General features: G+C 39.3%; 1 protein-coding gene across 2 annotated transcripts; it reads right to left on the bottom strand.

Moving 5' to 3' along the window:
* Positions 1–21,796: 21,796 nt before the first annotated feature.
* On the bottom strand, positions 21,797–46,429 carry SERPINB7 (serpin family B member 7). Of its 2 annotated transcripts, XM_059410085.1 has the most exons (7): positions 46,262–46,429; positions 38,608–38,658; positions 37,884–38,000; positions 29,385–29,502; positions 25,737–25,879; positions 24,632–24,778; positions 21,797–22,195 (listed from the first exon to the last, which is right to left on the bottom strand). In XM_059410085.1, exons 1-7 carry the CDS (start codon positions 46,427–46,429, stop codon positions 21,797–21,799), a joined length of 1,143 nt encoding a protein of 380 aa, XP_059266068.1. The 2 variants fall into 2 exon arrangements, with proteins under 2 accessions (XP_059266068.1, XP_059266069.1); XM_059410086.1 differs by lacking the exon at positions 38,608–38,658.
* Positions 46,430–67,939: the final 21,510 nt, after the last annotated feature.

Here is a 67,939-nt window from a genome sequence, read left to right as displayed (position 1 = left end):
GCATTGTCTAACCATGGGAAAGGAAGTCTATAATAATAATACTACATAGCATTGATAATTTTTAATGAGCAGTAATTCAAACCTCACTTATCAGGAAGGTTTTCCCTTGTCCAGTGTAAAATATATGCTCACCAAGCCTGTCTTTTCCATGTCTGTCTTGATTTTCTTCATAGTCTAGAGCAATCATATTTCTACATTTGCTTATGCAGAAATATATTCACATATATAAGAAATGAGATTTTGATTTTCAGCCATGTTCACAACACATCTGAATAACCTGAACATCAAGCCAGAGTGGACTGAGAAGCCAGGGAACTGGGTTCTCATGACCTTATAGACACAAGTTGCTATGAAATACTGAGCAAATCATGGCTTGGTTTCTTTTCCAGGTTTCTTACCCGCTGATGGGCTGCCAGTGCCTGCCTGTTGTCTCACCGGACCAGTGATTTTGGCCACCAGGGATGAAGAAAGAGTGAAGGGAAGGATGAGAAGTCTGTAGCCAGAGAGAAACAGCTGGGAGCAATGTGAATGTGAGAGATGCATAAAATGCAGAAGCAAAGGAGGAAAGAGGGGAATTTAAAGAAAGCTGCAGGGGCTAGATCCTTTCAATGCTGGGAGCAAGAAGACACCATCACAGAGTGGAGCAAAACATCCACTAGCGGCTCAGGGGAAAGTACCAGAGAAGGTAGCACGGGGAAAAGCCTGAACATTGAGTTTGTATGTTTGGGCCCTGTGCGTTCGTGAAAGTCAATTTAGTTGGTTGGCAGCAGGTCCAAAAGACATGTCAATGTGTAATATTAAAAAAAAAAAAAAAATGTGTGAACCAACAACCAGCCATGAGCCAAGTAAAATGCGACTAATCTGTACTGATTATAGTTGATTACAACAAATTTTAAGTTGACCAACAATTTCAAGCATTTGTTGGCAATACAATTGAGAGAATACACACATTTGATAGTTTAGGGACTGAGTTATAAAATACAAATCCATTCTTTCTTATTAAATGACATGTCTTATTTTGGTTTCAGCCTGATATCTTGGACACCTTTAGGGCACTAAGAAAAGAAGTTGAAGAAAAGAAGACTGGAGGTAGGAGTAAGACAGCACACCTGGAAACTTCTATTGTGTTTGTGAATCTTGTTCCCCAGTTTGGCTTTGCTTAAGGTCACACCCATTTTACAAATGACCTGCCCATTATTTCTGAAAGTGTCAATTCCTTATTCTCCATCATCTGCCTCATTTCCAATTTACAGTTAGAGAATTCTTTAATAAAGATTTAACTTAACCCAAAGCCCAAAGCCATTTTAAACTTTTCAAAGACCTATGTTTTATATCACTTCTTCATTTTAAAACTGGAATGCCAAAAATAGTGTTTCTATTTTCAGATAGGGTAAAAATACCATGGAGAATTTAGAAGAAGGCTTAACTATTTAACATTTTATAAATCCAACATTGCACTTAGTTGAATATGCAGGTAGGACAATCACTTGGAAATTCATTATCTGCCTAAAGACAGAAACAATGTAACATGTTTTAAGGGCAAAATTGTTGAGGATTATCTTGAAGAGAATAATTAATTAGGACACAAGACTACCTCATCCAACCTGAAAGCCACTGCTTTGGTGTGGTCTTTCTGAAAGGCACAATTATGGTGCTAACCAGCCATCAGTAATGGGGTGCCATGAGACTGTTGGGTGATGAGGGTCTGCTTTTCACCTCTGGAGAGAGAAACACCTAATCAGCCATCAGTTAGGAATTAGCCCCACTGGCTTTAGATGAGACACTAGATGTTATAAATGTGAAAGACAGAACAGTCTGTAATGTAGATGAAATGTCATATGAGGATTCACCTACCACCACCACTATTTAATAATAGGAAAGGCGGTTTAAAAAGTTAGGAATCCTTTTGAAGTTAAAAAAAAATTAATGTACATGATGATTAAGTTACCCAGTTAGGAGGTGGTTTAGAGATACTAACACATTAACCATTCAGCTCTGGATTTCCTGTCACATTTCTCCTCCCATCACCATACAGTGAAAACATGAAGGTTGGAGTGTAGGTGGTTTTGCAGATCACCACTGTCAACTGAAAACAACTTTCTGCTCAAATCAAGCAAAAGAGAAAGTGCAGAAGAAAAATTTTATTCTTTTTATGCCTTTTTGCTTCTCAGTAGTGAAATTAAAAAGAAACTGTCATGGGTTTTCATTTTATGAAATGAAAAAATGTCTTTAGATTGTCAACAAATTATTTTAAAACCACTTGTTATTCACATGGAAAAAAGAAAGAGCCTTTACCCTTATTTCACCTCCTACACAGAAGTCAATTTGAGGTAGATCATAAACCTGAATGTAAACACTAAAACAATAAATGGAAAAGAAAACTAGAGAGAATATCTTGGTGACCTTGGGATAAGCAGAACTTTCTTAGAGAATATACAGAAAGCACAAACCATAAAAGAAACATGCTGATAAATTGGACTTCACTGAAATTAAAAACAACTGCTCATCAAAAACACAAAATTAAGAAAATAAATACACAAGATATAGACTGGGAGAAAATATTAGCAATATATGCCTCTGACAAAATTATTTGCCTCCAGAATATGTAAAGAGTTCCCATAATTTAACAATCAAAAGAAAACCCAACTGAAAAGTATTTATAATGAAAGATATATTAGGGCCAAGAAACATATAAAAAATGATAGCCCATGTCATTAGTTATCAGAGAAATGTGAATTAAGGCCATAATGAGATATTCCTACAAACCTACTGAAGTGGTTAAATGAAACATATTCACAATGCTAAAAACTGGAGAGGATGTGGAGCACATGAAACTTTCATATAGTGCTGGTGAGAATGTAAAATTGTTCAACCACTTTGGGAAACTATTTGCCAGTTTTTAAGAAGTTAAACATGTCTCTAGACTAGGACATAGCAATTCTACTATTAAGTACACAAGAAAAATTAAAATATATGTACACAAAATGCCTTTTACAAAAATGTTCACAGCAACTTTACTCATCATAAACCCAAAATGAAAACAGCTCAGATGTCTATCAACAGGAGAATGGATGAACAAACTGTGGTATACTCATACATGGAGTTCTACTCAGCAATAAAAAGGCACAAGCCATTGTTACATCTAAAAACCCGAGTGGATCTCAAAAATAACATGCTAAAGGAAAAAAGAAGTCCACAAAAAAGTGCATACTGCATTATTGCATTTATTTAGAATTTTAGAACAGACAAAACTAACCTCTGATGATAGAATCAAATCAATGGTTGCTTGGCGGCACAAAGGAACTTTTCAGGATGATCAACATATTCTGTGTCTTGATACACATTTGCCAAAACTGTCCAAGCATACTTTTTAAAATAAGAGCATTTCACTGAATGTAAATTATTCCTAAAAGAAGAAGAAGGGAAGAAGGAGGAGATTAATAAAAAGAAGTCTTAGGTCTCTTACCCTTTGTCTTATTTTCAATCCATAAGTTAATCTGAACCCTGGCTCCTTCCAAATTATTTTTGAAATCTAAATTTTCAGGTTTCAGTTTATATGATCTTTCAACACAGTCTAAATATGCCTACAAAGTGAACATAGAAAAAGAAGAGATATGGCATAAATTATTATTTTAATACATTTAGACCATACATGGTAAAAGTCATACATAAATAAAGGCAGAAATATATAAAATGCAAATATGCAGCACTAGGCCAACTAATAAAAATACATTCATTTGTCATATTTGAAGCACATAGTGAAGTAAAATTAACAAATTACTATAGGATGTTTTTTCAACAACAAAGACATTTCTCTTTTTTCTCAGCCTCAGAGGGTGAACTGCATAATTAGGATAATCTGACAGGAGAATGTGTCCTCAGTAATTAGAGTCAGATATCTTGGGTTCCAAGATACCAATTCCTTTTTTTATTATTACTGATACCGAAATTTTGTCAGTGTCATTTTTAATCATAAACTATTTCAAATGTATTGTATTTTGACATATCTGAAACATGATTGAACATGTCACAAATTAGCATCTGAAAATTAGAATCCTAAACCCTTCTATATGAAATAAATGTATATATAAATTATATTGTATATTCTCTACTTAGCTATATCTATATCTATATATGTATATCTTTTTTGTTTTCCTACACTTTTGAAAACACAAACAGTGCTAGAATAAATTAAATAAATAAAGGAAGGAAAGTCTTCTACCTTACTTACGGAAATATGTTTTACTTTAACTCCCCAGGAGGAACTTCTGCAAACATCCCACTTGCCATGTGGACTTGGCTGGACATATTGATTTCTGGGGAAAGTGCTTGAATGTGTGAATGGACCCTAGGATGAAGTTAGAAAATACTTGAAAACAGGGACCTTAGTATCACCCACCTAAGTGTCAGCTGAGGTTAGAAGAGAGGGTCTTGTGTTTGCATTAGGACATGAAATTTCAGGAAAAAAAAAAAAATGGAATCAAAGAATACTTGTTCCACCATTTGGACATATTGAAATTTTTGCCTTTCACTGACCATGTTGTTTGACAATGAGACCATGCTCAGAGAGCAGATGCCACAACGTGTCACAATCACCTAATGGGCATGAGGGATAATGACACAGCCCATGCCCTGGGCAGAGCTTAGCCTGTGTCTTCCACAAGACGGCCCCGGGCTAGCATCAGGGGAAAATGTGTTTGCTATATTTCGTAATAAATAAGAATTCTGGGCAATGAAGTTTGGTCTTAGTAGCCCACCAGATAATAATGGGAATGTCATATCTTCTAAAAAGCTGTAGACAGGGTGCTTGGGTGGCTCACTTGGTTAAACGACTGCCTTCAGCTCAGGTTATGATCCTGGAGTCCCAGGATTGAGTCCCACATCAGGCTCCCTTCTCAGCAGAGAGTCTGTTTCTCACTCTAATCCTCTCCTATCTCACGCTCACTCTCTCTCTCTCTCTCTCTCATCCTCTCTCTCAAATACATAAATAAATAATTTTAAAAAAATAAAAAGCTTTTATCCATTTTGAGTTTGTTTTTGTGTACAGTGTAAGAGAATGGTCGAGTTTCATTCTTCTACATATAGATGCCCAGTTTTCCCAGCACCATTAATTGAAGAGACTGTCTTTTCTCCACTGTATATTTTTTCCTGTTTTGTTGAAGATTATTTGACCATAGAGTTTAGGGTCCATATCTGGGCTCTCTACTTTGTTCCACTGGTCTATGTGTCTGTTTTTATGCCAGTACCATGCTGTCTTGGTGATCACAGCTTTGTAGTAAAGCTTGAAATCAGGTAACGTGATGCCCCCAGTTTTATTTTTGTTTTTCAACATTTCCTTAGCTATTCGGGGTCTCTTCTGATTCCATACAAATTTTAGGATTATTTTCTCCAGCTCTTTGAAAAATACCAGTGGAATTTTGATCGGAATAGCATTAAAAGTATAGATTTCTCTAGGCAGTATAGACATTTTAACAATGTTTATTCTTCCGATCCAAGAGCATGGAATGGTCTTCCATCTTTTTGTGTCTTCTTCAATTTCTTTCATGAGTGTTCTGTAGTTCCTCGAGTACAGATCCTTTACCTCTTTGGTTAGGTTCATTCCCAGGTATCTTATGGTTCTTGGTGTTATGGTAAATGGAATCGATCCTCTAATTTCCATTTCTGTATTTTCATTGTTAGTGTATAGGAAAGCCACTGATTTCTGTACATTGACTTTGTATCCTGCCACGTTGCTGAATTGCTGTATGAGTTCTAGTAGTTTGGGGGTGGAGTCTTTTGGGTTTTCCATATAAAGAATCATGTCATCTGCAAAGAGAGAGAGTTTGAATTCTTCATTACCAATTTGGATACCTTTTATTTCCCTTTGTTGTCTGATTGCTGTTGCTGGGACTTCTAATAATATGTTGAACAAGAGTGGTGAGAGTGGGCATCCACAGGAATCCATCAGAATCCTAGAGGAGAAGATAGGCAGTAATCTCTTCGATATCAGCCACAGCAACTTCTTTCAAGTTATGTCTCCAAAGGCAAAGGAAACAAAAACGAAGATGAACTTTTGGGACTTCATCAAAATCAAAAGCTTCTGCACAGCAAAGGAAACAGTCAAGAAAACAAAGAGGCAACCCACGGAATGGGAGAAGATATTTGCAAATGACAGTACAGACAAAAGGTTGATATCCAGGATCTATAATGAACTCCTCAAACTCAACACACATGAAACAGACAATCATATCAAAAAATGGGCAGAAGATATGGACAGACACTTCTCCAATAAAGACATACAAATGGCTATCAGACACATGAAAAAATGTTCATCATCACTAGCCATCAGGGAGATTCAAATTAAAACTACATTGAGATATCACCTTACACCAGTTAGAATGGCCAAAATTAGCAAGACCGGAAACAAAATGTGTTGGAGAGGATGTGGAGAAAGGGGAACACTCTTACACTGTTGGTGGGAGTGCAAGTTGGTGCAGCCTCTTTGGAGAACAGTGTGGAGATTCCTCAAGAAATTAAAAATAGAACTTCCCTATGACCCTGCCATTACACTCCTGGGTATTTACCCCAAAGATACAGATGTACTGAAAAGAAGGGCCAACTGTACCTCAATGTTTATAGCAGCAATGGCCACAGTCGCCAAACTGTGGAAAGAACCAAGATGCCCTTCAATGGATGAATGGATAAGGAAGATGTGGTCCATATACACTATGGAGTATGATGCCTCCATCAGAAAGGACGAATACCCAACTTTTGTAGCAACATAGACGGGACTGGAAGAGATTATGCTGAGTGAAGTAAGTCAAGCAGAGAGAGTCAATTATCATATGGTTTCACTTATTTGTGGAGCATAACAAAAAGCATGGAGGACATGGGGAGTTAGAAGGGGGTTGGGGTAAATTGGAAGGGGAGGTGAATCATGAGAGACTATGGACTCTGAAAAACAATCTGAGGGGTTTGAAGTGGCGGGGGGGTGGGAGGTCAGGGTACCAGGTGGTGGGTATTATTGAGGGCACGGATTGCATGGAGCACTGGGTGTGGTGAAAAAATAATGATACTGTTATGCTGAAAATAAATAAATTTTTAAAAATAATAATAAAAAGCTATAAATCTCCTTACATAAATGAATACATTACCTTGTATCTTTAGAAATTACTAATATGGAAAAGCATTTAACAATAAGGCTTACAAAAATAAGCTATCTTTAGTTATCTTTTCAGAAAATAATAATTATATATTTTGAGCACTTACTACGGTCCAGGCACTTCTATTGTCCAGGTAGGTTTTGGATTCCACTATGAAGTCACTCTGACTTTACACTCCCTTCTGCACTTACTATTCAAGGAAAAGAATAACCCTTCTTAAATATTGTCTCTCCCTCAATTTTTTGACAGTGTCATCATCTCCTGTTTCCAGACCTCAGGACGATTATTTTAACACAGCATGTACAGGAGTTTAACTATATATATCTATATTCTAGACTCAAAGGACATGTGGAATAAATATCCTCTCTTATTGCCTTAAATGTTTCATCCTCATAAAGATAAGCTGCCATAAGAGAAATGAAAACAGAAGTAGGAATTACATATATCTTTGTGTTTAAAGAATTTGCCATTCTTATTAATTCATTTAAGGGAAGCACCTATCATGGGAAACAAAGAATTATTTTCAAAGGCTATTCAAATGCTACTCCAAGAGACCCAATGGTGACATAGGAAAACAATTTCTTGCCATGAATGTTAAGCTGTTTACATCTTTATAAAATTTCTGTTATTCATTGTACCTTTCTCATATCTATTTCTTAGTTTTGTTCCACATTTTAAAAAAAGAAATTATTTCAAAGAGGAAAGGTGAGTTTCCAAATCAAAATCTTTCATGTGTTCTTAAGCAGGAGTCTGAGTGTTACAGTGTTAGGGATGAGGTTTAGGTACTTACCTGTGTGTGTATATGCCTGTATATTCCCTGTGATAGAATGTAAGACAGGTTTAAAGAGGTGCTTAAAAATAATTCAGGCTTATTCATTTGTGTTGTCACTTCTTTTTTTTTTTTTAGGGAAGTACATATATTTCTTTTTTTAAAATTTTTTATTTCTTTTTAGCGTAACTGTATTCATTGTTTTTGCACCACACCCAGTGCTCTATGCAATCCGTGTCCTCTCTAATACCCACCACCTGATTCCCCCAACCTCCCACCCCCGCCCATTCAAAACCCTCAGATTGTTTTTCAGAGTCCCTAGTCTCTCATGGTTCACTTCCCCTTCCAATTTCCCTCAACTCCCTTCTCCTCTCCATCTCCCCTTGTCCTCCATGCTATTTGTTATGCTCCACAAATAAGTGAAACCATATGATAATTGACTCTCTCTGCTTGACTTATTTCACTCAGCATAATCTCTTCCAGTCCTGTCCATGTTGCTACAAAAATTAGGTATTTATCCTTTCTGATGGAGGCATAATACTCCATAGTGTACATGTTGTAGGATGAGTTTGTGCAGAATCACCTCTTCCTGTCACCCTCCTTCAAAACAAGAGATGATCTGGTGGCTGGGGGCTCCTTCTACACTGCTGCTTGCTTTGGGTTTGGCCACCAGAGAGATGGCCTGGTCCACTGTGCCGAGGGCACAAGTCAAGCAGAGAGCCTGGAGCAGGTATAATTCAGTGTTTCTTCTGGAAGCCAAGCAGCCTGGGTTTGCAGAGATCCAAAGAGTTCACATTTTTTCCCTTGCTTCTTCCCATACAAAATGGAGAAAAATCCCTTATATTTTTGTCCCCTCACAGCATTCACAGACCCAGCCAGATACACACAATTACACTTTCTTTTGATGAAGAGATATAGGAAATTGCCAGGCCAGCACAGAGCTAGCTGGAGTCACTCTCTGCTCCCCACTTCCATCTCCACTGGAAGCCAGCAGGCATGAGGCTGGTAAGTTCTTCAAATTCCTCCAATAAGGCAGAGCTTGAGAGGGTGGGGTAGCTTTTTAATAAACATTCAGAGAGTTCGACATTGTAGAAAGTTCTTCCTAGCCTTGAACTAAAGTCTACCTGTCTATAACCATTGCTCCTTTATCATTTTCCATTCTTAAAAGACATACACAAAAATTATATCCTCTTGCATGTGTATTTTACGAAAATTGAAATATCTGCTCTGGATCAGCTATTTCTTTATCCCATTTCTACAAAACATGTTAAATATACTCACCCTTTCAAGATCTGAAGAAAGTTGCAATGTTTTATTTCAGCTGTTCTCTGGTAAAGGTCTTAGGAAACTATGGTTTCACCTTGGGTTATTCAAGGTGAATAGAAGCACTCCCCTATGCTCCTATTTCTCCCCCACCACAAACAAGTATTTATTGAGCACCTACAATGGGTAAGACACTTGGAACCTAATCTCCCAATGCACAGAAACAGGATAAAATTGAACACGAGAGCTTTTACATTTAATTTTGGGGGTTAAATATATCACTAAACTCAGAGTTTGACTTCAGCTTTTCAAATTCATTCTCATTTTAAATCCTGACTGGGGAGAAGTTTGGTTCCACTAGTTACCCATTCCCTCTACAATAAGCAGAGAGATGATGAAGGCATGTTGACAGAATATGTATGTATGTACTTAGTATGTACGTAAGACTATTTCTCCCAGTCACCCAGAATCATTGGCTGAATTAAAGCACTCATAATCTCTTTGAAAATATAACTGTATAGATTGTAAATCCTTGGAAATATTCTTTATGTGACCCATCAGAGGAAGGCCCTGGGAGAGTGCATCTGGGTGGGCATGGAGGTACAGATATCAATTCTGCTGTGGGTCAGGCTTGCCTTGATGAGTGCCTCCCCTGTTTGGCTTCTGCTGTGCTCTCTTATCACTTGCCCCCCAGAACAGAGCTATGGGAAATCCTACCTTTTGAACACTTTTTGAAAGAGCCAATTTGGTAGGTAACTTGAAGTGAAGGTGAACATTCTCCTGTGTTTAGATTTGGGCATCTGTGGGTGATCCTCTCACAGGACGGTGCTTGGAATCATCACATGTTTGTCTTCTAGAAATGACTGAAAGCGTGACATACCTTTTCCATCTGGGATACACTGGTGGCTGCTAGCCCTGAAGACAAGGGAAAAAAGAAGATATTCTCAGTGGTGTGGTCATAGCTCATTTTCTTAAAAACATCAAAGCAGAACTGCGCATTTGCTCCATGAGTGAGCTAGTTCCTTTAGCTGGGTTTGGAATACAAAGGCAAACAACAGGGGCGCCTGGGTGGCTCAGTGGGTTAAAGCCTCTACCTTCGGCTCAGGTCATGATCCCAGGGTCCTGGGATCGAGCCTCATGTTGGGCTCTCTGCTCTGCAGGGAGCCTGCTTCCTCCTCCTCTCTCTCTGCCTGCCTCTCTGCCTACTTGTGATCTCTGTCTGTCAAATAAAATCTGTAAATAAAATCTTTTAAAAAAATTTTTAAAAAAATTAAAAAGAAAAACAAAGGCAAACAACAACAACACAAAAGTACACATCAAACCACCGCTATGTAGTGGTTTATTTCAAATCAGGGAAATAATTACTTTGATTTTGTGAATTCAAAATGCTCTAAAAGGGGCTTTATGTGAGCAAAAAGAACACAGATTTGGGGACAAAATGCATTTCCATCTCTGGACCTTCTAGCTTTTTGACCCTGGGAGAGTTAGTTCAGTTCTCTGGGTGTCTACATTCTTTCTGGTTGTGGCTAAGTAACAGCTTTCTTACAGGATTCCTGTGAGGTTGAAATCATGTAATATCTGTAAATTTCAGGAAGCACCATGTACTCAGAGTCAGACTCAGGACCAGCACCTAAGAATGGGTGCCTCCTTAACTTTTGTTCCTTTGGGAAACTTGCTTGCCTGCCCCTACTCCTGGCCTTGCTTGGGATGCCACCTCAGGGCTTTGGATGCAGGAGGCTGGCTGCAGGTCTGTATTTCTGGTGGCTATACTTACATTGTTCTATGGACATGTTACGGGGCTTCCACTAAGATATTCATATCAGTGTGAAATTCTCTCTTCATCTGTTGTTCATGTAAATGGAGTATCTCAGTCTTAGAAAGTCCAAATGTTTTAGGGAAATGCTTTCTTGATCCTATACATTTTAAAAGGAGATAGAACCCAATATGGTACATTTCTTTAAAAAACATCTGTAAAGGAAAACATGTCATTACCGAGTTTGAGTGAGGATACAAATAGAAAAGTCATCATTTTTTCAGCTGAAGTATATAAATTATACAATGTTTTGGCAACATCAGAGGCCCAGAAGCAACTTTTCCAGCCCAGGGGTGTGGTTCCAATAAAACAGACTTAAGAGTTCCTACACAAAGTGCAAGTTTGAGTAATTTGGACAGCGAGGCTGCATTTCAAAGGGACTGGAAATGTTACCACTTGTTTAAAAGCTACCACTCTCTTCCCATCAACGCGAAGTACAATCTTCTAAGACAATGTATTCCTGTATGTGCTAGAAATGGAGTTGGGGGAGGGAGGAAGATATGAGTCAGATGGGTTTCAAGTTCACAAGAAACCAGCAACAGATGAACAAACCAAGATCTGTTCCTCAGAATTTGTGAGACACTGATCCCCTGTTTATCCCTCACCCCTGCCACACACACACACTCCACTGTTTGGGAAGTCTATTTCCTGGTAACACACCCAGTCACCCCACAATCAAAAACCATCCTCTGGCTATACCCGTTAATTCTAGCTGGATCCAAACAATCTGAAAAAATAGGATTGCTCTGCTGAAGGGACAATTAGTTGAAATGGCCAAGCATGGGTCTTGATAACAGAGAGCCTTTAAACCTGAAAAGGTTGATTTCTCTTTTCTTTTCTTTTCTTTTCTTTTTTTTTTTTTTTTTTGAGAGGTAAAAGGTTGATTTCTAATGTGAACCTCACCTTCTGTTATGCATGTAACTTACTTGACTTCTCTAAACCTATCTATAAAATAAATCTCTTACTAAAAAATAGGAGTCACCAGACAAGGTCGTTGTGTGAAATGTGATAATATATATAAAGCCTCTAAATAGGAACATTATTCAATACTATTATCTTCCTTCCCTCTTCTAGGGTTTATGGATTAACTCAAACTAGAGCCATAGATTTGAGGAGGAAAGTATCAAGTCCCAAAATTAGTTCTACAAATGTGGAAACTGAAGTGAACCTATTAGGGTTAGTATGACTTCCACAAGTCTGCACAGCCAGAAAACACCCAATTCACAATGAACACCTAGTTTTCCTGACTCAATTTACTAACGGAGTTATACTAATTTACCAATTTACTATTTTCAAAACTAATTTACCAGATAAAGACACAACCTAGAAAAAGAGGATCTAGATTTGGTACCACATAGCACAGTTTCCTTTTAAGTGTTAGAGCCATTTACTAGTAACTTTCTCACCTACTCTCAGTTCAGGCATCCTGAAAGTCCTCACCTTGACCTGGGAATAAGTACTGGTGACAGGAATGGCTCTCATCAGTACTGGAAATCACAACATCAAAAAGCTCCCTCAGTGAGTACGCAGAGGGGAAAAGAGAACTCTACTGCCTCGTTCTACATTCATCCCTCCCTACTGCTCTCCCCCAAACCAGGGCACTTCCACTGCCCTTTCCCTTTGATTATAACTAAATATTTTCTCTTACACTTTTTGAGACAAGTTATCACCAGTTACAAAAATCATGTCAAAGTAGATACGACGATTTTAAGTTTGCATTTTTACCTTGTCTTCGGGTTGGCTGAAATTCTGCTCTGTGACCCCACAGCTGTGTCTGCAACACACACAGACTACCTGGCACCCAGAGTTTGCTCCTCTTGTCTTCTCAGAATCTGGAGGCACAGGTCACTTCTCCTTGCACTGCGAAGTGATTTAAAGTATTTATACCAAGCATAGAGAGTGAGCCACCTGACATACACAAGGTAAAATACACTGTTTCTCTGGTCAACATTGGGACCCAAGAGATGTGGAAGACCTAGCAAAATGTTTAATGCTGTGGGTTTTATACAATAAATTGCATGCTATTTCATAAGTATGGAATATTTTAGATGTTGAAAAATTGATTTGCATGTATATTTTACATGTACAACATATTATCAATGTTTAAAAGACAGAGTCAAGGCGTTTTGTCTTGGGAACTGGAAACAGATTTCTTTCCTCGACTCTTAAGACGATGAAGTGTTGTTCTGTCTGAAATAGAGGCATCCAGGGATGGAGTAACCCTTGTTGGGTAAAAATTTCAAGCATCTCAAGGCAAAGGCAGGCAATTTACAGATCAGTTGTGGCTCTAACTCAGACACTAATATAGTGTACTAGAATGTGAGAGAGGGGACAACTTGGCATCTCTTCAGAGATTTTTAACCCAAAGAAGTACTTTTTACACTGTGATCCAGACCACGTGTTCAAAATGGAAACAAGAGTTCCACAAAAAATACTTCCTCTTAGAGTTAATGACACATTCTGATTGTTCTTTTCCTATTTTCTCCTTTTTCATATTTCAAACACTGACAGCAATTCACTAAATTGTTTTTACAACCCACTAATTGGTCCTATCCCGCAGCTGGAAAATGCTGATCTAGCCCAATGGTCTCATCTTGCAAAAGAGGAATCTAAGCCCTAATATAACTAGGTATTCATTTAACACAGTGCAGAGACTAGAATGGATTAGTGTTTTCAAATTGTTCAGTACAGAGAAGTAACATGGAGAGGATAATTCTGGGTGTTGGTGTTCAACTGGAGATTTCACCTATGTATTGATAGTAGGCCTCCTGGTTGAGTTCATGCATTTCATCTGAATTCCCTAACCACTTTCAGCTTTCATTTACCCCTACTGGTTGTAACTACTATGCTATAAAAATAATTTTTGCTAAAAATAAAGGCACCTATTTTTGCCTTTTTTGTAAAGAATCCCCCCAATAAATGATTATCTGGCATTAATTGGGCTCAATTAAAGTCAGATCCAACCATTTATAATAACTCTTTTTATCAAATTATACACACATATACGTACATAGAGAAGCTTCTACTTTTAAAAAGTTATATCAAAAATACATATATATCCAGAGGAAGAAGAGGTTAATTAATGGAAGAAAAAGATTCAAGGCAGTGAAAAAGAAATAAAAAAGAGGCAGGATTTAAGTCTTTTGTATTTCCATTAAATGACACTTGATTTGTTTAGGTAACATAAAAACAGACACCAAATATAGTTACTGCAGGACACAAATCCAATAGTTCCCTTTATAAAATTTTATAGTGAATTGATAGTGAATTTTATAAAATTATTGTCACACAGGAATAAAAACTTGGACTGGGGACTCACAAAACAGAATTGTCAAATGCCCACCATATCAGACCACTAAGCAGTGTTTGGCTTCACCCTACTGAGTGAAAAGGCAATGCACACAAGAAATGCTTCTTTGTTCCATTGGGTTCTCAGATTCTCAGAAGGTAAAGGGAAGAAATGAAACAATTTAATTACATATAACATAAGCAAGAGACATTCTGGATGCTCGGACTATATTCTCAAAAGTCCACTCACCTCAGGTTGCAATCCTCCCTCTGGGTAGAGTCCCATCTAAAAGGGCTGCAGAAGACGTGGTATCCTTCATTGAGGAGCGGAAGTCCTCTGTAGGGACTCTGAAGCCAGGGAAGCATCAGTGTTCTTCATGTTCCCAAAGAGAAAAGAACTACTAAATGACTCTAAATCTCTAGACTCTCAAAGAAATATACCTTGAATCATTTTGCCCACCAATAAAGAGAACTTTGCTTTTCTCATATACAGTCTTCAGGAGAATTTGGATTCAAGGAGGAGAAGGGGTTCACAATAAAAAAAAGAATTCTATCAATCTCCTAAGATTTGATTCATCTGCAGATGCTGTTCCCCAGGAGACCCAAGGAAGAGATACTTTTTTTTTTTTTTTTTTTAGGTCAATAATTCACTGGTTGACTATTGACAAAATCAGGGAATCATTTGCAAAGAGATGGCTGGGCCAGCCCAATAACTTCTGTGCTATTATTACCTTAAAAACACTATAACAAAGGAACATTTACTGGCTTCTCTTGCACATTAAAGCTTCTTCTCTATAAAGACTCTGACTCACAGATTCGAGTGAGGGTGTGTGTTCCTGCCTATTGTACCAGTTGTTTAAAATGGACAGGTCACTGTCTATGGTCACTCCTGGAGCCCCCATTCCACAGAAGTTGTACCTAGTGGACCATGGATCTTGTAGTTTTCTTGGTGTTACAGTGGACAGTTTCCACCCCAAATGCATTAACTTAGGTATAGAAGACAATGACTTTTAATCTAGCAGATCTATGGATGAGATTCAAGAGGTCTTTGAATTTAAACTTGTGTACCTATGTTCTTATATGTGTGAATGCTTTGATACTTTGATTCTCAAAGGGAGTATTTACTTCAAAAAGTGGAAGATCATGACTATCAAAGCTCCTAGGGGCCTCACATGGGTCCCCCCCTACACTTCAGATTTCTCTTTCTCTGATGCCCACCCTCTCTGCTCCGGCGGTTTGACGTCACCGTCATTTAAAGACTGCCAGATCAAATCTTGAGAAGCTTGTATCTTTTGCCTTCAAATTCACTGTCACAAAGCTCTGATCCCAGATTCATTAAATCAAAGACTGCCTCCTAAATCTGTCAGTTTCTCTCCGTTCTGTCTACCCTACAACCTGCATTGTCGTCTAGACTTTTGGCGCTTCCCAGCTAGACCACTGCCCAGTTCTGCCAGTCTTGGAGCACTCTAGCTCAGCATCACACACCAAACACAATCCTTCAAAATGCAAACCTGAAAGTGTCACTTCCCTCCTTGAAGCCCTTCCTGCCCTTGCACCAAACTTAGAAGAAAGTAAATTCCATATAGTGGTGCCCATGGACAGCACCTGCTCCCCGCTCCTCCCAGCCCACCTGTAACAGCCCTCTGCCCTTTGCATCCAATGGTTGCCCCTGCAGATCTCAGAGGAGCCCATGGTCTTTCTCCTGTGGGCCTTGAACATGCTCGTGCCTCTGATGAGCCCCTCATCCCCTCTCCTCCCAGTCTCTTTACCTCCTCATTCCTTCTGGTTTGAGCTACAACAGTCCTTCCTCTGGGAAGCCTCCCTATCCTTCCAGGACTGATTCAGAAGCTCCTACTGCACAATCCCACAGCATCTCTTCCCTCATTTAAAGAACTTATCACCCTTCCACGACTTGCAAAACTTGTGATAATTCCATCCAGCCTAAGACTCAAACTCTTAGCAACATTGAGAAGTCTTGTCTGAACAGACACACTTGGAGAGAAATTTTGCATTTAAAAATGAACTATTTCTAAAATATCTAGAATTTCTGTTCATCTTCTTTTCCCTCTAAATACTTTCCATTCTTCTCCCTTTTTTATCCCTCTCAACACACTGAGTATATCAAGGCATATTATTTTACTTTGTTCAAATTATAAACCAGGAGTAAAACTTAATATTTACAAAAGGTTAATCATCTTTGGTTTCACTAAAGAACTTTCATGTTTCAAGTTCAATGGTTTTCTTGTTTTGGTTCACAATGCCACAGGCAAGAAACAAGGAGAAGAAAAGAGGGTATCAATGGAATGTCTCATAACACAATTAAGTTCTGATAGCATCACTTTCCACTTTCAGGTAAGCTCGCTGATGCCTTCTCTTCTTCATTCTGCTGCTGGGATCTACAGGAAGATTAAGCTTATATGAATGCTCTTCTAGTCCTGGGTCTTTACAAATTCTAGGATGTCTGTAGGGACAGAAATGAAATATTAGTGTCAAAAGAGGAAGGGGAGGTGAATCATGAGAGACTATGGACTCTGAAAAACAATCTGAGGGGTTTGAAGTGGCGGGGGGGTGGGAGGTTGGGGCACCAGGTGGTGGGTATTATAGAGGGCACAGATTGCATGGAGCACTGGTTTGGTGAAAAAATAATGAATACTGTTATGCTGAAAATAAATAAATAAAATAAATAAAATAATAAAAAAAAAGATAACAAGATGATTATAGACACTTATGCTGCCTTTCTCTGCTAATGAATAGAACCTGTCAATCAGTGAAGGGGCATAGAATGTGCTGGAGAGAAATTACAAAGTGAGCAGAAAATAACTGTCCCTTATTTCAGAGAGTTTATACTTAGGAGGGTTTATGATTAGAAGAGTTCGTACTATTAATTATCAATCCTATATAACTCTCAAAAATTTATCATTAAGACAAATAATATGCAGTCAAATTAAGTCACCCAAATCATAAAAGTGTAAATGACCCAAATATAAGAATAATGGATTTTCCATTATTATAAGAAATATGGATTTTCCCAAGTTTATAAGAGGTGTGGTGTCTCAGGAAAGCCTGAGCTCATCAGAGACACATGGTGTCAGCCAGTAGGTATGCCAAAGAAGGAGTGAGCCACCTGAGGCATTGGAGATGAGAGGACGCTGAGCAGAGCCAAGGCACAAGTGAGATTCTTGAAGTCCAAGGCAGCGGGTTATGATGGAAAGAACACATATGATCTTAAGCAACTGGCAACTTCTCTGACCTTAATTATAATTATTAAATGAAAGTAATATTAATAATCATAACAGTTTCCATCTTAAAGGATTGTAGGGAGAATTGAGATGTCACAGTGAGTGGCACTATGAAAACATTTTGTAAATGATAAAGCAGCGATGGTGGTGAAGAAGATGACAACACTGCTCTTCCTTTTCATTGAAAAATAGGTGGAAAAAAGCTTCTTTCTGCTCCTGCAGAGACAGAAGTTCGGACAATGCTCTTCTGTCCACTTTAGAGATCTTGCCCTTATAGATGCTTTGGCATAGGACTGGCAGAAAACAGAATGCTTTCAAGGAGGCGCTGGTGGAGGTGGGACCAAAAGGCTAGCAAGGGCCCCTGTTATCTGGCCAGAGTCTCCATCTGCACTACACTCTGGTTAGTTTTGTCCTTCCTTGGGACCTTAAGGGAAATCTACTCATTTAAAATGAGGAAGGGATACACACCGTATGCCATACCCTGCCCTTTAAGAGCTTATACTCTAGCAAACCATGTGCACACCACACACAATGCACCACACATGCACGTGTGTACACACACATGCAAACAGAAGGTAGCAGGAAATTTGGGCATAGTTCTCATAAAAGGAGGCACGGTGTGTTTTGTGAGTCCACATTTCCTGGGAGCTCTCCCAGGGAACATAAAAGTGGTCAGCTGCTTGAACAATTCAAAGATGGAGAGAGTGTGATACTCAGAGGGGACAGGTTGAACAACATGAAATAGTAGATTGGGTTTTCTTTTTTATTAAATTAAATTAAATGGACCCATAATTCATTGTTTATGCACCACACGCACAGTTCCATGCAATATGTGCCTTCCATAATACCCACCATTAGTCCGTATTATGTTGAGCTCAGTGGCAGAGTGGCAAGACTAGATGGAATAGAGGATAAGGAAAACTGTGGAAGGTGAGGAAGGTCATGCTGAAGTTTAGACTCCCTCCTAAGGTGCTAAAGAGCCATCGGTGCTTTATAAGATATGTTCTGATACGTGTTTCAGGAAGGTAACTGGTGTCTACAGATGAAAACATAGAAATCTGGGATGCCTGGGTGGCTTAGTGGGTTAAGCCTCTGCCTTCACTCAGGTCATGATCCCAGGGTCCTGGGATGGAGCCCCACATCAGGCTCTCTGCTAAGCGGGGGGCCTGCTTCCCCCTCCCCCTCTGCCTGCTTCTCTCCCTACTTGTGATCTCTCTCTGTCAAATAAATAAATAAAATCTTAAAAAAAAAAGATAGAAATCTTCATGACTTTGGGCTTAAGAGTGAAAGGGAAATGCATGTCACAAGAGGCAGAGAGAACAGGCAGGAAACAAACTACAGATGTGAACAGTCTAAACTCAAGCAGTGCTGATGGAAGAAAGAAAAGGAGATAAATTCAAGAGACATTTTCATGGTAACACCGGTGAGCAGTCCCAGTGTGAAAAAGAAGAAATATACAAGCATAATCTTGATGGTTTGAGCTTAGTTTTAGACAATATTTGTCCTTTACTAGAAGATCATGTGGAGGATGGTGATGTGTTTTAGCTGAGACATGTTTAATTTTACTCCAGGACATTCAGTGGACTTTTCAGGAGGCAGTTGTGAATTTAGATGAAGCTAACCATATAGCTAGGTGTCACCAACTATTATGGAAGCCATGTATTCAGATGGGATCACATAGAGAATTTTGAGTAAGAGGAGAAAAGCTTTGGAAATACCTATGTTTAAATAAGATTGAAAAAACATGACCCTAAAAGATAAAAAGTCATCTTTGTATGAAAAGAAATCGGTTACAAGATCAATGACTTGATCTTATACCAAAGTGGTCTGTGAGGTCTCTTGGGACTTCCAACTACATTTATCCTGAAGGCACACTGAGTGCCCACTATATGTTAAGTACTGTTCTATGGATATTGGGATGCAAAACACATCAGTCATGACTTCTGCCCCAAGAAGCATGAAGCTCAATGGCAAGACAGAGGTTCAACAGCTGTTACTTCTGCTGTCACTGAGTTGAGGTGTAATGACAACGTTCACAGGAAACATCATGCTTCCACAACTGCCACAGTTTCAGAAGCTGTTCAGCTTGTGGAAGTAATGCCAAATGAAGCCTAGATCATGACTGGACAAGGTAGCCCTTCTCTGCATGAACTGGGGCCCTTAACCATGAAGTAGACATATGGATGGCAGGACGAACCAACTGAAGTTGTAGCAAAAGATCACACCAGTTTTTCCGTACTATTTCCTCACAGACCTGACCCTCACTCTCCCCGGATGCTTGCTTCAAACCTCAGCAGTTATGAGTCCTACCATGGCTGCCCAGGAATCCCTACCAACAGACAAGAATGTCCATGCTTCTGAACAGCATGGCTGCCATCAGAATGCACACTCCTTCACCCTCTTCTCATATCTTTACTGCCTAAGGACAGAGTCTAGAAGTATGTCATTTTTGAATGGCAATAAGTGAGAATGGGGTAATCAGAAAAAATCAGCTTCTTAAAAAAATATAGATAGAGAGAGAGATACCACTGCATACTGGTTAATTTCACTCCCCCCCAAAATAGTCTCTGAAAGACATAATAGTTATTTCAGGCAAGGCAGGTAAGCATTTAAAATTATTTTGATTGGAAGCTTTTTTACATCTCTTAAATCATGTCACATTAACACATTTGTGTCATATTCATGGATTCTACATTTGTTGAAAATCAAACAGCTGCCAGGTCTAGTGCCATGCTATAGACTATTCCAGATTTATTTCATTCCTATTAGGTGAAAGTCTTTTGTGATTAAAAAAAAAAATTGAATAGCCTGCTTATAAAATCCTAAGTGAGTTCAGCTTGGTCTATTGATTCTCAATTTATTTTTTATCTGTTTTGTGAACTTAAATCTTAGTATTTAAAATGGTTTAAAATGACCTTATCAGACTATGCATCTGTAAAAGTAATTTGCATGTGTAATAAATTAGCAATTTTTTTTTAAAGATTTTATTTATTTGACAGACAGAGATCACAAGTAGGCAGAGAGGCAGGCAGAGAGAGAGGAGTAAGCAGGCTCCCCGCTGAGCAGAGAGCCCGATGTGGGGCTCGATCCCAGAACCCTGGGATCATGACCTGAGCTGAAGGCAGAGGCTTTAACCCACTGAGCCACCCAGGAGCCCCATAAATTAGCAATATTGAACCAAATCAGATTTATATTTAAAAAGCACTATTTCTATTCATTGCTAATTTGCTTGGCCTAGCAAACAAAGGAAGTACTAGTAGTCCACAGCTGGTCAGAGGAGAACAATCACACTGTACAGCCATGTTGTATGTATTTATTCTGACAAATAGAGAATAAACTATACAGCACATGAACTATATACTGTAAATAACAAATGGCAAAGTTCAAAGATACATAATGTTTGAAAAACTATGTACACATTAAGTCTTTATCAAGAAAAAAAGTCTCTATCAAGGAAAGCCCAAAAAATAGGAACTTGAAATTATTAGTGAAATATCTCAGTTGCCCCCCAATCCCAAATCTGTATTTTTTTGGCATCTAAATTCTTTTTTTTTTTTTTAAGATTTTATTTATTTGTTAGAGATAGAGGGAGAGAGAGTGAGCGAGCACAGGCAGACAGAGAGGCAGGCAGAGGCAGAGGGAGAAGCAGGCTCTCTGCCGAGCAAGGAGCCTGATGTGGGACTCGATCCCAGGACCCTGGGATCATGACCCGAGCCGAAGGCAGCTGCTTAACCAACTGAGCCACCCAGGCATCCCTTGGCATCTAAATTCAACACTGATTTCAAATCAGATATGTGGAAGGAAACTCTCCAGTGTCTTCTTAGGTTATCCTTCACACCAACATTCAGTAGCTGGGCTTCCTTCCAAGCCCATTTTGCAATGAAACTGGAATAACTGGGATAACTATAGAGTTTCAGGCAAATCCCTAGGCTGCTTCCACATTGTCATTACCAGAAGTTCCCCGACGTGATGCCCAGCTCCAGGTTGCAAGGGGATATGGGGATGGGAGTGGGGAGGCGGGGGAGGAATGATGGGAATGAGTTGGGGCAGAAAGAGAACGAACTTAGAATTACGCGAGGCACACAGTGGTAGGCTAAAGCAGAGTCAGGACAATCAGCCAAGTGTCTGCAAAGGGTTAAGTCTCCAAAATCATCTGCCGACCAATATTAAAAGGAAATAAACACGAAGGAAACACCACATGCTTCAATTACACCTAAATCTATCCTCTTGTGGTGGTTCCTTAATGTGGTAGGGACTACTATAATAGAAACCAACTGGATTTTCAAGGGCAAGACACTTTGCCACTAAACAAGATGATGTCATCCTTCCTGATGACGAAGAGGAACGGACGATCAGCTCTGAACACCCTGGACTCAGGCAGCTGCTTTTCTACGATGTTATTTCCTGTTGCAGCAGTGGCCTCCGTGCCCTCCTCAGTGACCTCGATGTAGGACTTATGCATCATTTTGGACACATACAGACGGCCTCCTGAAGCTATACCAGAGAGATCAGCTCTGGATTCATCAAAGATGTCTTTCAGCCCTAGGGCTCTTAAGTGGTGTTTGATTTCATAATTCTTCTCTATCTTGAACTGAGGAAGAAACACCTCAACATACTGAGAGCTCATTTTTCTTGGATTGGTCCACTCCATTAGATTCTGAAAGGTCAGTCTGGTTTCAATCTGTAGGAATATTGAAAAGGCAATTCAATATGCTTAAGGGACAGATAAAACACCAACTACAAAGATAGATGGTTTTCCACAATTATTCTCTTCTGGATATTTGAGTGAAAGTATGTCAATGGGTCCAGAGGATTCTGAAAATGGGAAATTATTAGCACAAATAGTTCAAGCACTCTTTAATAAATCATGTTTAATTTTCTCTGCTATGACAAGGTGTGACTTACTTGTATTTCAAGGCATTTCTTTTCTCTGCCCACATATGAACAAATACAGCCAAAGTGGAACAATGGGCAGGTGAAGGAATTAGGGTAGCAGAGATCATCAGAGGGTGAAAGGAGCTCAGGTCATTTAAGTCAGCATTTCTTGACCATTTCCCATCATGAACGACATAGAAAATGGTAATGTTTGCATAACTTGCCAGAATAACCAATGGAATGGCAGGTGGCCCAAAGCAAGGAGCCCAGAGCTCTAGCTTCCAGAGTTTAGGTCATCAGTACCTACTAGCATAGTCGCCTACACCACTGGGGGGCTTGGATCCAAATACATCTTCCTATTCAACCCATGGGACAACTGAAGTTCAAGACATTGTAGGAAATATGCCAAATTGTATAGCTGGGCACGTCAGTTACATAGCTAGGAGCCCACGGTCCTCTCTCCAGCACCACTGCTGCCCTCAATGATTCCCCAATGGAATTCACCAACTCTTGAATACTGAGAATTGATCAGGGACTAGTACTAGTCCAGATGTACACAGGGAAGATTTTTCGTGTACATTGCTTATAAATTTATATGTAGATATTTATTCTCAAATTCAGTCTTACTGGAATTTTAAAAGCTTTTTACAGTTATCCTTATCAAAGACCTAAATTTGTTTAATCAAATTTTGTCTGATTAAAATTTTATGTGTGTAAATTATCCAGTTTATGGTTAATCTATAATAACTTCTCACTTTGAATTAGAATTATTTCCTAATTTAGCTCACTATAAAGCCAACTTCCCCATTATTTCATTACATAGGATTATATAGGTCTATAGGATAATGTAGGAATAGATTTATACTCATCTGATCTAAACATTATTAGCAAGATCTATTACAGAAAAGAAAAACTTAGACAATAAGTATAAGAACAAATCTATCTTTCATGTTATCTGCCATTTGTTTTATATGGGCTAATTTTTCTGTTATGGTAGATTATTTGAAGTTAAAATAACTGATGTATGCTAAAATCTAATTGTGATAATGATTGTCAAGTGAATTATTGGTTTAATATGAATATCAATATTTTATATTGTCACTTTAGGTTTAACAATAGCAACTTCATGACATTCCTCTTGCTGTTCATTAAAAAAAGGTAATTAAAATGAGACTAAATGAAAATCATTATAATGATTCAGTGGTTTTGTCCATTTAGAAACTGTATTTCTAAAGTTCTAAAATCATGTTTCTAAATCATAGAAAAAGGATGGATAGAAGTTATGCCTCTAGGTATGAGGAGAACTTCTTTATATTCTATGTAGTTTCCCAGTTATTTTACAAGCAAGAGTCATCATTTTACTAATCAAAACACCAAAAAATATTTTAAACTTTAGGTGTAACATTTTAGGGTGGCTGATAGGTGTGTACACCCATACATATTTGTACATATGTATGTATCTATCAGATAAATTGATCAAATTCCATGACCCTCCTTTCCCTGCCCCACATGACTGTTGTATGGATCAAATGAGATAACATAAATGCAGCTCAGAGTACATGGCCTGGCACATAATAGATGTTCAATGAATGGTGTCTATTATTACTTTTGATTGGAAATACAGAGAGGGATGTTGACACCCAGGCTTCTGGGATTTCAGGTCACAGGCTCAGGAGGCTATATGGATAGGCCTGAAAAAAGATCAGGATCTGAGATACGGTGATTCTTCCTCGCTTTTCAGGACTATCACTCTTTGCCTCTTGTACCATGCTGGTCTATTGTCCCAGTCACACCAGTCACAGGGCAGTCCCTAACTTCTGCTTTTCCCAGAGACACAGCAGCTCACATACATTTCAGTGCACAAAGGCCCAGGACTCCAGACCCCACAGTATCATTCCTGCCTGAAAATTGTCTGTTCAAATTCCAATAATACATGAAACACTATTTTCATGGCCAAGTGCAAAGACCTAAACTCATGCCATTTTCTCTCCAAAGCTGAGATCTGAGAGGGTTCCAATTTCATAGCTATTCAACTAAAACTATATTAAACGGAAATAAGTCAATCTCAGTAGTAACAGCACCTGGCACAGAGTAGGTACTCCTTAAATATTTGTCAAATGAATAGGGGTAAATCTCTAATTCTTACAACCCAAAATTGTAAAGTTGATGCATAAAAATACAATCAATAATATCCTAAAAATCTTCTAATTCCCCAATAGCGAAAGTGGCAGTAGCAACTTACTTGGGACAGGTCATTTTCAGGCAGCATAATGAACATGCTTATGCCACCGTGATACTTGAGCTCAAGAACCTGTAGGGGTGGGTCTCTAATGACAGAAAAATTGAACTTCCGTTCTTGATGCATCATGGCGACTGCTTTCCCAGGACACTGAAAGTCAAGTCAGAAAAAATTTTTTATTAATCTACCTTATTTCACTTATAAGAATAGTGTTTCAGTTTTCGTTTGGTTGATCTTGTAGATTTTTCCTGACTTGTTGCCAATAGTGGTTGCAGTGGTTCATGGCTTAGGGGTACAAGCAAAGACTTTGAGATTAACTGCCTGAATTTAAAACTTCCAGCATGTAATTTTGGGCGAGTTACATCACCTTTCTGTGCCTCCCTTTCTTCATCAATATAATGGAGGTAAAACAGTCTCAACTGTGCAGGACTGTTGTAAAGATCATGTGAGTTAATATACTTAGAACTTGGTTCATTTCTTTGCACTTAGCATATTATCTGAAAATGTCTATATAGTAAGCAACAAATAATTATTAAATAGCATTGTAATTAAAAGTGGATGCTATAGATTTTTTATTTTTATAAGACCTCATTCTTTTTTTTTTTTTTTAAGATTTTATTTATTTATTTGACAGAGAGAGAACACAAGCAGGGAGAGTGGGAGAGGGAAAAGCAGGCTTCCTGTTGAGCAGAGAGCCAGATGCATGACTCAATCCCAGGACCCTAGGATCATGCACCAAAGGCAGAAGCTTAACGGCTGAGCCACCAAGGTGTCCCTAAGACCTCATTCTTAAATTGTGTGATTTTGATGGTACAGGTCTGTAATTGACTTCTGACGAAAGAAAAAAAAAATCTATACTGTTCATGGCTATACTTATCACTCATTCAGCGATCTTTGATTTCTACCAGCTCTCACCATTCCTGTATCTAAAAGTTCTGATGTGGAAGAATGCAGAAAGAACAATAAATAAAACTAAATTTAAAAGTTTAATCTGAGTTTCTCTGTTCCAACACAACCTAAGCCAAAGGCAGATGCTTAACCAACTGAGACACCCAGGTCTCCTGGCAAAAAAAAAAAAAAAAAAAAAATCTAAAAAATATTCCCATACCTGGGGAGATTTGAACAGGCAATTTACAGTTTCATTCTTGGTGAAGGCCAGTTCCCACTTGCCTTTGAAGTACACAGCATTCACCAGCACCATTACAGCCGAAGAACTGATGCTACCTCCTCGAAAGATGTTCTTGATTTTGCCTTTTGAAATATAAATGGAGAAAATATGTTAAGTTTTCATGTATTTTTAATTTTTTTTTTAGATTCGTTTATTTATTTGGGAGAGAAGAAGAGAGAGCAGGGGGAGGGGCAGAGGCAGAGGGAGAGATAATCTCAAGTAGACTCCCCACTGAGGATGCCCCCTCCACCCCCACCATCATAGGGCTTGATCTCACCACCCTGAGATCACAGTCTGAGCTGAAATCAAGAAGTGAATGCTTAACCAACTGAGCCACCCAACTGCCCCATTAAAATAATTTTTAAAAAAAGACAAGGTGAACATGATGTTTTCCTTACAACATAATTGTAATAACAATGATACTATAATAATCTATGACCAATTGCTCCTCCAGTACTCTCTGAGCACTTTATGTACAATGTTTGATTTAATCCTCACAAAATCTCTGTGAGGTGAGCACTTTCTTGTGGAGGAAGCTGAAACACAGAGAGATGAAGTAATTCATACAAAATCACACAACAAGAAACTTAGGGCACCAGGATTCTGACCCAGAAAGACAATTCCCAAAGCCCCTCCTTGCTGTTAAGCACCAAACTACCTTTATTGCCTAGACAAGGCCACAGCACTTCAAATATAATTTAACTCCATTCTGTTGGACTAATTTCTTCCTTCCTTCCGCATGAACAAGATTTTGCTGGATGTCAACCCTATTCTCGATACTTGAATCACAACCATGAGAGGCACAGTCCTTGCCATCATTGGGCTCACAGTGCACTGCAGGGGGGCAGCTGTACACATGGGTACCACAGCCACATGCTGAGTGTGCTGTGGGGACACAGATGAGGGGCATCCATCTCAGGCTTGGCCCTCTGCTTGAGCTGATGGCAAGGTGGGAGGTGGAGAGAATCTGCATACAGCAGAGGCTGTTTACCCAAACACATGGAAGCATGGAAGAGCACAGTGTATTTGGAGAAACCCTAAGTCATTCCAATGCGTAGGGAAAGTAGGGTTGGAAAGGTTAGAGGCAGGGGCCAATAATGAAGAGCCCTGAATGTCTGGTAATAATTTTGGGTTATCCTGAAGGCAATGGAAAATAATTGTTCAGGATTCATTGGAATATAAGAAAGGACACGGTCATGATGGGTCAGATTTACCTCTATTTTTTTTTAATATTTTCTGGGATATTTTAATTTTCTTTTTTTTTGAATATTTTATTTTATTTTATTTATTTTTTTATTTGTTAATTTTTTATTTAAGAGGATTGCTTTGGCAGTGTGTGGAGGATGGAGTTGGGGTGGTAGGACTTGGGTGGGTTTGTTGGAATGTTGACAGCATTTTGAAGTGCGCCCTCCAAATGAGTATTGAGAACTAATGCTTATCAAAATAAGAATAATTTTTGAAATATATTTGCATGAAAAAAGAAGGAAGAGAAATGAATAATTGGTCCAGGTGAAAAAAGATATTAGCAATCTGATACCCTTAAAAACCACACACTAAATCGAATTCCACTCAGTTATTAGGAAAAGCAATTACACGGTTCCTCTTTGTTTGTGAATAGTATATTTGAAACATGGCTAATGGTCCAAGTAACCCTCTCCTGAGGTAGTGATGAATGAATAAGCAAAAGAAAACTGGGACACTGTATTCTTGTTCCCAGGACAAGTTGTAGTATGTCAAATGTTTGCAAGTCACATGTTTTTTACTTTTGAGACAGAACCACACTCAGCAAATACTAGTATGTTGTTCAGAGCATAAATCCAAGTCAAGCCTTAAGTAAAGAAATGACTAGGTTTGGGATTAATTGATTAACAAAATAGCAATGAATACATTTCCTTTATTTGTTTTGAACTCAACAAGAACATCTGCTGGAATTCAGTTTTTAGCTGTGTGAAAACACTTACCAATAAAGCAATGTACTTTTTCTGGAAGGTACCACTTTTGTCACATACATTATTTTGATACATGAAGAGGGTTTTAAATGAAAGATAAACAATGCATCTTTTAGAGGAATCAATGATATAAAATATATTTCCCAAATAGTAATTTATGAATGGTCATAATGAAATCAGTATTTGTTTCATAGGCTTGTTTCCCAATCCAATGAGATAATGTAATAGGTAAGATTTCTGAAAAGTATAAAGCATTCAAATTATTAAGATTATTCAGAACCACACTGTGGACAAATACTAAAGCAATTTTCTTTCTTCTTTTATTTAATAATTTATTTAATGTAACCAATAGAACCTAAATATTACCATTCCACCAAATAGTAAATATAAAAAACTATTAAGGATGTTTACATTCTTTACTTCATACTTGACCTATGCAATTAAATGGTCATAAAAATTGCAAAGTCGTCTCTAAAAATATGGGAGATAGAATGTGAAGAAAAAAAATATAAACACAGAGGTGAACATAGACTCCGAACATAACTAGGTCAACTTATTTTTTGTGCATAAAACCAAGGACTAGAATAGAAAATGGGAAAAGGAAGCATTAGTTTTTTGAGGTGCTAGGATTGTGTTAAAAAACATATACCATCAAATTTACCATCTTAACAGATCAGTTGTGTTAACCATATATGCCTTGTGGTATATCACATTTTCAGAACTTACTTCACTTTACAAAACTGAAACTCTAAATACATCAAACAACTCCCCTTCCCACAACAATCCCCAAAGACTGGTAACCACCATTCTTGTTTATTTTTTTTAATTGAAGTATAATTAACATACAGTGTTATATTAAGTTTCAGGTATACAATATAATAATCCAATAATTCTACACATTACTCAGTGCTCATCAAGTTAATTGTACTCACCTATTTCTCCCATTCCCCAACACACCTCGCCTAACCATCTGTTTGTTCTCTGTATTTAAAAGTCGGTTTTTTGTTTGCCTCTTTTTTTCTTTGTTTTGTTTCTTAAATTCCACATGTAAATGAAATATTTGCTTTTCTCTGTCTGACTTATTTCACTTAGCATTATACCCTTTAGGTCTGTCCATTGTTGCAAATGGTAATATCTCATCCTTTTTATGGCTGAGTAATATTCCTATCTATCTATCTATCTATCTATCTATGAGATATATATCACATCTTATTCATCCATTAATCTACTGATGGACATGTGGGATGCTTCCACATCTTGGCTACTGTAAATAACAGTGCAATAACCACAGGCATACATGTATTTTTCAAATCAGTGTTTTTCATTTCCTTTGGATAAATACCTAGTAGTGGAATTACTAGATATTGATATCTAGTAATCTATTGATTACTAGATATTGATAGCTCTGTTTTTAACTTTTGAGGTACCTCCATTATGTTTTCCATAGTGGCTGCACCAATTTGTCTTACCACCAAGAGTGCATGAGAAATATTTAATAACATCAATCATTACTTTGGATTAGGAGGAACTGTTCCTTGCATGTTTTACAAAAGATATCCAGCTCTAAAGTTGGCCATTCTCAGTATTCACATATCACTGGAAAATCTTGTAAAAAAAAAAAAAATAGGGTTGCACTCACCATGTGTTTCATTTTCAATCCATTTATTGATTTTATATCTGGTATCTTCTACATCATTTGTGAAGTCAACTCGTTCCACTTTAGCATTGTATAATTTTTCAGCACACTCAATATAGTTCTATAAATATAAATAAGTACAGTTCTGTAAGTGATACATAGTTCTTGTAGTCACAAGTCATCATTAACTAAGCATATAAAAACTCTGTTTTTCAACTTGTCTCTTCATTTCCACCATTTTACTCAAAGACTCATTCCCCACTCAAAGATGAGGAAATATGGATAGAAATATGAAAATATGGCTGGATAGGTTGCTGGAGAACCTGAAATTGAATTTGCACAGCAAGCACACTATTTGAACCTAAGTTTATCTGAAGTAGATTAGGGGAGGCTAACAGGGATTATGGCTAAAGCCCACTTCCTTGGCTTTAGCACTGTTTTCTCACCATAAGTACTTCAACAGTGTCCTTGCTCATCTCCCTTGCTTGTGTCACCCGCTTCCTACTGAAAGCATTAAGAAGGTTTCCAGGCAACTTCTTGTACTTAAGATAAAGCTCAAGCCCCTGGACCTGGCCTGCATTTGAAAGAAAAAAAAAGAAGTCAAGTTGAAGAAGATGAGCAGAAAAGTAAGGCCCCAAGCAATAGTACACTCAGAGGAGTAAGAGTATCTTTGCACACTCAGGAGACCCACAGGAATTTTGATGACTGAAGCACGTGGTGAAAGGGGAAAATGGAGGACAGGAGCCAGGACAGAGGAAGAGCATGAGTGTCTTGTTTCCCTGGAAAAGGAGCTTTCATTTTATTTTAGGAAGAGTTATTAAAAGGATTTAAACAGGAGAGTAATATAATTAAATATGCATTTCATAAAGGTGACTCTGAAATCAGCATAGGAAAAAAAATGAATGGAAATAGAGGGACTTACTAAAATGTCCTTATAGTTTATCCTTAGGAATATAAAGAGGACCTGAACTGAAGCACTGGCAGTTTCCAGGGCCATGGGGAGGACAAAACAAATTTTAGAGATACACTAAGAAGGTAGAACTAACGCTTTCTTGTCCCCTACCCTTCCCTTTCCTTGTTGAACAGCTGAGACTCAAAGCCATTAGGAGGGGCAAATCTAGGTAGGTACACATCTCAGGGTGGGGAAGACCAGTGTGGCAGAGCTGGATGGATGGCAGAGCTCCATCATGGTGAGGAGAAATTCAACACAAAGTATTAGCAGCCAAAGGAGACAAAGAACACATTGCCTTGTCAGGGAAGCCCAGCTCTGGAATTCAAGCTTAGGCAGAATCCAGAGGCATTCCTGAGGAGGGGTGGCCTCATGCAGGTATTAGATCCTAAATAGTGTGAAGTGGACATTCTTGTGGGGTGTCAAAGCCCCCCAAAAGTGACAGGAACACAGGAACATCTCTGTAGTGGGCAACGACCATGGGATGTGGGAGACTAAGATGAGGGAAGACATATACTCCTAGTATGTGTGTGTATGTGTGTGTGTGTGTGTGTGTGTGTGTGTGTGTATACACACAGCCTAGCATGGAGGGGCAGATCTCTTATGGGATAAAGAAGGTGTTTTCACATTGGGAGGAGCAACAGCATCCATCAGTGATGGGAAATAGGTTACATAGAGGGAGAATGATCAAGCAAGTAAATATGTAAGAATAATACAGCCAGATTTCTCAATGCTGGAGAAGGGAGTTAAATGAACACAGAAAAAGAGAAAAAAAAATGAACCCTATGGTGTTTGATGGAAATTGGAGATATCAGTAGGAACCCATGGGTTTCACTATATTTGGGTAAAAAGATGAACATCGATTTCATATGTGCATGTATTTTCCTAAAAAGGAACTAGGGCTCCTGGAGAAATGGCTGATTCTAGGGCTGAGGCAGGGAAAGAAGATGGGATTGTAAATTCTCATGATGCCAGAAAGAAAGTGCTCAAATGAGGTGGGCATGTCAAACAAATATAGATGTCAATAGAAGGGATAATTTGAGCATGAAAATAATATGATGGATTAACCCTTTGGCTAAAACAAGACACCATGGGTCCATATTATTATAACCAAACAAATAAATATCTTTTAGCAAGAATGAGATCTTTACACAGTCTGAAAGCCATTCCTCACAAGATACTTAACAACAAAGGGAAAAAGAGTAAGTTCACAGCAGAGAAACCCAGCATACATCCCTGTAATCATGTGACCAAAGATGGCAGGACAAGCAGGAGGATAAATCAGAATCCTGCCAGTGTGCCACAGGGATAACACAACAAAAACAAACAGGCTTCGTTGGATGTTTCCATCAAATCTGGTGCAAATGTTAGCTAATACTATGGTAATAATTCTTGCATAATATGTAAGTGAATCAAATCAACATGCTCTATACCTTAAATTTATACTATATTATATATCAATCATAATTCAGAAATGCTGGGAGAAAATAGGACTCTAATCATGAAGACATATCCAAAAAACCCACACTGAAGGGTATTCTAAAATATATCTGGCCTAAAACTGGACACTAAATAATCATCAAAAGTGTCAAGATCATGAAAGTCAAGACAGGCTATGAGCTGTTCCAAACTGAAGGAGACTAAAAGTGAGTCAACAACAGAATATAATGATTGATTCTGAGCTAAGTCCTTTGCTATGAGGGATGATGTTGGGCTGACTGGTGACACCCAAAAGGATCTGAAGATGGGCTGAATGTACACTGTTAACTTCCTGATCTTGATGGTTGTATGGTGACTATGTAGGAGAGTGCCACTGGAGGAATTACATGAAAGTATTCAAACATGATAAAGCATCTTAAATGCTTCAGGAGGAAAGTGTTCTTTCTATAATACTTGGAACTTCTATGTGAGTTTGAAATTATTTCAAATAACTTTTCTTTAAAAGTAGAAGGAAAATCAATTAACGCTTCTTCACTGATCGACAGTGAAGCTCCAGGGAAAGGAAATGTCAAAGTTGATCAAAATACCTGGTAGGTCATTCACTGAAAGAGAACTCAGAGGGAAGAGAATATGTGTGAATAAGAGAGATGCTGTGTTGAAGAACCTGTAAATGCCCACTTGAAGACTGGCAGTAGGCAGGCAGAGAGATGAGCATGACATTGAGGGTGAGGAATGAATGAGCTGTGGAGGTACGGAGGACAACATCAAGTTAAACTTTCTAAGTCAATCATCTCTTCTTAGAAGAGGCCAGAGGGCAGAACCCTAAAGAGCAACAGTATTTCAGAGATGAATAAATGAATAAAGATAAACAAAGGAAAGTGAAATGAAGAGAAGGTAGAAAACCAGGAGAAATCAATGCCGTAGAAACCATGAGAGGAGAAAGTTTCAGAGATCTCCAATAGCACTGAATACTAAAGAGGCAGGTAAGACCCAGACTGCAAAGTGCCCATAGTTTGGTGTCCACTGGAAGCCAATACCTTGGTAAGAGCAGCTTACCTTGGTAAGAGCAGCTTCAGGAGAATGTGGAAAGTAGAAGCTAGTTTGCAATAGATGGAGCAGTGAGAGAGGGTGAAAAAAAATGGATTCTGCCTGTACATATCATCCTTCAAATAGTATTTTTCAAGTTTAGACTGTCAGAGTGAGAAACACAGAAATGGAAAAAGAATCATGGGGTAACTTTAAAAAAAAAAAAAAGGAGAGAAAAACTGAGAAGATGTGTATCTGGAGCACATTTATATGTGATGAAGAAGAAGAAGAAAACAGAGTACCAGAAGTTCAGGAAAAATACAGAAACAGCACCAAGAAACTGGGGGCAAGGGAGGGGGTGAGGTGGCAAGGAGAAATGGAGGACTTATCCATTAAGCAAAGTGTTCCCCCGATATTGAAGGGAAAAGGGAAAGGGAGCAGGGTGTTATTTGGGGTATAGATCTGCTCTGATTGCCTATTTTCTTTGTCAAGTAGAAGACAAGTGGAGATGGAAATTTATTGCTTAAATAGGAAAATAACATTGTTAAAATGTCTACACCGCCTAGAGCAAATCTATACTTTCAATGCCATCCTGATCAAAATTCCACTGGCATTTTTCAAAGAGCTAGAGCAAACAATCCTAAAATTTGTATGAAACCAGAAGGGACCCCGAATTGCTAAGGATATGTTGAAAAAGAAAAACAATACTGGGGGCATCACATTGCCTGATTTCAAGCTTTACTACAAAGCTGTGATCACCAACACAGCATGGTACTGGCACAAGATTAGTGAAACAGAGTAGAGAGCCCAGATATGGACCCTCAACTTTATGGTCAAATAATCTTCGACAAAGTAGGAAAAAAAAAATACAGTGGAAAAAAGACAACCTCTTCAATAAATTGTGCTGGGAAAATTGGAGAGCTATGTGTAGAAGAATGAAACTTGACCATTCTCTTAAACTATACACAAAGATAACTCAAAATGGATAAAAGACCTCAACATGAGGCAGGAATCCATCAGAATCCTAGAGGAGAACATAAGCAGTAACCTCTTTGACATTGGCCACAGCAACTTCTTTCAAGATATGTCTCCAAAGGCAAAGGAAACAAAAGCGAAAATGCACTTTTGGGACTTCAGCAAGATCAAAAGCTGCACAGCAAAGGAAACAGTCAACAAAACAAAGAGGCAACCCATAGAATGGGAGAAGATATTCACAAATGACACTACAGACAAAGGGTTGATATCCAAGATCTATAAAGAACTCCTCAAACTCAACACACAAAAAACAGATAATCACATCAAAAAATGGGCAGAAGACAGACACTTCTCCAAAGATATACAAATGGCTAACAGACACATGAAAAAATATTCAACATCATTAGCCATCAGGGAGATTCAAATCAAAACCACATTGAGATATCCCCTTACACCAGTTAGAATGGTCAAAATAAACGAGACAGTAAACAACATGTGTTGGAGAGGATGCGGAGAAAGGGGAACCCTCTTTTACTCTTACACTGTTGGTGGGAATGTAAGTTGGTGCAGCCACTTTGGAGAACAGTGTGGAGATTCCTTAAGAAATTAACAATAGAGCTTCCCTATGATCCTGCAATTGCACTACAGGGTATTTACCCCAAAGATACAGATGTACTGAAAAGAAGGGCCATCTGTACCCCAATGTTCATAGCAGCAATGGCCACAGTCGCCAAACTGTGGAAAGAACCAAGATGCCCTTCAACAGAAGAATGAATAAAGAAGATATGGTCCATATATACAATGGAGTATTATGCCTCCATCAGAAAGGATGAATACCCAACTTTTGTATCAACATGGATAGGACAGGAAGAGATCATGCTGAGTGAAATAAGTCAAGCAGAGAGAGTCAATTATCATATGGTTTCACTTACTTGTGGAGCATAAGGAATAACACAGAGGACATTGGGAGATGGGCATGAGAAGTGAGTTGGGGGAAATTGGAGGGTGAGATGAACCATGAGAGACTGTGGACTCTGAGAAACAAACTAAAGGTTTTTGAAGGGAGGGGGATGGGGGGAGAGGTGAGCCTGGTGGTGGTGGGTATTAAGGAGGGCACATATTGCATGGAGCACTGGGTGTGGTGATTAAACAATGAATTCTGGGACACTGAAAAGAAATAGAAAAAAAAAAAAAAAGAAAGTGCATTATTCTGAGGCAGATTTGTTTCTACCTACAGAAGAGAAGCTGGAATATAAGACAACTCAAGTCTAGTTTTTTTCTCTTGATACAATTTGTTCCAAGAACTTATATGATGTATTCACCTTTAATAAAGAGACACTGTTGTTTTGTCTCTTAAGAATTCTTCCATTAATTTTAAGAATATCAAATGGTCTATCCAGAGCTAAAATATTCATCCTATGTATATTACAACATGTATTTCCATTTCAGTATTAAAGTAATCCTATTTTAAAAAAGAGAGAGAGAGAGAGAGAAGAAGCTTGAAAGCTTAAAGTGCTTGTGTAGTATGGGAATTCTATTTTTGAGGTGAACACACAAATGGCTATAAAATTTAGGAGCTAAGTCCCAGTGTTGGGTTTTGGGTAGGCGGAGAGCAGTAGGCATGCAGGCAGTCACCTCAGGAACCCAGAGCAGCCATTCTGAGGAGCACAGGGGTGTTACCCTGAGGTCTCAGGTCATCCCAGATGACCCAGACGTCCACCCACCCACCCCACCCAAAGGCAGTGGTGACACCCTGTTACTGCTGTGATTCTGTTAACCAGGGGAAGCAGGATGTGCACTAAAGAAAACCCAGGGCCATTTCCACCAACTCCCATGGCTTCTAGTCCTTACCTGAGCTCCCACAGCACTGGGCCCTTTTCCTGCTCCAGGACCAACTAAACAAATCTAAGGAAGCAGAGATTAGAGCTCCTGGTATAAACCTAGTTGAAACTGATGGTGGCCATAAGGGGTTGCTGGGAAATGGAGAGAAGAGAAGAGCTTTCAGAAACTGGTGAGAGGAATGAGAGAAATTGCTGTGAGCGCCCAGCTGACTGCTGTACAGCATGGAGGACACCTAGCAGGGCTAGGAGCCCGTGGTGTCCTGGTGGTGACCGCACACACCGAGGCTTGGCACAAGTGTCACCTATGGGCCGAGGCACAGCTGCTGAGGGAAGTCAAGGGACTGATCCGGGTGGGGCTATGTTGGGGGAGAGAGAGAGAGCTCATATGTTGAGAGATGATTAGAGACGGAAAAGTTGCATAACTCGATGCAGTTGAAGAACAGGTAGAGCGGGCCTGAAATCATGAGAGAATGAGAAGCATGAAGTGATGTGGCCCCTGACAGGGCAACTCCAGTTGTAGATTGCAGTGGAACAGTTCTGGGTGTTGATGAGTTTCAGGGTGGGGCTTGGGCATTTGTTACTGTCATGGCTGAGGGAGAGAGGGTCAGGAGACTGTAAGGAGGGAAACTGAGCTCACAGCCGGCTGTTACAGGGACACTGAAGTCACCCTCAATGGTGGCAGAGCTTGGGGCAATAGCGAATGAGCTTCACAGAGGTCTGACCAAGACAGATTTAGCACAGATTCAGGGAGGAGAGTGGAGAAAAGTATCAGAGATGGCAGCTGGGTCTTCTCCATACATTTTGTAAAGAAAATGTATACATTATTATTATCTTCCTCAATTCAAATAGACTCCTTCATATTCAAATATGAGTAAAATACTGTTACACAACAAAATGTAGAAAATTTGGAGACGATCTATCTTTGTACTGCACTGACAACTGAAAGGCAAGCCATGCTTTTAATCAAAAGTAGTTTTTAGAATAGCTGTGTTTGTAAATGTCTGGGAGGAAAAACAGTGGCAGCGTCTGTTTTCCATGCTGGTGATTGGATCGCACCTTTCCTGTGCCGGGTGCATACACTGAGTCCCAGATAAAGGAACATGGAAATGTGCTATAAATAGTAACATGACAGACACATCAACTTCCAGGTTAAAAGGGTTAACAGTCCCTCAGGGAGTCCGCAGTACGTGTGGGAAAAGAGACACAAAATGTGGAGTTGAACCTACAAGGTGGCCCTGGAAAGCTTGTGTAGGATTCTTTGGGGAAGATTAAAACACAAAGTGGCCTAGTGCTTCATACCTGGCAGGCTGCCGAAGGGCTTGGGCGCGGTTTAGGAAGGGACAAAGATCTGTGTGGGTGACAGACAGGAGACAGTAATGGTTGGGTGGAGCACAGACAGCTGGCACAGACACAAGTGGAGATCAGCCCAGAGATGTCACGGAAGCAGAGCTTTATGGTCGTCTGACGAGTGGAGAATTACAGGGAGCACCAACACGCCCTGAAAACCATGGCCACTGCAGCTCTGAACAGCGCTAACCAGCTCCTGGCTGTCACCGCGACAGTGGCTGTAACGCACGCGCGGCGCCTGCGAGGAGCCCGGGAGCCTATAGGGTACAGTCTGGGTCTCCCTGGTCTTTGCGTGAACAGAAAGCCACGGGGAGTGAACTGAAAGCCCAGAAACCACCCAGTAACGTGGAAACTTCACCCGCTGACCTCACGCGAGCCAGACTCTGCCTTTGGACCAGCCCAAGCCGCTCCTCCGCCAGCAGCTGGCTGTATCCGCCCATGTCCCCTACCAGGACACTCATGGCCGTCAATGATCCCATGGCAAAGTCACTGTTGGCAGGAGGGGTGAAAGGGCGTGGCTGAGAACAGAGGAGGTGAACTCAGCCCTGGGGATCCACATGGATCCCAGGAGACACAAAGCTCAGAAGAAAAGTGGGTAGACTTTTTTCTCTGCTGCCCACCGACAACCCTAAGTGGGCTGCCTGCTCCTCCCTCCCCATCACTGCCAGAGGACATGGTCTCCTGTTTTGGAGCCTCTCAGTCTGGGGACCCTGAATATGGGGAGTGCTCAGCTCCAGTAAAGCTGTACTCTAGAAACAGGAGAGATGAAATTACAAAGACGTCTGGGAACATAATTAGCAGCTATAAGAAAAAAAAAAAATCACCACTGTATCGCTCTGTAGAAAGACAAAAGCCTTTTGCAGATGATGGGTTGAACTGGGGTCCAGAGTAGAAATAACCTGTGACAGGGGAGGCCACACTTACCTTATGAAAGTCAAACACTTTTTCTGCAAAAAGACCATTGGCGATGTGGAGTTCGTAATCCCTATGGGATGTGTTTATATCAGAGAGAACTCTTTTCAGTTGAGACTGAAGTCCTGGCTGTTATTAAAAAGATGTATAAAAATGTGTTACAGGACTGCAAATATATCCACACTCTTATTTACACATAACATAAAATATGTATATTATACCATGAAAGAACTGAAAAATAATGATGTTTGTAAATTCAGCAACACCACCTCTATTTACAATTTCTTGCCCTTTCTCAAATAGTACCTGTGATCAAAGTTAATTACAAATTTTACTAAAATAGTTAACTTGAGTGCTCACTTCGGCAGCACATATAAAGTAATTAACTTAAGAATAAAATTATTAACAGCAGATAATGAATTTGCTTGCATGTATTCTAAATAATTCATTTTATCAATATAAGTTGGCTGTGAATATCAAAGGATAAAAGCAAAACATTTATTTCCAAACTATCTTGCCAAAATCTGGCCAACACAGAAGTAAAATATTGGTAAGTTAATAATTAACAAGTAAATTACCAAAAACTGTCCTTGAGATGTCACAAGATGGAAATCTGAGAGAGACACATTCCCTTGCTTGGAAGGATGGTAAGCATAATTAAATACATCAGCCCAATAGTGATTTCTCTAAAGTCAGTCTCACAATCTCTTTCCCTGAAAGAACGTGTTGTCTTTACCTGAGCCTGAGAAGAGCTTCCCCATCCCGAGGCTGTGTTGAAGTGAAGCATCTGCAAACAGGGAGTAAGGAAATCAGTTAGCAGGTCCTGCTCGAGGGGAAGGGACCCCACAAAATAAAGGAAAGAAGGGACTCATTGTTAGTGGCTGTGCTTGCATGTGTGTTTCGTAGCAGAAAATAGGTAGCTATTGACTTGGTTAGAACACAGGTCATGACTGTGAGCTACTGACAGAACACACAGGTCATGCATTAGGGAAAGCACCCAGCAGCTGGCAGAGTGAATAAATCTATGGCTACAAAATGAATTGTGTCTACGAATCATTTTGGTTTGCTCACTCTCACGGAGCAATTGAACAATTATTCACTGATTAAACCTGACAAGGATTTAAAAAGTATCAAATGAGCAATTTTATTTGCCCACATGGCAGGCAAGATTAAGGCTAATGATGCAGGCACAAAGATATAAAAGAGAGACAAAGGTACTGGATATCTAAGAAATCCTAAATGAAGCGAAATTGGGACTTGAGAGATGTGAAAACAAAATAAAACAATAAGATCCTACAATTATTTGAAATTAAGTAGTTTTAGGCTTTTCCTTTTCCAGTGTGGCTCTCATAATCCCATTATTCTACTAATTGCTATTCTGCCCAAGCTTTAATTTTCTATTGCACTTTATCTATTATCTATTGCACTTTTAATTTTCCCAGACCCTTATGGCCATGGGATCTGAAACACAAAACGGCCTCTCTACAAGGAAGTGATAAAGGGTGCTACGCAGTGATAATCATTTATGCAGCCATCTGGAGCAAACTGAATGCACACTGACAGAGACAGGTAAGATTTTCTGTAAAGAGATGTAAGTTTTCTTTAAGGGGTCATATGCAGGGGCGCCTGCATGACCCGAAGAGTTAAGAGTCTGCCTTTGGCTCAGGTTATGATCCCAGTGTCCTGGATGGAGTCCCAGGTCGGGCTCCCTGTTCAGCATGGAGTCTGTTTCTCCCTCTCCCTCTGCCGCTCCCCCTGCTTGTGGTCTGTCTTTCTCTCTCTCAAATGAATAAATAAAATCTTTAAAAAAGAGGGGGAGGTCATGTGTGCGATATTTGAACCATACCCCTGGTGGGAGGTAGAAGTAGGGAGAAGAGGAAAAAGGAGCACTCCGACACTGGGTAAAGAAATTACGGATGGGAATCTAATTAAGTCAATGTTAATATTTGTGTGTCTGTGGAGGCTTTCAACTTCAAGACTTCAAGACTTTGGACCCCTAATCCATAGCACCATCTTATTGGCTAGGACGAAATGGAAGAGCTACGTAAGATAGATGAAAACCTATGATGGCAATGAGTGTCATTATTAGTCTTAATAGGTCACAGAGAATTGGAACCTACCTTAATTTCTACATCCTCTTAATCTGAAATAATAATTAACATGAGATGGAGTAAGAGATAAGGCAAAGGCAACAAGGCAAATTTGATATACAAATTAGCAGTCAATTTAAAATTCACTGGTGGGGTCTCTGCAGGCATGGAGGCACCATGCTTCATGCCCCAGATGTCATCCTGTCCCCCAGGTTCGATGCCACTGTGGAATATGAAACATATCAGGTTCCTTTCTCATTTTGCCTTGGTGTTGGATAGACTGGTATTTGGGAATATATGGAGGTACCAGAAACATAAAATATCATGGGACAGTGTCAGGACTCAAAAAATGCTCATTTCGGGGCGCCTGGGTGGCTCAGTGGGTTAAAGCCTCTGCCTTCGGCTCAGGTCATGATCCCGGTGTCCTGGGATCGAGCCCCGCATCGGGCTCTCTGCTCAGCAGGGAGCCTGCTTCCTCCTCTCTCTGCCTGCCTCTCTGCCTACTTGTGATCTCTGTCAAATAAATAAGTAAAATCTTTAAAAAAAAAATGCTAATGTCTTTTCTGAACTAATTCTTGTGGAACCAAGGAAATATTATAAAAATTATATGAATCTCTCTGCTTGACTTATTTCACTCCGCATAATCTCTTCTAGTCCCGTCCATGTTGCTAAAAAGTTGGGTATTCATCCTTTCTGATGGAGGCATCATACTCCATAGTGTATATGGACCACATCTTCCTTATCCATTCGTCCGTTGAAGGGCTTCTTGGTTCTTTCCACAATTTGGCAACCGTGGCCATTGCTGCTATAAACATTGGGGTACAGATGGCCGTTAGAGAGGAGAAGGGAGTTGGGGGAAATTGGAAGGGGAGGTGAACCGTGAGAGACTATGGACTCCAGAAAACAATCTGAGGGGTTTGAATTGGCGAGGGGGTGGGAGGTTGGGGTACCAGGTGGTGGGTATTATAGAGGGCACAGATTGCATGGAGCACTGGGTGTGGTGAAAAAAATAATGAATACTGTTATGCCGAAATTAAATAAAAAAATAAATTTAAAAAAATTATATGAATCCCCAGAAGTCATTCTTGTTAACTTTTTGAAAAAAGCTTTAACGAGTAAAAATATTTAATATTATTCTTTGATCATTTATAATTTTACTCCATTTTGATAATAATCTAGTTGTCTCTTCTGACATTCCTAATTGGCTTTTAGTAAACTGGGCTGGTACAATATTGAGGTAATGCATATTTTTTTTATATTTTCAAAAATTCTAAGATATTACACATTCAATAATAAAACTGCCATGACTAAAGGTGAATAGTGATACTAGTAAATATTCAAATGTAACAGGTATTAAATAAAATATCAAAGGGCATAGTCATCACAATCCAAAATGCCGGCAGTCCTGTGCTCTCGTATCCCCTGACTGACCTTATGAAGGAAAATCAGAATTTCTTTTTCTTGTTCATCACTGATAACATATTCGGATAATGACAAACAAGGAAAATCATGGGCCGTCACAATTTAAAAATTTTAGGCTCTTCGGACAGAAGGTTAAAAAATAAAAAAGATTTTGAATCGTTGCATCCCAGTGGCCTTCCACCTGTGTATTCATGACCAATTACAAAACTATTATGTTTTCTCACAAAAGTGGTAGAATAAGTAACATATTAAAATGATTATTTTTTGAAATATTTTTGGTAAAACCCACTTATTTTAAAGAAAATTCTTATTTGGGTGCCTGGGTGGTTGGACGACTGCCTTCAGCTCGGGTCCTGATTTGGGAGACCTGGGATCGAGTCCCACCCCTAGTTCCCAGCTCCATGGGGAGTCTGCCGCTCCCTCTGACCTCTCCTCTAACGCTCTCTCTCTGTCTCTCTCTCTCTCAAATAAATAAACAAAATCTTAAAAAAAAAAAAGAAAATTCATATTTGTATACCTTCTAAATAACACTGTACTATAAAGACATGATTAAAGATAAAAAAACTATGACATACTTTATTTCAATGAAATGCTATGTGAGAGAAAAGAGAAGAGTAGGTAGCTCAAAGAAAAGAAAAATACATTTGAAAAAGCAGTCCATCAATGTGAGCAGAAGTGTTTCTGTCTGTTGCCAAACTCCTGTTGACCAGAAGGATCACCAAATCATTTTCCGTAAACTATAAAACAAAATCCATGAGGTCACTAATTTAGAAGAGAATAAAAAAAGGTTTCTGGATCTTTGTTTTGCTTGGTTTTGTTTTATATGCAAGGGCCTGGTTTTTAAGCTGTGGAGTTGGGAGAGGTGGTTTGGATAAGAACTTTGAATACTTCATTGTGGCTCTCTGTTTCTGGCCAAGAAGATGTGGATATGCATTTCTTGGAAAACACATTACATCTTCCAACTAGGAGGATGTTCCTGCAGATACATGAGAGGTAATGCCCCATGGGTGTGGGAAGCAGACCTTCCCACTCACTAGCTGCCACCACGGGCCCTGAGGCTCTTGGAAGCAGAGGTACAGGACAGCCTTACAGTGACAGCGACCTTCTCCCTCAAAGGGAAAGGGGGCTTCAGTTGGACCAAATACAAGTATCCAGGAGTGAACATTGAAGGATGAATTGCTGCCTTCTTGATTAAGACAGTTGTTAAGTACTAGATTCGGAAAACATCTGTTTATATAGAATAAGATGGAATGAGAGCCGAAAAGTCAGTCTTGCTTATTTACCCCTGAAATAACACAGCCCTACTGAGATAATCCCTGGGCAACAAACAGCAAAGGAGAAAACTTAAGCAACTCAGGGCTGAGCTATGAATCCTTTAAAACAAAGAGGCGCAACCTTCCCCCCACCCCCACCACCAAATACCACTTTGGCCTAAGGGCCTTTGTAGCAAGCTGTGTTCCTGCCCTTGCTGGAACACCTTATCATTTGGATAAGGACCTTGTTCTCTTTTTACCAGCTTATTCCTTGAAATGATAATGTAGGCTCTGTGCCTATGTTTGGTGTTTCAAGGCTGTGACATATTTTCCAAGTGTTTCAGTCCTAAAAAAATAAATAAGGTAACTTTAAATAAAAAAATTAAAATAAAATAAAAACCATTATGTTAAATTATATTTTATATATTATGTATATATAAAATACATATATTTTATATATTATATACATATGTATATAAAATATATGTATATTCTGGATTTCGATGCTATTGTCCAGTAGTAGAACCAGGGTTTCACTGAGAGTGGGAGACCTGACCTATCTTTATTTATTTATTTATTTATTTGTTTGTTTATTTTTGTGTTAATTTTTTTTCAGCGTAACAGTATTGTTGTTTTTGCACCACACCCAGTGCTCCATGCAATCCGTTCCCTCTCCAATACCCACCACCTGGTTCCCCCAACCTCCTACCCCCACCCCTTCAAAACCCTCAGATCGTTTTTCAGAGAGAACTGACCTATCTTGAGCCAAGAAAATTCAGGACAGGCCCAGAACATCGTGTTGTGAGTTAGCAAAGATTTAGAATCATCTGAAAGGATTGTTAAAAATGACAAGTTTAAAGAGATTTCTATTGGCCCAACTGTGACCATCTTAGCATTGAAAACAAGAACGAACACTGGTCCATGGTAAGGTTTAAGAGAGAAGGATGGATGATGCCATAAATTACAACTAAAGTGACCGAGGCTTGATTTCTCTAAAAATATACATACGTGACCCACAGTGTCAGGTGTCAGGTATTGCAAGGAGAAACTATCTGGGACAGAGTTTGGGGACTGGCGGAGGAGGCTTAACAATTAACTTCCAAGGCGTTTACTGCAGATGACTAAATTTTGTACCAGTGAATCATGTCAATGTTTCTGTGTCTACAGTTGCATTTTTCCCTTTTCCATGTTTCTTATAGGAGGTTACAATAGCAAGAGGTATAAAAAATAACTCAGGAAAGGCACTGATTCCAGTGGTGACGGAAGAGCAGACCTCAGTAAGACAGGCTCTCTGAATCCACTGTGACCTACTTCCGTGAGCGGTTGACCCTTGTCCATCAGGCTGTTGGGCCACAAGGAGACCTTGGGAAATGAATCAGGCAATAGTCCAGGAATGTTCCTAACCCAAAATCATACAATAACAAGTAACTGTACCTTCTGTTGTGTTAAAGGCATGGGGTTTTGTCATAGGTGTGGAGCCTACACATCTTTGTCTAACATATGGAACAGGAACAAGTTTTGAGATACTCATTAAGAGGATACCCCCAAATCAACCCCCATAGTTTATAGGTGAGGATACTGAGGCCCACATGGATGAACTAATTTTTCCAAATCAGAATTTGGATCTGATTTTCTTTTTTTTTTTTAAAGATATTATATATTTATTTGACACAGAGAGAGAGATCAAAAGTAGGCATAGAGGCAGGGGGTAAGCAGGCTCCCTGCTGAGCAGAGAACCTGATGTAGGGCTCAGTCAGGATCCTGAGATCATGACCTGAGCCAAAGGCAAAGGCCTAAACCACTGAGCCACCCAGGCACCCCGGGATCTGATTTTCTAACTCCCAGACCAGTATTTTGTTTCCGTGACACCACGTTGCTTTACTTAGTTCTAAAACATTATGTACTTATACCAATGAATGAATACATTTTTACTGGTTACTAAGTTTTTTTTTTTTCTCCAAAGGATTTATATTTTACACTAACTCTAAAATAAATGAGGCTTTGCAATAATGTACTTTGGGCTGCATTTCAGTTTGGTGGTTTTAAGCCAAATAGTTCTCAACTGTGGGTTGACTCTGCTTCCTGGGCGATCTGGCACTATCTGGGGACATTTTTGATTGTCATGACTGGACAGAGGTACAGTAATGGTATCCAGTGGGAAAAGACCAGGGATGCCGCTAAACCTTCTACAATGCACACCAAAGCCTCTTCATGACAAAGAATTATCTGGCTTAAAATGTCGGTGGGGCTGAGATTTAGAAACCCTGATTTAGAAGATCACCCTGAGTTTGAATCATAGCGCTGACACTTACTAAGATGGCACAGGAACACAAAAATCAGGGTGATAATGCCTACTCCGGAGCTACTGGGAGCAGCCAATAAGATACCCTTAGAGCTTATCCCAGAGCTGTACGCCGATGAAACTTCTAGCAGTCAGCTGTTATCATCTCATTAAAAGTGTTCAATGCACTATGGTTGTGAATCACTCCAGCTCTTGGGAAAATGGTGTCCTGAGACTCTGGTTATTCCTTAGCAACAAATATTCACTGAGCTACCCAGAATGAGAAATGAATTGTCCTAGCTTAGATTATCTGAGCAAACAATCTTCAACAACTGCTTAGTTGTGATGGGTTACAACACAGACAATCTTCCTCTAGTTCTCATTTATAAACTAAAATAATGGGGGAAACCAGGAGGCAGAAAGTGATAACAAAGACCTCCACAGGCAGCCTAAACCTGGGATCTCCCCTGCTACTGAGCTACTACAGTTCTGTGACAGTGTCACTTCCCTGCACAGCCTGGCTCAGGGTAGTATACAAGGGTGAGTTAAAAAGCACTTTCTACACATGCTGGTGACAATGTGATAACCATTCAGTAGGTTACTATTATCTGGAATATACTATTATGACATTGGTGCCCATGTCACTTGTGTTTAAAGTGGGACTTCAGGGGCACCTGGGTGGCTCTGTCTTTAAGCACCTGCCTTGGGCTCAGGTCATGATCCTAGGGTCCTGGGATCAAGCCCTGCATCGGGCTCCCTGCTTGGCAGGAAGCCTGCTTCTCCCTCTCCCACTCCCTCTGCTTGTGTTCCCTCTCTTGCTGTGTCTCTCTCTGTCAAATAAATAAACAAAATCTTCAAAAAATAAATAAATAAAAATAAAGTGGGACTTCACTAGTATCTTCTTGTTGCCCTCCTTTCTCATCTACATCTACTCAGGCAGTGGTTCCCAAGCTTTAGTCCACACCTGGAGAGTTTATTAAACCACAGATTGCTGGGTTCTATCCCCCATGGTTTCTGATTCAGTAAGTCTCAGGTGGGGCCCAACCATTCCCATTTCTAACAAGTTCTCCAGGTGATGGTAATGCTACTGGTCTAGGAAATGCATTTTGAGAAGCACTATACTAAAGAAAAGCATCAAAGCAGTGGTTCTGAGAATATTCCTGTTGTCTCCCATCTCAAAAACAAGTGCTACAAGCAGTATGGGTTCTTCACACCCAGAGAGGGACTCACTGAGATATCTTCATTTACATGGTACCATTGCAGTAGAATGTGCTCTTATAGGAAACAATTTGCCCTAACTGAGGATTGGCAGAAACCATGGGTGGTGGCACAACTGAGACTGACCTTATCAATCTGAGAGACACAGTCACCTCGTGCACCCAAACGGACCAGGGCCAGGGCAGTGAAGATGCTCAGAGAAGAGAAGAACACATTTTCACTTCCTTGATTGTTATCCATCTCTCTGAACAGATTGAAACAAAACTCTGCATTTGCAGCAGCAAGGGAGGCCATTGTGGAATGGAGCGCTGCCTAGAGGACAAAGAGAAATGGAATGAGTGCCAAGTACGTTTTGGGGGCATATGATGGTTTTTCTAGTCTTTGATTTTTGTATTTGAAGCTTCATTTCTTCAATCTTGGCTATAACCACCAAATAACTTAGAACAAAAAGAAAATTTCCTTTGGTCCTTGTTAACAACACTCTAAAGGTCCTTGTTATCCTTGTTAACAACACTCTAAAACTCTGTTGTGCCAACAACGTCACAATACGCTCACTTTTTTTACACTGATATTCTTTGGTGCAGCGTTTCTGTGTTTCTGCCTATGCTCATATTCTCACACTCATATTCTCACTTCTCCTTGACATGACTTTGCTATCATCAGTGGCCTCTGAGTTGCTTTCAACCCCTAAGCAGACACATTTCCGACGTCTACCTTTCATCAAATCACCCCCATTTTCTAAGCTGAAACAGAGCAAAAGAGCTCTTCGCAGTAAAACAAAGAGTACAGCATTAATGGTCTCTTAAAGGGACTATAGTCCGTGCCTTTGCAATCTGTAATTTTAAAAAACATTAACATTTAGAGATTTAATACATAATTTCCTTACTCCTTCTCTCTAGAAGAGCCACCATACATGCATGTGTTTAATGCATGTGTTTAATCAGGCATCCTAACTCTTCTCAGGACTGTCCTAATTTCAAACATTATGCATCTTTGATCCTATATTTATTATTTTCACACCACTTTCTAATTTTTTTGGAATGTAAGTGTGATTAACCATATTATGTATCACAAACATGCACATGACTTTCCAACACAGAGATCTATCTCTTACTGGAGAACCTGAGGTATAATAGCAAATTTAGAATCCAGGATGAAAATGAGATTGTCTTCAAATTCTTGATAATGTTTCTGAAATATAGAGGGTTACCACTACTGCATGGCATTTTTCAGGACTCTACTTTGGTATTTCTTTGCAGAATTTTTCCACAATACTAAACTGATTCCAGTACCACAGTTGGAATTGTCAGAGACTAAATGAATTCCCATGGGTCCTCCAAATTAATCTCCTTGAATACTCTGTGACATTATGCCTAATGTGTGGTGGGTTCCAAGACTCATGGACCCTTAAGAGACCTAGTCTTAAACCCAAACTTGTTGCTAAAAGTTGTATGACCTGGGTTAAGCCTTAACTTCTCTAAGCTCCTAAATTACCTCTTATTCAATAATATGATCAATTTACAACCCCCCCCCCCAAAAAAAATGTCTGCTTCCGCCCTACAGTTGTTAAAGGATGGCATGATGTCCAAGCTCTGGGGAGCAGGATGAGGGCATGGTATAGAAAAGGAAGAATGCCAAAAGAAGAGGGATATGTGGGGTTTCAAAAAATAATATCCTACAGCTGCTATGGTGTTGATTTTGTTGAAGTCACAAAAACTTAATGCTTTTCAAAGTTACAAATGTCATTAAAATAAGTTTTCGATATTTATTTTATCAAATGGAAGCTTGAGTTTAAACAAAAATGAAAAACAATCTAGCATAATGCCTGATTCATTGTAAACAGTGAATCGAAGCTGCCCCCATATTCATTATTCTTTATTAAATGGTAATAAATTTGCTCTTCCTTAAAGACCACAAATTGCACATTTCCAGAGTATGCCTGAGGAAACTGTATTCTGCACTTTGGAATTCCAACCCCTGAGAACGTCACTGAGGCATAAGACCATAAATGATGCTGTTTTGCAAGGTCAAATTCAGCTACTTTCAATTCATTACAGGTCCCACTCCTCAGTTATGCCCCCAGAAATAAAGGGTGAAAATATCATTCACACTCCAAACACTCTTCACTCCAAGAAAGAACATCTATGTTTTTTTAATGGTTATCCATAAAATTGAATGATTTCATATCAAATCCATGTAAACTAAGGGGACGTGTAGTGGCAGCTTTGATTAGAAGGAGAAACCCCTTCTTGTAAGGGCAAGAAGGAAACAGAGCAAGGAGAGGACACAGAATGAGAGATACAGGACAATTTTAGCCAGTGAGTGATATCGGCAGGAACTAAGGTCCCCAAACTTTCCAGGGGCTCAAAATCACATTCTACATTGGAAAAGTTTTTTTTTTTAATTTTTAAAAATGAAAAAATTGAAATTAGTGTATAGATAAGTAAATATATTTATATTGAAGCATATACTTAAATTGGAACTTAAATTGAAACATTGATTTTTTTATATTAAATTTTGAACTTATAAGAAGTTCCTTAATTTTAAAGTGTAATTGTGTGCTAGATTCTGTCTCTTCGGTTTCCAAGACTTCATATTGATTGCTGAAAAGGATAGTAAATGAAATTAATCACTCTTAGAAAAGTAACTTTAAAAGCAAAATTATAGTAATCATTTCCAAATATGTATAGTGAAAATTATACTTAATAGAGGATTGTGGAATTATTTTAATATATTCTATATTATTTATTTGATATGTTTGATGTAATATATTCAATATATATTGAAACTTTAAGATCTGCAATATTTAAAAATGACCCTGTTTGGGGACCTGCCTGTGTGGAACAGTGGAGAGTGGAAGTTACTTGGTTAGTATCATATCCCAAAGTACAAAATTTCAATGCACTTTTATTTGGTCAATCCCCAGTTCTGTTTGATGCTGTACGAAAGTATGTCTTACTGGGGCACCTGGGTGACACAGTGGGTTAAATGTCCTGATCTTGGTTTCAGCTGTTAGTGATCTTAGGGTGATGGGATCAAGCCCTGCACAGAGCCCTATGCTCAGCATGGAGTCTGCTTGGGACTCCCTCTCCCTCTGCCCCTCCCAGTCCACGGACTCTCAAATAATTAAATAAATCTTAATTTTTTTATTTTTAAAGATTTTATTTATTTATTTATTTGAGAGCAAGAGAATACAAGCAGGGGGAGCAGCAGAGGGAGAGATGCAGGACTTGATTCCAGGACCCTGGGATCATGACCTAAGATGAAGGCAGACGCTTAACAGATTGAGCCACCCAGGAGCCCCAATCTCTAAAAAATTTTTTAAAATAAAAAAGCATATCCTACTATTTTACCCCTAGGCAAGGTGGGGGGCCTTTCATGTCTTTTAAAACCTTTTCTTAAATCATGCTTGAAGCAATAATTACAAATGTTCATTTTCTAATTTTTCAATCATCCTGATGACTTTTCACAAAACTACATTGTACTGGAGAGAAGAGAAGCTACACAGGAATTTGTTCATTGAGGCAACTGAGTGCACATTTTTACGAGTTAGATTAAATTTTATGGAAGAGACACATAAACATAAAAAAAATGAGCTGAGACTTTCCTAGACCAATATAAATTCTCAAGCAATGACTTTTAAAATGATAAATGATACTAGATCATATATCTTTAAACATTCCTGTACAGAGGTGTTTATGCACTTTGAAAATAAATACCAAATAGTATGTTCCACTTCACATAATTGTTTTTATCTTTCTCTCTGCCGGTGCACTGCAGTTTCTAGAAATGAAAGCAAGATTCTTTCCTTCTCTTTTGATATAAAGTTTAAATCGCACTGGCAAATAGATAAACAATATTTAAGGGTGAGTTACTTTTTTATGCTCCCAAGCTTCTATCAGGTGACAGATGAATAAATATTAGCATTAGTACCAAAACTGTGGTTTTCCTTTCTCCTATACTTACTTTTTATCCCAACTTTAAAGAAAATAATAAACAAGCACCAAGAGAAATAAATTCAAACAAGCCATTCAAAAGTATCCAGTGATTTTGGTCCCAGTTAAATAACTACAGGAAATGGAAAAGGAAAATAAATTACGTTAAGCCACAGAAGGTATCAGTATGATACGACCCAGGCCCCAGGATGCCTTTGTCCAGACATAGCAATGCAGAAATATGCTTTCCAAATCTGGAAAGAACTTGGCTTCAGATTAATTTTTCATCCCACTAAAAAACACTGCATTCTTATACTCTTTGCACAAATATTTTAGTTTATTATACAGATATGTAATTTATCATTTTCAAGTTAATACAAATTAACAAAGATTCCTAAAGCTTTTTAAATCCCAAGCATCTACCTTGAGGGTCTAAAACTCCACAGGAACTCAAAGCTTATTTGTTTACTTATAGTATATTTTAATCCAAGAAAATTCTTACCCCTTCCTTCCTATAGTCAACATTTTTTATGTCAAAACAAAAAAATACATCTTGTCACTAAAGTTTTTTTTGAAGTCTAATAAAAGGCAAGAAAAATAATTTTTACATAAAGCATAGGAAAAACTAGGGACAAAGCACAATAAAAACACACAAAATTATAATGACATTTTATGGACCTAAATGTATTATACCTGATTGACAAGTTATGTGTCTTAAATCTTTGATAAAAATATTACCGAATCTCAGGATAATTTTGTCTGTACAAGGAAAAGTAGCTCTATTTCATGGTACATTACTGAAGAAGAAAAAAAAAACTTGTATTTAAAATTAAATACATATTGGGGAAAATATGAGTAACTACTATCAAGCATGCTTAATTTTTATTCTTATCATAGAAGTCAATTGTAATGCTATCAATAGTTACTCCTCTACAGAAGTATTTTCAAATCTTTCCATTTCTTTTAAAATCTGGTTTCAAATTTTGGTAAATCCCTAAGCAGACAAGCACCATGCTACATGATTTTTTTAAGTTCAATTCTAATCTCAAAGCCAAGTTTTTCCCATGCTATATTTAAAAATTCTAACTTACAATGCCTAAAATAAGAACACTGGGAATATAGAACCTAGATTTGTACATAATTCCCCAGATGTTATTTATCTATTTCAGAATGGAATATGAGGTTCAGCTCATCTGATCCCCTGCATGGCGCTGCCCTTGCCCCCATGACACCACAGAAAGCCAGGCATCAGAGGACCCTAAGAGGAGCCCTAAGAGAGAGAAAGCTGAGGGCAGGACTAGGCAATGATTTTGATATTGTATGATGAGTTCAGACCCTCAGGTACAAAGAGCCATTGTTTTGTCTCTCTCCTCTCTCTCACCCTCTGTCTTTCTCTCATTCAAAGTGTCTGGCCAGACTTTAAGTTGTGGGCTTCAGAAATATTTACCTTACTCTCTTCATAGAGGAAGTTAGCAGCTGGTTGGGTGAGTCTGAAAGAGTTCCTTGCATTACTCTGAAATATAAAGCCTCTGACTCAAAGACACTCCCTACTTCCTTTTGTGATGACCATGGAAGTTTTAAATAATGGCATTAAAATATAATTATGTTAAGGCCCTTTACAAAGCAGATTAAGAGAAATGTGTAGCATCTGTGCTACAGATCCAATTCAAAGTGGTCAAAGTAGCTATGTTTTAATAAGTATAATAATATATATTATATGTAAGTATAATTTAGTATGAAATTTTATTTAATTTGATATTAACATCACATAGTATTTTATGTAGTATATGCAAATATTCATATATTGTGCTACACTGGTATTTTTCTACAGGAAAAGGTGTGTTTTTCAGATTCAACCACTGATTTTTGTTACTGCTATTGTCAGATTCCACCTCCTCTTTGGATTTTGGTGTCTAACAATACTGCAGAGCCCCACATAGAAGGGCATCAGTGACCCCCTAGAGAAGCGAGAGGGCAAAGAGCTGGGGGACAGAGTGGGGGCAGCAAGCACCGCTCTGGCTCAGAGACAGGATTTCTGTATTTAAGGACAGCAGGTGAGCTCACTCTTTCACAGCTCCTTTGGTTTTACTTGATACAGTGTTTCTGACTTTACCTTATCATTATTCCTACAAGCGTTTGCCCACCCTGCCTTAATTTTAATTGCATGTTTTAATACTAGAAGTTTTAATACTGGAAGATTGTTTAAAGTTCTCTAAGGTGAATATCCTATCAGGATAGATGTGTTTGAATATATTGAACACGTGGGGAGAGACCCACCTTCACCAGAAGACGGATAAGCTAGTGATCAGAACACTGAAAACTAAACAAACAAAAAAAAAATCAGGAAAAAAATATAATTATTAACTCAAGGGCAAACAAAGATTACACAGTGAAAGGTATAGCCTACTACACTTTATAGCTCAGCTGAGGGTAATAGTCTCTTAGTTGTAATGATTTAAATATTAAGTTCTGAGCTAAACAAGACTCATGATGTATCTCTGTAAGAATGCCAGGAGGAAACTATGTGTAGGGGTCAGGTGGGGAATAGGGTATCCAAGAGACACATCTTCCTTCCACGAAAGGAAGTCTTTAGTATAAGCCTTTAAAGGTAAAATGCAAAAAATAGCAGCCTTAGCATGGTATTTAGATATCTGGAGGAAGATACAAGCCAGCATTAAAAGCACCTGGGATTGGAGATATGTATACACCTATGAAATCACCACCATAGTCAATCATACTGCAATTAAGTGGTTTTAAAAACAAAAGCATTGAGAGTTGTTTTTCCTGTTACGTGAGAAGCAGGGTGGGAGGGGGAGGGAAGAGGACACTGCTGCTCTACTTGATCAGCTCCGTGGTCTCCTTTTGACTCCTCACTGCTTAGATCATATCTAAACTTGCAATGGACGAAGGATAAAATACCAGATCTAGGGTTGAGTTCCAGCTTGGCACCTCTACTAGCCGTAGGACCTTGAGCCCATAACTTAGTTTCTCTGAGCTCCCATTTTTCTATCCATAATATCAGAATTCAGATCAATTCTATTTTTATTTAAAGACATATGAATATATGTGTATATCTACAGGTACTATATACTACACCACAGGTACTATGTATATATACCACAATAGCGTTTGGTGCAGGAGAGGCCCTCAATAATTTTAATCCCTGTCCATGCTCACTCTGTCCTGGCTGTATTATATTACATGTGATTACATACAACATAAGAAGTTGGATCACCTCAACTGTTTGTATATAGCATTTTACCTTGGAGAATCTGGAGTTTTACTGCTATTATCTCTCTAGTGTGATAGTTCCATCCTCCTGAAAATAAGACAATGATCAATAATACATGGAGATTTTCATCATAGGAGGAATGGAGAGGGCTTTTAGGAATAATGGGCAGTTGGGAGTGCAGGCTCAGAGTTAAGAGGTGGGGAAGGGCCCCGCTGGCATGGAGGTTGAGGTCTGAACAAAGAACCAGGGCGCTCAATTGGTTCCAATTTGCCTGAGATGTTCTTGGTTTTAGTGCTGAAAGCCCCAGCTCCCGGGACACCCTCAGTCCTGGTGGGACAAACACTGGGGCACATTTCTTCCCTTCAGCCACAGCTCCCAGACCACCGCTTATCTAGCACATCCCAAAACTCTACACCAGGTCATGTTCATTCAATTCAAACGATCTTGAGACACAGGAAATATAATGCTGACACCCAAAATACATCCTCATCTGCTCACTGATGCCTGAAATTGCTGCAGCAGGACAAATGTGGTCCTAAACCACAGTCAGAAGAGAAGCACAAAAGAAAACACACAATGTGATTTCCTTTATGAGAAGTCAGGCCAAGCAAAATTGTGTTTTTAAGGATGCTTATGTAGGTGGGCAGACTGTGATAAGGGCATGATTGCCTTTACTTGGCTCCTCTTACCTCTTAGGGGGAGGGAACGTTTTTTGGTAAAAGGATGAGGAGGGAGACTTCAGAGATATTGGCCATGTTCTATTTGTTCAATTCCATGCATATATTTTATGTGTCCAATTTATATTTCATAATTTTAAAAAGTCAATCAAAACATATAAGGAAATACATACCTCAGAAATAGGACGTAACCAATAACAGATCTGCTCCTGAGGGCAGATTTTGATGGGGGGAGGGGCAACCTGAACTGAAGGTAAACAGAGTGGCAGGGAGGTGAAGAAGGATGCCAAGTAAGACTGGAGCTCAGACAGACATGGTGCATGATGGGAGACCAGGGGTCCCAGTGTTCCCTCCAGAGATTCTACACCTCTGCATGTAATCGGCCATTTTTGACATCTTTCTTGAGATTCACCAGTGAGCATACCTCTCACCTACAGCTGCAGAAACAGGAGCAGCCTCTTGAATATGCAGATCAAGATTGCATTCACACCAGCCTCCTGGCACACACCCACAGTGATGAAACTGATCTCCTTTCTCAAACTGATGCATTCTCACTCACAAAGAAAGTGTTTTCATACCACTCTGGACCGTTCAGCCTTAATGTGTTTTCCCAAGGCACTTAGGAAGGGGACAAAGAAGAGGGGAGCTGAAAGCCTGATTTATCACAATCTAATAAAAAGAAACAAGCATTTCTAAGCTGAGTATTTTCCTAAAAACCTTAGAATTAGTTTGTAAAGGCTGTCCCTAGGTGCCGTCTACACCCTCCGTGCCCCACCAACTGTTCATTGATGTGTAGACTTAGCTTCTGGGATGGATTCCCTATGACTCACAGTAAGCACAGTCCCTAAAGTTAATAAGCATTAAGCCTTTGCACCAAGTTTCAAAATAGTATCTAAGGCAGTCATTACGGGGTTCACTCAGTTTGCATGTGAATAAGATTTAAAGGGGGAATTGGCTCATCTCTCTTCTTTACAGTGCCAATGGTTTTAATGTAAGTATACACAAAATTTCAGGATCTAGAGCATTTATTAGCCTGTCTCAAAACATACCTTCTGCTTGTGAGAGGGATCATCAGTAAACTAAAGCAAGACATCAGGGACTTCTGTGAATTTTGTATGAAATTTTATAGCAACTTGTCATTGCTCTCTTGTGGTCTAATTCCTTTCAACCTTACCCTGTGTAGATATGCTTAGCATAAGAACTTAAAATAGAATTTAACATAGTATCTTCATCATTCCTCAAACTCAGATGTTCATCTGGACCTCAAACTATTTTAACTGGCTTCTTTTTGTGCTATCCTCCATCCTTCTCCTACTCCCTCTTCATCCCAGTTTTTTCTGGCCTGGAATTTTCCAGAGACATATCTGTTGGGTTTGTAATCTCAACTGACTTCTCTAGATGCTTACCTTAACTGAGCAGCTTCAGAGAGAAGCTGAAACTTGGGATGTTAATTCATTCTTATCACCTGGCCAGATTCCTCTCCACCCTTCTGATCTGGCAATGAATGGAAAGCCGCATCTGCAACATCTAGATCCTCCCTGCTATAATACAGGCTACAGTTCATGGAAATGGGTTTGTCCCTTGATAAGTGGCCATGTGTAGGCAAAGGTAGGTTTGCCACTGGAATATACCACACAGGCCAACCCTGTCAGGTCCCCTTCCCAACTCGGGAGCTTTGCGCTGTCACTTTGCTCTAGCTCAATAAAAAGAACATCCCATAGAGAGGCATCCATTTCAGTCCCAGTGCTAACATCACATGGTTGAACTCTGTGCCCCTGGCATCTGCTGTGCACAGAAGGAACTGCAAGCTGGTTCTTTTGGATTAATGTTTTCTAGTATACAGCCAATGCTTACCCAAATGACTGAGTCTTCTCCTGTAAAAAGCTACTGGAATCTGAAGGGGCCACAAGCTTACAGTGGCTTATCAATTTTATCTAGTTCTGTTTCTTGCCAAGGAAGAAAGGGAGCCAGCTAGCTTATCTGAAATCAAATCAGTTTTGTCACTTCCATGATGGTTTATGAGTAATATAATAATAGAGAAAAATAAAGTCACAAAAAAGTCCTTAAAACTTATTTTGAGGAAACAGTCAAAAAAACAAAGAGGCAACCCACGGAATAGGAGAAGATATTTGCAAATGACAGTACAGACAAAAGGTTGATATCCAGGATCTATAATGAACTCCTCAAACTCAACACACATGAAACAGGCAAAAATAACAAAAAATGGGCAGAAGATATGAACAGACACTTCTCCAATGAAGACATACAAATGGCTATCAGACACATGAAAAAATGTTCATCATCATTAGCCATCAGGGAGATTCAAATTAAAACCACATTGAGATATCACCTTACACCAGTTAGAATAGCCAAAATTAACAAAACAGGAAACAACATGTGTTGGAGAGGATGTGGAGAAAGGGGAACCCTCTTACACTGTTGGTGGGAATGCAAGTTGGTGCAGCCTCTTTGGAGAACAGTGTGGAGATTCCTCAAGAAATTAAAAATAGAGCTTCCCTATGACCCTGCAATTGCACTCCTGGGTATTTACCCCAAGGATACAGATGTTGTGAAAAGAAGGGCCATCTGTACCCCAATGTTTATAGCAGCAATGGCCACGGTTGCCAAACTATGGAAAGAACCAAGATGCCCTTCAACGGACAAATGGATAAGGAAGATGTGGTCCGGGGCGCCTGGGTGGCTCAGTGGGTTAAAGCCTCTGCCTTCGGCTCAGGTCATGATCCCAGGGTCCTGGGATCGAGCCCCGCGTCGGACTCTCTGCTCAGCAGGGAGCCTGCTTCCTCCTCTCTCTCTGTCTGCCTCTCTGCCTGCTTGTGATCTCTGTCTGTCAAATAAATAAATAAAATCTTTAAAAAAAAAAAAAAAGGAAGATGTGGTCCATATACACTGTGGAGTATTGTGCCTCCATCAGAAAGGATGAATACCCAACTTTTGTATCAACATGGGCAGGACTGGAAGAGATTCTGCTGAGTGAAATAAGTCAAGCAGAGAGAGTCAATTATCATATGGTTTCACTTATTTATGGAGCATAACAAATATCATGGAGGACAAGGGGTGTTAGAGAGGAGAAGGGATTTGGGGTAAATTGGAAGGGGAGGTGAATCACGAGAGACTATGGACTCTGAAAAATAATCTGAGGGGTTTGAAGTGGTGGGGGTGTGGGAGGTTGGGGTACCAGGTGGTGGGTATTATAGAGGGCACGGATTGCATGGAGCACTGGTTGTGGTGAAAAAATAATGAATACTGTTTTTCTGAAAATAAATAAATTGAAAAAATTAAAAAAAAAACTTATTTTGATTTAGTAGTTTCAATAAATTTTCCGGTGAAGGGTGTTGTTAATACTGAGAACGGGATTACAAATGGATTTCCTATTCTCTGTGTCCTGACTGCATGGAGCTGAAATATGTTTAGTTCCATATTCTATCACCCCTGCCTACTGTAGGCATAAAGTACTTTCAAGTGGCAAAACAACCAGTAGGTAAAAGGTAAGCAATCCAAGTGACACATAAACTGGATAATCCTCCTGGAATTACCAAGAGTCAACCATAATTAAAGTTCTTCTCACCAATGTTTTCTTCTCCACTTTAACTCAGACAACCCTACTAACTACTGTGTTTGCAGCAGTTTATGTAGAACTAACCAATCTTCAAGTGACAGAAGTCTGAAAAGGAAGCTCAGCCATGGGAACAGGTATATCCTATCAATTCTTTTCTCTTGCCATACAATGGTAACCCAAATTTCCATAGACTTACCAGTTCATGAGTAGAGATGAGATCACATGAATTATAATAACCTAAACTTGACTGTCCCATTGTCCTCACTTATTTACCCAGGGCTGAAGCCTGGGATGATATTTGCAGGTTCCCAAGGAAACAAGTTTGCTCACCCATTAGAGCCACCATATGAGCCTTCCATATTTCTCTTCTGTTCTAGTACCTTCGTCAATATCCTCTGTCTCCAGGATTCTTGAGGATCCCTCACCTTTGTTACCACTCAATGAAGGAATACCGCTATTCCCACCAAGAATATTATTTCCTGGTATCCTCACAATTGTTGGGGGGAAGGGTTCAACACCTTCATTTGGTCCCATGAAGAAATGGGAAGAAGGTCCCTTTGTCACTTTTGTTACCAGGTACCTGGTAGAGATGCATCTCCCAGGATTTGTGATCTCAACCGTCTCTGGCTGATGCTTATCCTTGGGACCAGGTGAATAACAGAGATCCTCCCATTTTGTTTTGTTCTTTCTCACTCACCCATGATGCCCATTAATACCCATGCATAAACATCCTTTGGATAGGCTCCTTGCCTCAATTAAATTACAATTTTAAGTATGCATTTGGGGGAACTGCCAAACCATCATATGACCCAAATATGTCTACATTGACTTTACTGTTACTACTGAACTTTCAATCTTTAACATTTTATATGAAGGCTTTATCTGAAGCTTATTCTCCTATTACTATCCTCAAATGAACTGCTAAGCATATCTTCTCTTTAAAGGCATAAAGTAAAAGTGAATAAAATGCCCACCTCTCCCAATAGAAGGCTGGGAAATTAAGTGATCTATCCAGACTGAAGTCATTCCTTTTTCTTCCCTCATGTATATAACAGTGTCTGATACTATATTCAGCCTTCATAAGTGCTATTGAATTAATGAAATGACTTAGGGTAAAATAAGTGTTATGACAGAAAAGCAAACAAGTGAGAACTCTGAAAGAGAAATAATTAATTGGAAGTGAGGGGATTAGGTAGGCCTCACAAGTGAGCAAGCATCTGATCTGAATCTTGAGGAATAAGGATGCGTATTCCAGGAATAGAAAACAGCCTGAGTAAAGGCCCATGGGAACTAGTGGACATGATGTGTTCTGGGAATGGCTGGCAAATACCTAGTGAGGTGGTATAGAGGGGCGGAGGGGTGGCAAGCTCTGCTGCCTGGATGGATGATGATGCCATCGACAGAAACAAGGGATCCAGCAGGAACAGCATATGGGACAGAAGAAGAAAAAAGAGATAACAGGGTCTGCTTCTGATATATTGAATTTGAGATGCTATAGGACACCCAGCTGGAAAAGTAGTTGGAAATTCAGTTCCATATATAAAAGAGGTGGTTGGTGAGACAGACGCTAATTCAGCAGTCTTTGACTCATAGATGGTAATTAAAACCATGAAGAAGATTACCAAAGGTAAGAAGAATAAAAGCTCACTGGGAAGGCCCCTGAGAAATTCCTATGTTTACAGGACAGGCAAAGTAAGGATCCAGACCCCAAAAGAGTCAGGAAATACAGCTACATGACCTTTCTTCAGTAGCAGCAGGAAGCCCAAGAGCAGCACAGAGGGAAAAAAAAAAAAAAAAAAAAAAAAAGTGGTTGGGTTTTGAATTATAAATGTAAATGATGTGGAATCAGATTTAGTGTTAATGAGTGCAGTTGAAATGGTGGACCCTGAAGTCCAGGTTCAACAGAACATCATAAAGAGAAAGTATGACCCTCTTCACAATTTCCCAGAGCAGAGATGTTTGCAGAACGCTGCACATCAGCACATGAGGCTCCAGCCCCAAACTCCTATACTTGCAGTGAGTGTGGTGAACATTGGCAGGCTACCTGAAGGGTGAACCATAAGTTTATTCACATCATTATGCTGGAAGACAAGATGTTATTAAGCATGTTTAATGGGAATGTGGACCACAAAAAAGGTCAGTAAGTGTGACTGGGGTAAAGAGCTCAAAACTCTAGAAGAGGATCTGCTCTAGCCAATAACAAGGTCCACATGTGCTCAGATAAGTGGCCTACAGAGGAATACAAGAGGCTAAATAGTAGATGGTACCAACATACCAACATGAATGTTCAAGCCAGGGGCACTCCAAAAGAAAAGTTACAAATAGTAACTAAGACCCAGATGCCAAAGTCAGGGCATAACTAACAGTCTGGCATATGGGCACTGGCCAGGCTGGGAAAGAAGGGACAGATGTAGCCATTTAGAGTTTCAAAGGAGAAATGGCAATAGAAGAAGATGAAAATGCTCTGAAAGTGTTGGTGGACAGCCAGAGAAAAGCTCTTACATTCTCCCCCTGGCCTCAGACAAGGAGATCAGAGGACAAAAACAGCTTCCACCTGAGAAGACTTTCAAGCAAGTCCTAAGAGTAAATATAGGATTATATAAGGTATGGGTTGAGAAGGCTGTGAACTCTGGTTAGAGCTGTGTATTTGGGCTAAGAATACACCATTTCTGTAGTGACAGTATACTAATACTAAAGGGCATAGAAAAGGGTGTGGATCAAAGTGGGCTCTCAAAGGGGAATGACCTAGGGATTAGTGATGATTTTTCCAAAGAACAGAACAAAAACTCTTTATCATGTGCCTTCTGATGTGGAAAATGAAAAAAAAAAAAAAAAAAAAACCCTGTCTTCATGGAATTTTCAGTAGACTTAGGGTTAAAAGACATTAAAATGCATAAAAATAATGAGAAATACAGAGTGGCATAAGGTCAATAACACAGTCTAGGTGTGTCGAGTTTAAGGAGGCTGAGATCCTCGCAGGAGGAAGCGGCCATGTTGGCATTGTGGATGATCCACAAGGGCCAGGTCTGCAGAACAGGTACGTTTAGAATGAAGAGAAGTGGATGGGCTACTCCAGGAGAGGATGCCTCCATCAGAAAGACCTGAAAGCATTAAAATGGATACTTACTAAGGATTTGTTTCAAACAACCCCATGTTGTGGCAGAATGAAAAAGGAGTAGAGATGAACTAAAGGACAGAGAGGAAACGAGACCGGCCACGGGCTGCTTACTGTGGAATCTGGCTGACGTGTAGAAGGTTTGCTGTAGACTATTTTCTTCCTTTCTGCTCATGCTTGAAAAATTCCATGAACGATAAAATAGAATTTAAAATTTTCTCTTGGAATGATGGAGTAGGAAGAGAGCAATAGCATACAATTAAATCAAAGTAAAAAAAAAAAAGAAAGAAAGAAAGAAAGAAAGAATAAACAGTGCCTAAAAAACAGAAAACAGAAATATACATTTCATGTCCTGACGGCATGAAGGGGAAAGAGACCAGTTTGGGCGCCTTACAGCATCTCCATGTGGGTCAAGTTCAATAGCTCAACAGAGGCCTGCAGGACGCCCCTGAGGACTGCACTTATGTATTCTGTTTCCTCTCCCACACCACAACCATCATCACCTTCTTATTAAAGACCATCAATAAGAACAGCAATAAAATATCACTAAAGGGAAATTTCCTACACATCCTAAAATAGATTAGAATATTCTCTGGAAGCTACATTTTTCTTGTTTCATTGGTGTTTTGTTTCTTTGTTCTGGTTTGCAGACATTGAAATTTTGTTATAACTGTGTTTACCAAATCTAATCCTCTAATCAGTTATCTATTTGAATAAAACCTTGCAGTCGCAAGTTCCATGGCTTAATTTCATGTTGTGTCATGGTTTATTCATCCTAAATGCTTTGAATGTTAGGTCTATTTTTATTATTTGATGTATTCTTTGGTTTTGCACGATGGGCAGGGCACAAAAGAATTCCATTAGTCTACATCTCCTATTTACATGTCAATATTTACCCTATCTTTCCTTCTTGCTCTACCTCCTCCACTTTCTTCTTCCCTCTTTTATTTTCAAAATGAATAATGTTAGCTCTCCCCTGGCCATGAATACCGTGATGGACTACTCTCCTCAGACATTTAAATGAATGCAGTCATTGGAACTTCCTACGATCTCTTCTCATCAGAATTTCAAATATCTGAGGCCCTATCGGTTTCCACGTATTTGTGCCATGTCATTTCATCACGTCTTCATGGCCACAAACAATAGAATAATGAATGGTAAGTCCCTGAAGAACTGAGTCATCACTATGGCTTTTACTAGTAACCTTTCCTGTTCGAACTCTTAGTTCTCCGAAATTTACGAACAGACTGAGACAGGGAGGTTTCCCAAATAAAATCCAGTTCCAGTTTCTTTTTTAAGACTTTATTTATTTATTTTGATGTGGGAAACCAAGGCAGAGGAAAAATTATTAAATGCCCTTACCCACTGACAAGCCCTTAAAACAGGCAGAGTGACATTCCTCTAGGGACTCAACTGCCTCCACCTTAACACTTTGCTAAGAGCAAAGAGCTATCAAAGCCTGATGACCCCTACCCCCTACCAGGATCCTGAAGTCCACTTCAACAATTTCTTCCAAAACATTATCTCTAAACCCTCCAAGATACCTGTTAACAATCATTCCGAAGCATATGGCCCACTGATACACATCTAAAGGGTCTCACGACAAAGGTCTTATTACTGGTAATGAATGACATTTTTTCCAACAATAACTAGCCCCTCAAGGTCCTGGAAACCTTGCTTCCAAAATTCCTTAGAGACTGAAACCATCCCTGACGCCTTCCCAACTTGCAAGCACATAAGGACCGCTCCTCACAACCCCCGGGGCAGCTGCTCTTTTTGACCATGGGTCCAATCCCTGTAGTTTAATAAACCACCATCCTACACCAAATATGTCTAAAGAATTCTTTCTTGGTTGTCAGCTCCAGACATCACCCCACTGAACCACAGTTATATTCTAAGACTTCATCAATTTGATGGAGAGAGACACAGTGGGAGAGGGAACACAAGCAGTGGGAGTCAGAGAGGGAGAAGCAGGCTTCTCGCTGAGCAGGGAGCCTGTTGCGGGGCTCAATTCCAGGACCCCTGGCATCATGATCTGAGCCAAAAGCAAACACTTAACCACTGAGCCACCAAGGTGCCCCCAGTTCTAGTTTCTTAAGAAGCAAATTAGAGTCCACTTTTCCATCTCAGAATGTCAACTTGCCAAATAAATGCAATAATTGGTCCCATTGGATTTCCTGAATTTTTTTTCACCCCAACTTGAATATCATCATCTTTCATGAAATATAATCCCAGGTTCATTAAGCTTTAATCAATTTCAGTGGCATAGTTCAAGGTAAACTACGCAAGGGCATCACCTACTTCTCAAAAGTTTGCATTAAACCACTTGGCTTTTACGGAAGACCTGCATTAGTAGCTGTTTTGCTAACCAAAATAAATCCAAGGAGGACTTTGTCTTTTATGAAAGAAGGTAAAAAATGAAGACAGCATTCAGTGTTTGTTTTGCAAGAGCCACTGTAGGGGTAGCTCACCACTCCCCAACCCCAGCAGCAGGGAGAGAAGTGCCACCGGCTCCTTTCCCGGGAAACACACTGGGCATCTCAGCAGCAGCCCCAGTGCTGTGAACTGTATCTGTGCACGTCTGGGCCGTGTGTCCATTTATTTTGTGCATCTGTGTCCTAAGGTATCAGGAATGTCTAAGAGCAGTTATTTGGGGACCAGGGAACATTCAAACATTTTTCCATATAAATTAAGGTAATTGCTTCTTTGCTTCAGGCCATCCCAGCCTACAAAAGGATGGCAGGGGAAACTGTATTTAGTTTTTCTGTAACCTTTTATTTTGTCATCCTTTAACATCATGGTTCTGGTTCTCGCTGGGCTCATTAAACCTATAATCTAGATGCACTCCTCTACTTGCAGTGTAATTTTAAGATCTCCACTTCATTTAAATTTGTGAATTCAGGAACCTGAGAGGTAAACATAAATCAATTCTGCCTTTATTAAAGACAGATATATAATGAGGTAAAGGAAACTTTAGAGATCATTTAAATCTAAATCTCCCATTTTATAATATGAGAAAACTGAGACTTGGAAAGCTTGTGTTTTTTTTTTTTAAATAAGAAACTTTTGGTTGGGGGGTGGTGCCTAAGAGGCTCAGTTGGTTAGGCATCAGAGTCTTGATTTCGGCTCAGGTCATGCTCTCGGGTTGTGAGATCCACGCCTGCACTGGGCTCTGTGCTGGGCACGGAGCCTACTTGGGATTCTTTCTCTCCCTCACCCTCTGCCCCTACCCGCCCCCACCCCCTGCAAAAGAAACATTTGGAACTATACCCCAAGATGCCTGGGATGTTTTTTCTCATTGAACCATAATTTCTCCTGGGTGCTTCTGGCTTTTCTGCAAGCATCCCCCAGGCTTCCCCTGAGACTTACTTAAAAGTCAGAGCTAATATAGCTGCTGTCCTGATTTATGCATAAATGTGCCTACCATAGATTTCTACCTCATAGCTAGTAGCCCATCAGTTCTCATAAGGGCCTATGAGAAATAGAGAATCCTATATGATCTCATAGGAAACTGAAGTAAACCAATTCAACTCAGATTTGTTTTCTCACTGTTTTGGGAGTAATAACTTTCCCAACCCATGCAAACCCTTAAAGAGGGGTGCCTTTTTGAGTGGAGTTGTCAAGCACATAAAGATTCTGGTCTTTAAAGAAAAAAACTATGTGCAGGGTATATGAAACATAAAGAACATATTAAATGAGCATAAACTAATGGTAAGTCTACGAAGATATAGGAAATATTTTAAAATTTCTTTTATTATGGTCATTTCATGTCAAATTATGTTAATTTAATTATGGATAAGATAGAAACAAAACTGAGAAAAAAAACTAAGACCATCAGGATCCAGTCTGTGCAAAAAGTCACATTCAAAGAAAATACACATCCCATTCCATTTATTCAGGCTTTCTTAAAGAGTCCATTCAAAAGATTTCAGGAAGCATGCCACATAACAAGTCCTCGCTCCTTTTTAGGGATCTCTTCCCATCCCCAAACTTTCACTCAGAGCAGCAGCGAACCATCCTTTCTGTACCGCAAATCCTCACCACAACTAGGCCCCACTTTCCATTCGTTCCTTCCCTCTTTGCACAAGTCCACGCCATCCCCCTCCCTGGAACTCCTAATGACAGGAGAACCACCTGCTTGTCTCCTCCACGCAAAGTGCACATACGCCTTTGGGAAGTTCAGCTCTTCTGCCACTCGGACTACATTTCATGAGACTCTCATCCTGCTTTGTTCGGGTGAAGGAGAGTAACATTCTGTGGGGTGTGTACATGTGTGAGAGAGAGAAATGAAAGAAAATAAGGTCAGATGTTAAAAGATTTAGACAACATAGTCAGTCATCAGAGTAAATCTTATGGAAATCTATGAACTCTATACCTTGATACTGGAGAATACACTCATCTCAAATACCCATGGCTTATTCCCAGAAACTGATCATATACTGCATCACAAAGGAAGCATCCATCAATAATTTCAGTAAGGGAAAATACTACAAACAAGACCGTCTGATCACACTGCAAGGAAACTAGAGTTTACTAACAAAGACAAAGTGCAAAAGACCTTTCCACGTGGGTAGTTAAAATCCTCCTGTTTCCTCCTGGGTGAAAAAGAAAATTGAAATTAAAATTATAAGAAAAAAAAGTTAATGTCAATGGTTTCCAGTTCCAGTCAAAATAGGAAAAACATACCTCACCTCTTTTTTCCTATAAATCACAACTAAAATCCCTGGGGGAAAAAAGCCATAAAGGAACAAGGAGAAGACTCTGAAAGGAGAAAAAAAAAAAAAAAGGGAGAATGCCCCGAACCTCAGGACTGGAGGTCAACTTATGTTAAATTTGCTGCATTTTTTGTTGTCTGATACATCTCAGCCTGAGTTCCACACTCTGGAACTCCTAAAAGGGACAGGAAAAAGTCTTCAAGGAAAGCCTGTTCTCTCTAGCCACAGGTCTAGGAAGAGGGTAGCCCTATAGGCAAAGCCTTTTCGACTCTACCCACCCAAGTACAGGCAGATGTCATGAGAGAAGCAACACCCCTAACCCCTGGCCCAACACTGGTCTGGTTGCTGCAGAGACAGTGGAGTGAAACCATGGTGAATATCCCCACTCTACACCAAGAAAACAGTGTCACATGCCTAGCCACTGGTGGTGGCTGCAGACACAGATAAGAGAATCCCACTCCTTCCCACCTGCACTGAGAACACAGTCTGTGAGGTGGGATCTTGTCAACTATCACCACCCCAAAGGAAGGAAAATGAAGACTACAATAACCAGCAAACAAGTAGTTCCCCTTCCTCCTCCCCACTAGAGAGCTGGAGGCAGAAGATGGAAAAAAGGATCCTTTAAATTTGTATATGAAGTCCCAGTCACACCCCTTTTCTACTCATCTGTAAAAAAGAAAATCAATAAAGCAGATACTCTGAGAAGTAAATGACGATGCTGTTCCATGCAGGCCTCTGGATAATGCAAAAGTGGGGCAGACCAGAATAACACTGCAGAGTTGGACAACTAAACTGACATTAAAACTACAAACCCCAGAGTGAACCAGGATGTACTCTGTGATCATAAATGTGTTAAAACCTACCAAAAGAGAAGATTTAAATGAGATTAGAGTCTCATTACATTATACTCAAAACGTTTGGGTGAAAATACAAAATTAGTCATCTTACCGAAGACCAGGATATTCTCAATTCACATGACAAAAGATGATCAACAGATTTCAATATCAAGATGATGTAGGTGTAGGAATTCTCTAACAACGATTTTAAAGCAGCTATTAGAACATGCTACAACTAGCAATTTCCAACACTTCCGTAAGAAATAGAAAATAAATAAATAAATAATAGGTAGATGTAAATACATTGGAAAATCTAGATGAACTAGATAATTTCTTAAAGAAATACAGATTACTAAAACTCGATAAGAGCTGAGAAGCTTGAACAGACCAATTTCCATTAGAGAAACAGCATTATTAAGGAACCACTATCACACAAAAAAAGCATCAGGTATAGATGGTTTAACAGTAGAATTCTACCAAACTTCCGAAGACCAGATAGTCCCAGTGCTCATTGTTCTAGAACACTGAAAAGAAAGGAAACTTCCCATTTCCTTCTATGAAGCAACTATAACACTGATACCTAAACCAACCAGATGAAGACAGTAGGGCAAGGAGGGGACACATATCACTCAGGAGTATCGATGCAAAAATTCTAAGCAAAGGGACACCTGGGTGGCTCAGTCAGTTAAGCATCTACCTTTGGCTCAGGTCATGATCCTAGGGTTCCTGGATCATGTCCCACATCAGTCTCCCTGCTCAGTGGGGAGCCTGCTGCTCCCTCCGCGTGCCACTGCCTCTGCTTGTGTGCATGCCTGCTCACTCTCTCCCTCTCTCACTCTCTGACAAGTAAATAAATAAATCTTTATAAACATTTTAAGTAAAATATTAACGAGTAGAATCTAGTACTACTTTAAGAAAACAATACATCAATCCCTTGTGGGATTTGAAAGACAAGGTTAGATCAATATTAGAACTTTAGGGACGCCTGGGTGGCTCAGTTGGTTAAAAAGCTGCCTTCGGCTCAGGTCATGATCCCAGCGTCCTGGGATCAAGTCCTGCATTGGGCTCCTTGCTCGGCGGGAGCCTGCTTCTCCCTCTGCCTCTGCCTGCCATTCTGTCTACCTGTGCTCACTCTCTCTCCTCTCTCTCTGATAAATAAATTTTTAAAAAAATCTTTAAAAAAATATTAGAACTTTATTACTATAATACACCATATTAATAAATCTAAGGAAAAAATATCATGACTATTTCAACATATGATGAAAAAGCCACTGACAAAACTCAATACCCATTTGTTATAAAAAAATTTTAAGAATTTTTTATTTTTAAATTAAATTAAATGTTTATATTTATCAAGAAAAAAAAAGGTGCCCATTCTCTCTGCTACTACTCATCATTGCACTGAAAGTATTAGTAAATTCACTTAGACAAGAGAACTCAATCAGAAGAGTAAGAGTAGATCAAAAAAATAATAAGTTAAATTACCTGTATTTTTTACATGTTGTAATAGTATACCTGGAAATCCACAGATAATCAGGGATAAATACAAATCAAACAATAAAAGAAATTCAATGAAGTAGCAACAGAAAAGAAACACACAAGAATCAATAGAAAGTCTATAGTTGCACCCAAATACTTACGGAAAATTAGAATATGAGAAAGGCAGCACTTCAACTCAATGGAATAAAGATAGATATTTAAATAAACAATTCTAGGA

This window comes from Mustela nigripes, chromosome 8 (assembly GCF_022355385.1).
Source record: "Mustela nigripes isolate SB6536 chromosome 8, MUSNIG.SB6536, whole genome shotgun sequence".
Taxonomy (NCBI): Eukaryota; Metazoa; Chordata; class Mammalia; order Carnivora; family Mustelidae; genus Mustela; species Mustela nigripes.
This window is presented reverse-complemented; position numbering and strand designations above follow the sequence as displayed.

Coding starts and splice junctions, on each gene's coding strand:
- SERPINB7 (XM_059410085.1), bottom strand. CDS start 46,429: ATGGCCTCCCTTGCTGCTGCAAATGCAGAGTTTTGTTTCAATCTGTTC. Junction 29,503..37,883: donor AAGTGTTTGACTTTCATAAG/GTAAGTGTGGCC, acceptor TTATATTTATAG/AACTATATTGAGTGTGCTGA. Junction 22,196..24,631: donor CTGAAAATGACCTGTCCCAA/GTAAGTTGCTAC, acceptor ATATTCCTACAG/ATTGAAACCAGACTGACCTT.